The following is a 72,089-nucleotide window of genomic DNA, read 5'->3' as shown; positions in this document are numbered from 1 at the left end:
CATCTGCTTTGTAAATCTTCTGGATATTTCTCATTCTTTGAGCTGATTGGTGTAACCCTCTCAGTTTTCCACTACTGCCTTAAATTTATTCTCCTCATATTTTCTTTTTCTACAGAAATTTGCAAGGGAAGAGACAAATGTGTGTGCTCAGTAGCCACCTTCAATGTGAAACTGTCAACTGGTGTTGATATATTTCTTTCCTCAAAATAATTTCTGAGCCCCTAGGATTTCCCACTGTGGACTGCAATTCAATGGCATTGCCGATTCAGCTGCTGCTACTAAGTTGCTTCAGTCGTGTCCGACTCTGTGCGACCCCATAGATGGCAGCCCGCCAGGCTCCGCTGTCACTGGGACTCTCCAGGCAAGAACACTGGAGTGGGTTGCCATTTCCTTCTCCAAAGCATGAAAGTGAAAAGTGAAAGTGAAGTTGCTCAGTCGTGTCCGACTCTTAGCAACCCCATGGACTGCAGCCCACCAGGCTCCTCCATCCATGGGATTTTCCAGGCAAGAGTGCTGGAGTGGGGTGCCATTCAAATCAAATGATAGCTTCTTCTAATACCATAGTCCAGCAATAATAATCTACTAATTATTATGTCTCAGCCCAATTCTTAAGCTCTCAGGTCAGGTTGGGACTATGTGGCCAAGCCAAGCTAGTTACACTTTCAAATTACTTGATTTTCTTATATTTTATCAGGAAGAATTGGGGGGTGGTGCTATAGGTTTAGAATTTACCCAGCAGTAGTCATTGAAATATCTGATATAAGAGAAGTCACATATTAAGTAACTGTGGATATCATAAGAATCTTCCCTGGTGGTTCATATGATATAGAATCTGCCTGCAATGCAGGAGACCCAAGTTCAATCCTTGGGTTGGGAAGATACCCTGGAGAAGGGAATAACAACCCACTCCAGTATTCTTGCCTGGAGAATTCCACGGACACAAGAGCCTGGTGGGCTACTGTCCATGGGGTTGCAAAGAGTTGGACACAACTGAGTGACTAACACTTTCATTTCACTTTTTTATATCATAAAGACTCTAATAAAATAATGAGATGGGAGAATCATAATGTTTTTATTTTGACAGTGATATTAGAAAAGTTTCACTCCAACTCCTCTTCAAGAATTCTTTTAGCTTTACAGTGTCTGTTGGCTTTCTTCATTGAGCAGAATAACATTATTGATAATTTATGTGTGAGAAAAGTCTCTAAGCTTTTGGAAGTTCATCTTTTAAACTCATGCAAAGAGAAAGAAGCAGAATATAATAATCTAATTATGATACAGAATATAATAATAAGCATTTATTAAATTATGTTGCCATATTCTATACTATATTATGTAGTAAAATATAAATAGTAAATATATAGTGCAATATAGAATAATATAATAATGCAGGACATTAGTAGAAATGTAGCATAGAAATTCCAGTTCAGTATTAAGCAATTTTATTATTTTAGGGCTGCTTGTAACTGTAAAATACTTTTAATGTTTCTAAACTTCAATTTTTAATATAATTTTTCTTCCTTATTCTGCATCATTAAATTGTGGAAAATGAATCCCATTGCATGAGTAGTTCAACCCAGTAATTTCAGAACAACTATGATTCTGTAGTGCTGCCAATTCTTCTACTCTTTTCTATTACTAATATTATAGCTTGAACAATGATAACAAGAAGCACCCAAGAACATGGAGTGCTGCTGCTGCTACTGTTTAGTCACTAAGTCATGTCCAATTCTGACATGATGGACTATAGCCCACCAGGCTCCTCCAAACATGGGATTTCCCAGGCAAGAATACTGCTATTTCCTTCTCCAGCTGATCTTCTCTACCCAGGAACTGAACCCAGGTCTCCTGCTTGGCAGGTAGATTCTTTACCACTAACCCATCTGGGAAGCCAAAATCATGGGATACACATGGTTAAATCCATTTCACAGAGTCAGCTGCTTGCCACTGACTGATGTGTGGAGTTTCCATTTTTCTGGCATGTGAATCATTCATTTTCTCTCCTTTGTTTGCACTTAGTCTTACCTGGGAACTTGTCCTTATGTTTCCTAGAATAGCACTGATCCTTTTGTAATTTCTTTGATAGTAGCATGGAGCTTCCACTGTAACTTCATGTTCCCCCCTACCCCCCACCCTCAGCAATTCTCCATCTTTTGGCTTTTAAATTAAATGTGTTGTTCTTGGTGGATGATGAACTGGAAATATAGAGGTTAGGCTATCATTAGCTTCATACATAGTACCATGAAATTTGTTGTCATTCAGGAGACATGCTTTGTCCCCAGGCATTTCTGAATCTGTACTGAATCATGGACTACAATCATAGGCCATATAAAGTGGGTCTCACCAAGAAGCTGGCTAATCTCCTAAGAGTGAAAAGGAAACTTCGATAAAAGGGAAGTGCAGTTGTGGAGGCTGGAGAGGAGCCGAATGTTGACATTTGAGGCTGCTCCTGGCAATGCAGGATGAAAAGGATAATTGCACTTTATTCTCATTACCTCTGGTTGACTTGTAAATTGATTAGATGGCCCTTAAATTAGTTTTCAGATTGAGATGGCCTTTCAGTGGAATTTAACCTGCTGATCTCTGGTGGCCTTGGCCTGCAGTGGCTTGAAACAGCACTTCAGTTCCTGGCCAGAGATTGAGGTAGGGTCATGGCACTGAGAGCACTGAATCCTAGCCACTGGACCAGTGGACAGTGAGAAGGCCCTGGCCCGTTGTCTTTAGAGAAAAGAATTCCCACAAAGACAGAAGTAGTGAAGTAAGTAAAGTGTTTACTAGGGGGAAAAAGAATACCTGTACACACAGATGGGCTCAGAGAGAGAGTTGCTGAGTTACACCCTGATGGCAGTTTAATTTATGGGGCATTTCTTGCAGTATTCCCGTGGCCAATCATTTTGATTTGCCTGGTTCTGAGGCCACATTTGGTATGTATCAGGAACCTCCCATATGTGCATGCTCATCTCTTAGCCAAGATGGATTTTATAGTGAAGAAGTAATAGGGAATTGTCATCAGGTAATATGAAGTGATACCCCTCCATTTTTGACCTCCAATGAGACTTTCTGTGCAGGTGTAGTTGTATTCCTCACTCCTTAACTTCAAGAGTGAAGAATATGTGGTCTTTTATCTCATCTGCACAGGGCCCAGTCACTTTCATCATCTTGTGTCTATGGGGTTTCTGCTATTATTGAGTTTCTGTACACAGGAGAGAAATTGTTCAGGGCCCATCTATCTCCTGCCTCACTGGGACTTTCCAAGATCTTGCAAATGATAACTCACTCACACGATGAATTAGAGAATTATTTGACTTAATTTTAACCATTTTCAATTGAGTTAAGTTCGTTTCAATTGCTCAGTCATGTCCGACTATTCATGAGCCCATGGACTGCAGCACACCAAGCTTCCCAGTACATCAACAACTCCCAAGCATATTCAAAGTCATGTCCATTGAGTTGGTGATGCCTTACAACCATCTCATCCTCCGTCATCCCCTTCTCCTCCCACCTTCAATCATTCCCAGCATCAGGGGTTTTTCAAATGAGTCAGTACTTTGCATCAGGTGGCCAGAGTACTGCAATTTCAGCTTTAACAACAATCCTTCCAATGAACACACAGGACTGATCTTCTTCAGGATGGACTGGTTGGATCTCCTTGCAGTCCAAGGGACTCTCAAGAGTCTTCTCCTATACCACAGTTCAAAAACATCAATTCTTCGGCGCTCAGCTTTCTTCACAGGCCAACTCTCACATCCATACATGACCACTGGAAAAAACATAGCCTTGACTAGATGGACCTTTGTTGACAAAGTAATGTCTCTGTTTTGAATATGCTATCTAGGTTGGCGATAACTTTCCTTCCAAGGAGTAAGTGTCTTTTAATTTCATGGCTACAATCACCATCTGCAGTGATTTTGGAGCTCCCCAAAATAAAGTCAGTCACTGTTTCCACTGTTTCCCGATCTATTTCCCATGAACTGATGGGACCAGATGCCATGATCTTAGTTTTCTGAATGTTGAGCTTTAAGCCAACTTTTTCACTCTCCTCTTTCACTTTTAGCAAGAGGCTCTTTAGTTCTTCTTCACTTTCTGCCATAAGGGTGGTGTCATCTGCATATGTGAGGTTATTGATATTTCTCCCAGCAATCTTGATTCCAGCTTGTGCTTACTCCAGCCAGTGTTTCTCATGATGTACTCTGCATAGAAGTTAAATAAGCAGAGTGACAATATACAGCCTTGATGTACTCCTTTTCCCATTTGGAACCAGTCTGTTCTGTGTCCAGTTCTAACTGTTGCTTCCTGACCTGCATACAGGTTTCTCCAGAGGCAGTTCGGGTGGTCTGGTATTCCCATCTCTTTCAGAATATTCCATAGTTTATTGTGATCCACACAGTCAAAATCTTTGGCATAGTCAATAAAGCAGAAATAGGTATTTTTCTGGAACTCTCTTGGTTTTTCCATGATCCAGCAGATGTTGGCAATTTGATCTCTGGTTCATCTGACTTTTCTAAAACCAGCTTGAACATCTGGAAGTTCACGGTTCATGTATTACTGAAGCCTGGCTTGGAGAATTTTGAGCATTACTTTACTAGCATGTGAGATGATTGTAATTGTGTGGTAGTTTGAGCTTTCTTTGGGATTGGAATGAAAACTGACTTTTTCCAGTCCTGTGGCCACTGCTGAGTTTCCCAAATTTGCTTGCATATTGAGTGCAGCACTTTCAGAGCATTATCTTCCAGGATTTGAAATAGCCCCACTGGAATTCCATCACGTCCACTAGCTTTGTTCACAGTGAGGCTTTCCTAGGCCCACTTGACTTCTCATTCCAGGATGTCTGGCTCTAGGTAAGTGATCACACCATCGTGATTATCTTGGTCGTGAAGCTCTTTTTTGTACAGTTCTTCTGTGCTTCTTGCCACCTCTTCTTAATATCTTCTGCTTCTGTTAGGTCCATATCATTTCTGTCCTTTATCGAGCCCATCTTTGCATGAAGTGTTCCCTTGGTATCTATAATTTTCTTGAAGAGACCTCTAGTCTTTCCCATTCTGTTCTTTTCCTCTATTTCTTTGCATCGATCGCTGAGGAAGGCTTTCTTATCTCTCCTTGCTATTCTTTGGAACTCTGCATTCAGATGCTTATATCTTGGGCAAATTGGAAGTGGTCAAACAGGAGATGGTGAGAGTAAACATTGACACTTTAGGAATCAGCAAATAAAATGGACTGGAATGGGTGAATTTAACTCAGATGACCATTATATCTACTATTGTGGGCAAGAATCCCTTAGAAGAAATGGGATAGCTATTATAGTCAACAAAAGAATCCAAAATGCAGTACTTGGATACAATCTCAAAAAATGGCAGAATGATCTATGTTTGTTTTCAAGGCAAACCATTCAATGTAACAGTAATCCAAGTCTATGCCCTGACAACCGCTTTATGAGGATAGAATAGATTTGTAATATACATGGGATGTGAGGTCTAAATGAGTGACATGGTGAAAACAACTCACAATTTTCCCACTTCTTATGTCCATAACAAAAATGGCTGCTCTACAGTCTGCCCCCTGGACTCTCTACCATCAAAGGCAAGAGGTAGTTTGGGGTGACTCATGAAATGTTAGCCATGTCCTCACTGATAAAGATAGGACTTCAGCCTCAGAATTCATCATGACCTCAGTCACTCTCATTATTCCAGCATCTGAAAATTAGTAGCACGATGGATATGACTAACTGAAGACTGTACAGACTTTAGCTATCCAGGAAACTTGCAGAAGGTAAAAATAGCCTCTATGACTCTAAATGGTGAGGAGGTAAAATATGAAACATTTTCAGCATAACATGAAACATGTCCATTTAAGAATACATTTCCTAAATACTATTCTGCCTGAGAAGGTTTTGATGTGTTTCCTGGATTAGTTTTGTTGGATATATGAGGATATTGGCAACAATTTATTAAATCTTTGGATATTTTATGTGCTTCTGCAGAGTTAAGTGGTAAAGGTTTCATCATGCTTTATTGTTATTGTTGTTAAGTTATGTCCGACTCTGGGAGTTCATGGACTGCAGCACACCAGGCCCCTCTGTCCTCCACTATCTCCTGGAATTTGCTCAAATTCATGCTCATTGAGTCAGTGATGCCATCTAACTATCTTATGCCTTCAATCTTAGTAACTCAACATATTTTTAAATTAAAATGTGTTATTTTCTAGCCACAAAATAGTGTCCTTTAAGCAAACTGATCAGTGGTATAGGGGAGTAGCTTGTGTCTTTCAGGAACTAAATTTCTTTTCTTTATAATATCTGTGCTGGATGTAACATATTGTCAGTTAATAAGATGATTTTGCTAAGGTATGGTGTGCCTGAAACTTCTCACTTCTCTCAACACCAGCATGTTCTTTTTGAGGGCTTCTTTTTTTTGTCATATGTCATGAGAAACTCCATATGAGACATTTGGAGTTTTTCAACCATTGACTCATTAAATAATAGTCATGGGAGAGATCAGATCCCAGACACAGATGAAAGGTCACTTATTGATTTTTATCTATTTATTTTTTGTAGGTTATTTTTGATGTTTCTGCTCTGTGGACAAAACAGAAACCAACAAAGGCACTTCATTGGAAGTGATTCACACTTCCTGGGCTGTCACCTGCCACCCTGTCACTTTTGACAGTGTTCATACACATGGAGACATGGCTCTCCAGCTCCCAGCTGGTTTTCCAAGGGGAGGTCCTCAGTTTAGTATCTTTTCAGGCAATCTTTAAAAGAAAAGGAAAAATCAAATTATAAGAGATACTCCACTTGGGGCATATTAGCTCCAAGTGAAAGCAATGTGAGTAAATCTGTGCTTCCCTTCCTCCACCCAAGGCTCCAAGGTAAAATATTGTCTATATTTAAATGAAAATGAAGGTGGGTTTTCCTTTCCTTCCTGTTCTGAGACAATTAGATAAAACTCCCTGAGGGCCTGCCAATCAACAGGACAGTCAGTTTGGAGATACTACTTGTACTATGATAGTGGTATTTGCAAGTCTGGCTGGATCTGATTTGGAGACAGCTGGGCTGTGGGTGGTCAATCTTCCCTTCTTTTTGAAATCTTATCATTGTCAGCCTGGCTGAGATAAAGCCCATTCCTAACTTCTTGAAGTTGTGGATATAAACTCACAAGGGATTTTTTTTTTTTTTTGGTGTGTGGTAAAGAGTTCTCTGGCCCTTTATTTGTACTGGTTCCTCAAAAGCCTGGTCCTACAAGAGAGATGGCTATATTACTCTGGGAAAGAAAGAAATGACAAGTAGTTCTTTAACTTTTTAAAATCTACATTAAGATTGAAAACAATGGTCATATAAGATCTAAAGTCTCATGATATAGAAGGCTACACAAATTATTTCACCATTTTGGAGCTTTTCCTAAGATTGCTTGTGTAATTTTTCATTTCATTTCCAAAATTACATAATGTTAAAGGATGGATGTGAAATAGTAGTTCTACAGCCATAGGTTTATTTAAAGGTTGTGTGTGAATGCATGTGTGTATGTATATGTATGAATATATAGAGAGATCTATAGATACAGATTGCTGCTAAGTCGCTTCAGTCATGTCCAACTCTGTGCGACTCCATAGATGGCAGCCCACCAGGCTCCACTGTCCCTAGGATTCTCCAGGCAAGAACACTGGAGTGGGTTGCCATTTCCTTCTCCAATGCATGAAAGTGAAAAGTGAAAGTGAAGTCGCTCAGTTGTGCCCGACTCTTAGCGACCCCATGAATTGCAGCCTACCAGGCTCCTCTCTCCATGGGATTTTCCAGGCAAGAGTACTGGAGTGGGTTACCGTTGCCATAGATATAGATTAGAACCACATTTTTTTTTTTTTAGAAAATCTGACATACTACAATATTTTGAGTAAGATCTTAAACTACAATCTATTCATGGATGTGTTCTGTAAACTTCATTGGATATAAAGCATTTGAGGTGGTTTTAGAACTGGGCCCTTCATTGTTTATTAAAGAATAAAAATAAAGCCTTTGGGAACCATTTCTGATGAATAGCTAGTGTGATTTAAAGAATAGTAATTGGAGGCCATATTTGATTTGATATCATAAAACAATAAATCTCTGATTTTTTTGTAATAGCAAATGTCTAAAATTACTTTTAAATTTGGATGGTAAATAGAACACTGTATCATATATTAGGGAACATTTATATTTTTTGCTAGCATTTGTGAGGCAAATATGACTTGCAAAAAGTAAGTGAAATGGTTTAGAAATTATTTGCCTCTAGGCAACCATACTCTACAACATCCCCTTAGAATAAGGTTAACTTCTTCCACGTGAGAGACTCAATGCCAGCCTTTCCTTATACCGCCATTAGGTTGCCCAGAATTCTCCTCAGAAGATATCCAGGATTTCACCCTTGCCTCCAAATATCAAAGCATTTGGAGTGCTATTAAAAAGACTGAAGCCAGCCCCAAAGTCCTAGTCACTCAATACAAAGTCAGAAGGGAATATATGACAAACATACTCGGCAGTTATATTCACTCACAGTTTCAACATAATGCCCCATTCTGCTTCTTTGTTTTATTTTGATCCAAAAGAATTTAGAAATAACTGGGTGTATGTTTTACTTATACTAGTGGAGAGTGTCAATAAATAAATGAATAAAGGTGTTCTTGAAATCGTCATAATATACCAGACATTCTGTAAGCTCCTTTTCTAATATAAATATTTTATTTAATCCTCATCATTAACATCTACACTTTACAGATCAGGGAACTGTCCCTCAGAGTATCTTTCCCAAGTTCATATAATTTGATTAATGGCAAAAATGGAATTCAAACCTAGGCTTCTTCAGTTCTGAGTCTGTTCAATTATATGGGACTTGCCAAAAATCTTAAGAGAGCCAAAAGTTTTATGATAATTTTGCACAATTTCCTTAAGTGTCTGTATGCCTGCCAACCTCCTTGAGATGTTTTTGCCACTTGATTTTAAATGGAGAGAAGGAAGATAAACTTAAAAATAAATTTTTTAGAGAGATGTTCAACATCTCTTTGAAAAAATGCATTTAGATAGTAGAAAAAATGCATTTAAATTGTATATCTGTGGCTATTATAGTTGTTAGCCTATCAACTAGAAATTCTGGACTTGAAACTAAAGAAACTTTGCTTTTAAATCAAAAGCAGATTGACTGCACCTTTTTACCCTACATGGCATATGTGAACACGAGTCCACAAAAGTTACAATAAGATGAGAAATTTAGGTATCTGACCACAGATAGGCATTGGAGGAACAGAAATGTAAAATATGCTTACAATATGTGCTTTGGATAAGAAAAGTTTTTCGTTTATACACAGAAATTTTAAATTTGATATAATCACATGTGCTGTAAAACTGTCCAAAACAAGTATAAAGCTAACTGAAAATAAAGGAGAAATAAATACATAATACTTGTATGAAATTTGCATTCTTTGAGAAACATCTTAACTAAAATGATTTAGACCTGTTAGATTTTTTAAATGCTGTGCACATCACTCCTTTAGTAAATATTTTTTTAATCAGTATCACTGATGTCTACTAAGTGCTCTTTTGTGTTTGACATGCAGTTTATCCAAAGCCCTGCAATTGTCTTACCTCCTGCTCTTCCTTCTGCTGCATCTGGGGGAGGTTCTCTATTTTACTTCTGTTTATCTAGCCTTGTTTCTTTCAGTGTTGTCTTCCTTACTTTTCCTGTCTTTTATACCCTTAATTCTATTGTAAGCAGAGCCATAAGCTCCTTTCAGATTGATGCTAGCTTTTAATTAATTGTTAGTTCTGCCTATCCCCTTAGATTCCCTCTTCTTAAATGCTGAAATTGTGTTATATACTTGTTCTATGCCTGTTATAGCTATCCTCAAGAGTCTAGAATGAGGGATTATCTTTGCCATTACTTACTAACAACTATGGCAAGTAGATATATGTTATAATTAGAAATAATTTGACTCAACATGAATTAAAACTTTCTAATGGACATAAAGTTTCAATGAAACTTTCAAGTTTCCATGAGAAGGGAAAAGATGTGTTGAGAAGCAGTGAGTGTGTCTGAGAGTGAATGAACACAGGACAGACTGAGGAAAATTGGCTTGCAATTGACAACTTATAGAGGCCTGGGTGTCACTGGTGTTATTACACGGATATTCCAGGAAAGAAAAAATAAAGGAGGAAGAGTAAAATCAGTTCCATCTTACTTTTTGTGAAAGTGCAGCCTTCACTCCCCTCAGACTATCATCTAATGCAAATCATGGTCTCAACAGTACCTTAGAAATTGTCTACTACTTATAAATTGCAAAGACTGTGAATGGAGATGTTTTTACTTCACATTTGTTATTTTAGTGAGTAGATTATTGCCTCAGATAGTGGAAACCAAATAAAACTTGCCACCAGTTTGCTCATTTTACTTGTCTGTTTCTTCCCTCACTGAAAATATGATTCTTTGATATATCAACTTTTTACTTCAAAAATAATTATTAACTTTAGCATTTAGAAAAAAATGTTTTAGAATTTGCTTGGCTGTGGTGGTATATTCCCTTCACTTCCCATAGAATAAATTAAAGATAAGCATGGATGCATTGTGATATCTCTGCATCAAGGCACATGTGGTCTCTTGGCCTGTCTGCATGCCTTAGCTGCTGGCTGCAAGTGTACAGGTTCTGGTGGCTTCCTTTATAGGAATGAAAGTAAGTAGAAGAAGGACATTTTGAGTCTAACCCACCATGAATACAGATACAACCACCTAAAGAAGCAGTTAATGAATATAGAAAGTGTACTGTAGCTTTTAAATGCAAGAAATTAAGTATGTTTCCACAGAAAAAGACAGGCAGTGTAATGATCTCTCCCAGCCAGGTATGTTAGCTACCATATTACTCTGCAAACTTCTAGTTCCTTGTAAAATGCATCCAAGTAAAAGGGTCTAAAAACTTTGACTAGTGCCTAACTCTAAATATTAGTATGTATGTGTGTATGTATAAATTCATTCATTCATTTCCTAAAATGTTGGTTTGGTTGAGAAAAATCTTTATGCTTCTTTAAGTCCTTGCTAGTCATATATTTACCTGCCTGTGTGAGGATGTCAAAAATTTGTTTCTGACTTATTGTCAGTCCTTGATTGCCCTATAAGAGATTTACAGGCTCTGGAAAATAGTGAAGTCTTCACTGTGTTTCTAGAAAATATATTTTCATTGCTCATACTGTAGGAAAAAAGGACTCTTAAGCTAGATGTTCTGACTTGTCATTAAAAGATCCATGGATTATTCCTCCTGTCTGAGGATGTTTCTATCCTTGTGACACCATTCTGTCTGTCTTTTCAGAGTGAGTTAGTTCAGAAAGTGTTCCTTCAGTTCAGTTCATTTGCTCAGTCGTGTCCAACTCTTTGCAACCCCATGAATCGAAGCACGCCAGGCCTCCCTGTCCATCATCAACTCCCGGAGTTCACTCAAACTCACATCCATCGAGTCTGTGATGCCATCCAGCCATCTCATCCTCTGTCGTCCCCTTCTCCTCCTATCCCCAGTCCCTCCCAGCATTAGAGTCTTTTCCAATGAGTCAACTCTTCGCATGAGGTGGCCAAACTATTGGAGTTTCAGCTTCAGCATCAGTCCTTTCAATGAACACCCAGGACTGATCTCCTTCAGAATGGACTGGTTGGAACTCCTTGCAGTCCAAAGGACTCTCAAGAATCTTCTCCAACACCACAGTTCAAAAGCATCAATTCTTCGACGCTCAGCTTTCTTCACAGGCCAACTCTCACATCCATACATGACCACTGGGAAAACCATAGCCTTGAATAGATGGGCCTTTGTTGGCAAAGTAATGTCTCTGCTTTTGAATATGCTATCTAGGTTGGTCATAACTTTCCTTCCAAGGAGTAAGCATCTTTTAATTTCATGGCTGCAGTCACCATGTGCAGTGATTTTGGAGCCCCCCAGAATAAAGTCTGACACTGTTTCCACTGTTTCCCCATCTATTTCTCATGAAGTGATGGGACCAGATGCCACGATCTTAGTTTTCTGAATGTTGAACTTTAAGCCAACTTTTTCACTCTCCTCTTTCACTTTCATCAAGAGGCTCTTTAGTTCTTCTTCAGTTTCTGCCATAAGGGTGGTGTCATCTGCATATCTGAGGTTATTGATATTTCTCCCAGCAATCTTGATTCCAGCTTGTGCTTCTTCCAGCCCAGCATTCCTTACTTAAATCCATCCATAATTGTCAAGAGTATTGCAGTTTCAGTTGCAGTTAAATTGTAGTTGTAAAAATGATGTTTAGGTCAACTTTGGAAAAAAAATTTAAATTAGCATCCTCAGTTCATGTCACCTTGCCTGAGATGTTCACAAAGCCTCTCAGCTTGAAAAGATCTGGGCCATCATGTGCATCCCAAACCTTCAGGGTAACAATGATGCTGACGATCCTGAGGCAGAGCCTGGGGTGTCAGGAGCCAAGTGATATTTCAGGTGCCTGCCACCTCTGCCCTTACTGTGATGCCAAAGGGATCATTTCACCCTCCTTGCCATGGTTTTCTTATCTGTAGCCTGGCAATACCAAGATATATCCCTTGGTACCCAACTGCAATCTTGTCATACAGATTCTCCTCCTTGAGATTGTTCTAATTATTTAAACATGAAAAGATAAGTCCATATACAGACATTCAGGGGTCCTGAAAAATATTTTAAGGATAATTTTATTGTCCTTGTACAGCTTCATCATTTTTTAGAACTGGAATAAAAAATCAGCTTTTAATTTTTCCTTTTTTAAAATGTGTGAATCCTGTTAGTTCCAAATGTATTAAGTCAAAGCATTGAAGCCTAAAAAAAAAAAAAAAAGTCCATTAAGCTATTAAAATGTGGTTATATTTTCTCAAAGATCAAAGTTGCCAGTCTTATGCTACATTGTTGCAAATCTTTGAGCAGTTATTAGCCCCTTTTTATGAACTAACAATGGGCCATGTTTGTGATATGACATTAATTATTAATATTTTATTTTTTGATATTTAAGAGAAAATTGTTACTAACAGGAAATTGTATGTGCATATTCTTAAGCTCTGATATCTACTAGTATCCATTAGTCACTTGTGGCTTGTGAACACTTGAAATGTGACTAGTCCAACTGAGATGGAGATGACTATACATCAAATTCAAAATTTTAGTATTAAACAAAAGTAAAATATGTCATTAATAATTTTAATATGTTGATCACATGTTGAAATAAGGATTTTGGAAACACTGACCTAAAATAATATTTTATTAAAATTAATTTCACTTAAAAACTTTTGATTACTAGAAAATGTAAATTTACATATGGGGTTTACATTATTGTTTCTACTAGACAATACTGTTCTCAAGAGCTTGTCAAGGGGCCAGGCAATAAATAAATCATCTTGGAAATATCATCTGGTTCAAAAAGTAGCAGAGCTCTTGACCATCCACAAGCTCCGTGAGGGTCAAGATGCCTGAGGAGCCCACGGATCCAGGCTCTGCATGCATTTCTTCCATGGGAGTTGTTCTCCTGGTAAGTCGGTCCTCTGTGCACAATGCTGATCAGTATTACATGAAAACCTTTTTTCAGTTTCTACACTTTATGACCAGAGTGAGCATCATTCTGGTTTTCCTTCTATTCAACAGAATGTCATTTAAAGGAATGTATTGGAAAATGAAATTGCTTGTGTCTGGTGATGACTGCCAAACTTTCATTTGAAAAATTCAAGTAGCCATTTAAATCATGATCTTTTATTGTCCTAAGAGAAACATGCCATTCTTATTTGAAGTTTATTTTAGGATGTGAAATTCTGTTGAAATATAGACTGGTAAGCACTAACAGGAAGAGCCTATGAGTGAATTTTGTGAGCTTTTCTTCTGTTAGTGAGTGGGCAGAATTCATTAGATAGAAAGAACCAAATAATCCTCAAACCAGAAAGTTTTGAATGCCCTTTCCCTTCATGTATGACATTCTTCTTCTCAACAAAAAGTTATCCTTGTTACTAAAATAAAGTCTGTCCTACAAGCATTGACTCATATTTTCACTGCCATGACTCCTGTACAAGCACAATTTTTGCTTGTCTGAACCACTGTGACAACATTTTCTCTTGTCCCCCTTTAATATACTGTGGCATAGCAGCCTGAGTGATTTTTCAAAATTTTAAACCATATTGCCCCAGTTAAAACCCTCCAGCACTTCGTTATGGCATTAAAAGAAAAACCAAGCCATCCTATATGCTCCTGGGGCTCTGCATACTCTGTCCCTTGCTTGTCTCCAGTATCATTTCTCCTTTATCACAAGGCAGGAACCACACAAGCCCATTCCACATTCCCAGAAGAGACCAAGCTCATTCCTGCCTTTTGGCCTTTACAGTTGCTGTTTTCTTTCCCTACCCGCTTACCTCAGTTCTTTACATGGTTTACACCTTCCTGTCTTGCAGGTTGCAGCTCCAGTATCACCTCCCAAGAAAGGTACTCCATGACAATCCATGCCAAATAGTCATCCAGTCAATTTCTGGCCATCACTATGTTTCTTATGTGATTTGATCTAGTTGGCTTATTTATTTTTTGGTTTGCTCTCTATTCCCTACCATCCTCAAAAACACTCCAGCCCATTTAAAGAAAAATCCTAGGTATTTTATCTGCCTTGTTCTCTAACATGTTATCAGCACAAGAACAGTTTCTGGGTATACAATATACTTCCAGTGGTTATTTATGAAACGAAGAAAAGTGTCAATTGCAAAACTATTTTGAAATAGCTTGACTTGCTTCCATATCCACAAGTTTCTCTTAGTAGTTGGAAGATGTCCTGCTTCAACATTTTTCATTTCATCACAAGTTGATGAGCTTTTTCTTAGAGAAGACCTCATGTCTAAAAATTTAAATGTGTAGCGATTTTGCTCAATTTCAAATGTTCAACTTGAGAAACAGGTAATATATTGCTGAGAGGAGGACAGAGACTAATGCTCTCCTGATTTTTACATTCCAGTTGACATCCTCAGGATCTGTTTCTCTGCAGTGTGCTTGGGCTTATCTGCCTGGGATTTACAGTCTCTATAAATGTGGGTCAAGACCACTGAGAGTTATGCTCTAATATTTTTACCTGACTTTGAATCAGTGCAAAAGTGTAAACCTTCTGATTTGTGGCTTATCCCATACACTTAACTGATAGCCCTGCCTCTTGTTGCCATTTAGATGGTAAATTGCAAAATACATCTTAGGGTCAGGGCACCCTGGTGAGTAAGCAGTGAATTCAGTTTTATCTTCTCTGCTCTGAATGTGTTTGGTTAATACCTTGTTTGAGTCCTCTTCTTGCTTACTCCCTTCAAGGGAAAGAAAAATTCCAGTTAAGAAAGCAGGTGAGTCTTTGATTAAAGAAATGCCTCATTTGACATGAACACCTTGAATGAAAGTTTATATGTCAACTACTTTATTAGTCTTCCCAATTAATAAAAAAAAATGCATTTCAGTCATTTTAAGGGATTTTTTCAGTGAGAATTTTTGTTTGTTTGTTTGTTTAGAGCAGAGAATTCTGTACTTGGAATAGTCAACCCGTATTACATTCTGTGAATTCAAATCTAGGTATGTAACAAGAGCATTACTCTTTAAGATCACCTGGAAACAAAAAACAGGAGATATAAAAGGAAAGTTGCACAAATCAACCAACTCTATTTGCATAGTCTTTTTTTTAACTCGGTGATATATATAAAATGTAGTACTTTAATTCTAAATTTACTTTTGAATTGTTATTGTAGTCTTTGTAAAAGCTTCTTTGTTCTATTTCTGCAGAATCATTTTCTCCCTGAATTAGTAAACCTTCTTTTCAGACATGCCTGTAATGTTTAGTGAATTCACAAAGCAGGCTTGACTGTATAGAGAGAGTAGCTACTCATAAAATCTAAGCATCCACAAATCTTGCAAATAAAAATGAAGTTGGCATTTTTGAGGTTACTTCAAAGACAGCTGGAGAAGAGGCACATTTTAAAATTCAGATTCCTAGATGGAGGCTGTGAATCAGATTTCTAAGAAGAGAAACAAGATTTTTAACTTCAGAATGTAGCCCAAATAAGTAACATCATTCTTAAAATGGAGGGAGAGAATGTAAAAAAGTACCTTGTTTTAGGCAACCTGTTGATTAGGCATAAAGAAAACTTTTAGTTTATTTATAGACTTCTGGAAATATTCAATGCAGCTGAGGAATTCAGCTACTTCTCAAAAAAATCCATAAAAATAAATATTTGTCCAAAAGAAAAGAGATGTCCTCTCAAACATATCAATCTTCCAAACGTCTTCTACTTCTAAGGTATTTTGTTTTTAATGTGCACTAAAAATGGAGCTGGAGTCCATGCTGTAACTAGATTCACAGACCAAAAACAGAAACAAAAACAAACCAATAAATAAGAGAAAAAATGTGTGTATTTGTGATTATTTCATATATCAGTTTAATAACTGAGAATGAAACTGAAGCATTCTCTTAAAGTTTATCTTTGGCTTCAATCCCATCTTGCACTGTTGGAAAGTCTAGTCTGCCCCGTGGTGAAGAACACTCTAGCAACCTCAGATTGACTTGAGGTAGATTCACTCTTTCCCCACAAACACCCCAAAATATGCATCTGAAAAAAAAAAAAAAAACTATGACAGGGACTGAGCCCCAGAGATATTCGCAGGAACTCTACAAAATCTGTGGCACAATATGTGGTCAAACCCAGCTGGGCACCCGACCGGCCTTGGCTGCCATCCCTCTGGCTGGACTCTTCCCCAAGGTAGGGCTCACCCTCACATGAAATTGCCAACCAGGGCCCACGTGGGTAGAGAACTAATTTAGCCTCCTGGACACTTGATGAATGAAGAATTTCCTCTTGGGCCTAAATTATAGGGCTCGTCAGAGTTGCTCTTTCGTGATCTGTTATTTGGAGGTAATTTTCCAAAAGGGCTGGAACACAGGGCTGTGAGCTAGAATAGGATTCACCAAGCACAGCTGCCACACACTGGCCAGCACATCCCACTGTGCCCAACCTCTCCTCTATTCTCCTCGCCTCCACCCTTCCTTCCCCAGGGAGGAGGCCCAGTCAACAGAGCTTGTCTTAACTTAGATCTTTACTTTCCTTCTTAATTAAACCACAAGAATGGCATCTGCCCACCTTTTCTGCATCCGGGTTTCTAGAAATTTCACATCTTGTCCTAACACGCTTGCAAACAGATGAGCAGGCTTTCCCCTCATCCCCCAATGTGGATGATTACAACCTTCTGTCAAATTCCACCTACCCTCCCTCCCCTGTTGGCTGGAAGATAAGCTTCTGATCTTCTCTTGGCTTTTTGAACTGCTGGAAGCTATGTAAACACAAGCTGTAGGTGAGTCAGATTCTGTTTGACCCAGGGCCTGCTGAGTGCAAAGAGATTACATTTGAAAACTCCCTTGTCTAATTAAGCGATGGTAACCTATTATGGGGTGGTTGCTGATGAGGTCAAGTAGCAAGAGGTTTCAGGCTGACCTGCTGCAGCTGGTCATTTGCTGATAAATAAAGAACAGCTAGTGTTTAGTGGGCCGCATTCTCTACCTGAGAGCTCTCATTTCATGAAACATTTGAATTTTGTTCTTTTTCAGAATTTCACATATACATTTAAGCACTTTAGAGAATTTGCAACAGCACAAGTGACAGGGAGTGTTCAGTGATGGCAGCTCTTCCTCTCTGGTGGCTCAGATGGTGAAGAATCTGCCTGCAATGTGGGAGACCTGGGTTCCATCCCTGGGTTGAGAAGATACCATGAAGAAGGGAATGGTAACCCATGCCAGTACTCAGGCCTGGAGAATTCCATGGACAGAGGAGCCTGCCAGGCTACAGTCCATGGGGTCACAAAGAGTTGGCCATGACTGAGTGGTTAACAGACACACACACACATATGCTTTTCTTCATCTTTGCACATTGGTGCCCCATCCAGTGGTTCACAAACTAGTGTGCTGGGTTTCTAGCTCTATTTGGATCACTGGCTTCTTGCAAATCCCAAAAGGTAGATGAGGACCACTTCAAACACTGACAATGGATGGGCTATGGTGGTGAAGTCAAGAGAGGACGCCCCAAGAAATACATCATAAGACCTGGACCAGACTGTGTAGAGTAATCATGATTATTTATTGAGCACCAACCATGCAGCCACCTGTTTCACGATTTCTCATATGTCTCCAGAACTTACCATGACCTTCAGAATAGGTAATTTTACTCCTATTTCCCTGTGAGAATTCCTAAGGCAAGTAGAAGTTAACAAGTTTCATAAGGGCACAAAATCACCCAGTGAAAGGTGTGGGATATAATCCCAAATAGCTTCATACTTAAGGCTCACCTGTTCCAGGGAACTGTGCAATTTTCTTGTGGAATTAGAAGTGTCTGGAGGTCACTGGATGAGGGGAAAATTTGATGAATGCAGATTCTACTGGTAAGTAGATGATAAAAGTGAAGATAAGAACTTTGGAACTATAAACCCTGGAAAATTTATCAAAGAAACCCTCCCATTAGCTATCAAGCCCTCAGATAGGTTTATCACCAAATTTCTTGTGGGTATCTATTGTTTCTCTACCAGCATCTACTTCCTGAGTTCTGGAAAAGCATATGCAGAATTCCTCTGGGATACCATTGCTCCTCCAAAATTTTGCTAAAGTCTTTTGTTAGGGTCTGAGTCCCTAGGATGCATCATGATTGCATTTGGACCAATCAGAAACAATTAAATAAGATGCATGGTTTTTATTGTGGAAAGTCATAGAATAAACATAGTTGTCATTTCCTCCATCCTTGAGTCAAGAAGGACAGGCTGGGGTTACCTTGCCATCTCTCTACTGAATAGGGACATCTAGATGTATCTGAGAAACAGAAAGAAACTGGGTCTTGGTAATATGGTTGGAATCCTGATCAAGCTGTTTGTGATCTCCCCTCTGCTGCACTTTAGAGATTTAAGAATGTTTTATATATTTTCAAAGTAAAGACTTCAAGAGGTTTAGTGTTATTTTCTTGCCAAATCCATGCATTCACCCATCTGGTTATGGAACAAGAGTATAGTAATGTCTTACTGTCTCCAAACCTGGAGAAGACAATGGCGACCCACTCCAGTACTCTTGCCTGGAGAGTCCCATGGACGAAGGAGCCTGGTAGGCTGCAGTCCATGGGGTCGCTACGAGTCAGACATGACTGAGTGACTTCACTTTCATTTCACTTTCATGCGTTGGAGAAGGAAATGGCAGCCCACTCCAGTGTTCTTGCCTGGAGAATCCCAGGGACAAGGGAGCCTGGTGGGCTGCTGTCTATAGGGTCACACAGAGTCGGACACAACTGAAGCGACTTAGCAACAGCAGTCTTCTTTGCCATGGAATCACACCGCTTCTGAATTAGAAAGAGGGCATTGGAAAGGAGAGGCCACGTATTTTCATCAACGTGTTTTTTTCTTTGTGAGCAAAGTTGGATGGTGTGACGATTTTAAAACCGCATCTCTTGCAAAATCTTTCAACCTGTCCCACAGTTCATTTTTCATCCTTCTTATAATTTGAATATATCAAAAGCTGGTGAATACTTTTGTTAATTATCCTCCTTAAAATAATGCAAAGTCTCTAATAAAAACATTTTCTGATGCCTTACAACTTTACTTCAGACAGTTCCTTACAATAGTGTACATACAGTTCTCTCAATGCTCTATCTTCAGCCTTATATGTAAAACAACTTTGCATGTTCCCTAAAAACTGTAGCAAACCCACAATTCTCATGAAATTATTGAAATAATGAAAAATCTCTTTTATTTTCACAGGGTTTCAGAGTTTATAGGGCCCTTAATCCAATCTGACTGGTGTCCTTACAGAAAACTTTTATGTAATTTATCTCATTTTTTCCTCATTTCAACCCTATAAGGTTGATATCATTATCCATATTTTGTGATTTGTCTAAATACCACCCTACACAAACACGCATACTCCACCAACCTCCAATGGTGGGACTGTATTTTACACTCAAGTGTTCTAATCTAAGTTCAGACTTTTCATGGTTCCCAGTAGTCTATTGTTACTTGGAAATCTCTGAATAGAGAGGAGGAGTTTGAAATTAGAATGCCTCCATATTGCTTCTTTTCTCTAGGTTAAAGAAGTGAGCTTGATTCTCCAAATAGCTGAGAAAGACTTTTAATGCTTCTGTTCATAGTTATCCCTTTGGGGAACCACAGAAATCTTGATTTTCCTGATCATTTGTCCTCCATTGGGCCCAAATGTTTAAAGGACATTATTTTTATATGCCGATGATTGTAGTATTTGTATGTGCAAATCAAGTAATTACTTAACTACCCAAATTGTGCATGCAACTAAGGTAATTATGAACTTAGAAAACTGCTATAAGAATCTGACCCTGGAAAAACTGTGATAGCAGAAAATGAGTGTTGGAGTGGAAATTTCTTGCAAGGCTGATTTTGTTATTGTCATTGTTTAGTGGAAAAATAAGATGATTAAATTGTTTGCTTTGCCTCAGTTTTGATATCTGAAGAATGAAAATAATAATGTTTGCACTATCTATTTCCAAAGGGTAATTTCCATGTGAGGGAAATTGGGACAATGCATGCAAAAGATCTGAAAAAAAAAAAATGACAAGAGGTTTAAAAAGGAGATATTATTTTTAAGCACACTATTAACCCCTACTTTGAAATCAGTGGAAATTCATATTTTTACATGACTCTTTGGTTCATCAATCCAAATAGATGTCATGTTGTAATTAAATGAAATGCAAAAAATTATCTCAAGTTGTGTAAAAATAAAATAAAATTGTTATTCTCTACCTCTAGATTGCAAAACAATTTCTCATGTGGCTTTCCTAACAACTACTTGTGGTGCATGGAGAAAGAAAGATTAATCGTGGTTATTAAATATGCGAGAAACTGAAGCTTGATAAATTTAAAGCGAAAATCTAACAACAGGGTGTCTGACTCCGATTAATAATTACTGCCAGAGAGACCACAGTACCTTGACACTGGTAGTTATAAACATGAATAGGTCAAGCTGTTAAATGAGTTTAGAAATATATCTGCTTCCCAATAATTTCATGAATGTAATCACTTGTATTAGGTTGACTTGCAGATTACTACCACATTATACGCAAGAAAAGGACTTGCTAGGAAAGCTGATGATGTACTTAAGAAGTTGAAGGCTTTTAAAATTCACTTAAGAGAACAGATAAATCAGTAGGTTGTGATTATACTTTGTTTGTTGAAACAAAGTGGTGGAGACTGGATTCAGTTCTGTGAGCAGTTAGCTTGAGTTCCCGGCTCACTGAGAAGAAACTCATCAGAGTTTCCTATAATTCATCCAGCCTTTCCTCCCAAATGTTCATTACAATGAGCTCATTACTATAATTGTTAGAATATCATCTGATAAAAACATGCATGCTTAGATAAAGTTCACAAACATTCACGTTAGGTTGCCAAGCCTCTGAGTTGCTATGTTCTAAAGAGCATGAAAGATGGATGGAGTTTGAAGTGCCCAGATCCCAATGACATTTGAAGGTGATTCTGAGAGTCAATGGTGGGGTTGGAGCATCTGTTATTGTTTGACCCCACATTTTGTTCTCTAACCATCTTCCTCTGTTAGCATTGATGTCTCCAGAGAGACAAGAGATGACTTGTATAGTAAATGAGGGTGTTTCAAAGAATAAGGGCTACCAAGTCATCTATCTGTACCCAAAGACTTGGCAGATAGTAGAATGACCACCTCCTTTTAGAGTGACAGTGTGTCTCAAATTGTGTTTTTTGTAAAATTTTTTGTGTGTAAAACACAAAAAATTGTGTTTATTATAAAAAATAAAAAATTGACTTTATTGTAAAATAAAGTCATCAGTATGATTTACATTTCTTTCCAACTTTAGAAGAGGATAGATACATTATCTATTATTATTCTACTCCACCATTTACCTTATTTAAACATAATCAAACAAGTTTGTATGCATACCTACCATTTCTCAAGCATTTACCAGGTGCCTATTCCCATGCAGAAGAAACAGAGATCAAATTGCCAACATCCGCTGAATCATCAAAAAAGCAACAAAGTTCCATAAAAACATATATTTCTGCTTTATTGACTATGCCAAAGCCTTTAATTGTGTGGATCACAATAAACTGTGGAAAGTCTGAAAGAGATGGGACCACCTGACCTGCCTCTTGAGAAATCTATATGCAGGTCAGGAAGCAACAGTTAGAACTGGACATGGAACAACAGACTGGTTCCAAATAGGAAAAGGAGTATGTCAAGGCTGTGTATTGTCACCCTGCTTATTTAACTTATATGCAGAGTACATCAAGAGAAATGCTGGGCTGGAAGAAGCACAAACTGGAATCAAGATTGCTGGGAGAAATATCAATAAACTCAGATATGCAGATGACACCACTCTTATGGCAGAAAGTGAAGAGGAACTAAAAAGCCTCTTGATGAAAGTGAAAGAGGAGAGTGAAAATGTTGGCTTAAAGCTCAACATTCAGAAAACGAAGATCATGGCATCTGGTCCCATCACTTCATGGGAAACAGATGGGGAAACAGTGGAAACAGTGTCAAACTTTATTTGTTTGGCTCCAAAATCACTGCAGATGGTGATTGCAGCCATGAAATTAAAAGACGCTTACTCCTTGGAAGAAAAGTTATGACCAACCTAGACAGCATATTCAAAAGCAGAGACATTACTTTGCCAACAAAGGTCCATCTATTCAAGGCTATGGTTTTCCCCAGTGGTCATGTGTGGATGTGAGAGTTGGACTGTGAATAAAGCTGAGTGCCGAAGAATTGATGCTTTTGAACTGTGGTGTTGGAGAAGACTCTTGAGAGTCCCTTGGACTGCAAGGAGATCCAACCAGTCCATCCTGAAGGAGATCTGTCCTGGGTGTTCATGGAAAGGACTGATGCTGAAGCTGAAACTCGAATACTTTGGCCACCTCATGCGAAGAGTTGACTTATTGGAAAAGACTCTGATGCTGGAAGGGATTGGGGGCAGGAGGAGAAGGGGACAACAGAGGATGAGATGGCTGATGGCATCACCGACTTGATGGAAATGAGTTTGAGTGAACTCCGGGAGTTGGTGATGGACGGGGAGGCCTGGCGTGCTGCAATTTATGGGGTTGCAGAGTCGAACACGACTGAGTGACTGAACAGAACTGAACTATCCCCTTGCTAAGCATGATCTATTCCTTATCTAACTTAGCCTCTGTTACATACTGTGAGTTAGGTATTACTCTTTTCCTAAGTTCACAGATAAGGAAATGGAGGCTGAAAGAGCTTAAGTAACTTGCCTAAACTTACACAGGCTGACTTATATGTATTTTTTTGAGCACACCTCTGTACCCTGAGAATTCATCATTGATGACTCTAGGATGGAAATGCCAATGACAAGACTCATATATTTAAACAGATTTCCATAAAAAAAATGAAATAATGCCATTTGCAGCAACATGGATGTACCTAGAGATTATTATGCTAAGTCAAGTCAGACAGAGACAGACAACTATCACATGATATCACTTATATGTAGAATCTAATTAGAAATGATGCAAATGAACTTATTTACAAAACAGAAACAGACTCACAGATCTTGAAATCAAACATGATTGCCAAAGAAAAAACCTGGGGGGAATTGATAAATTGGGAGACTGAGATTAACAAATATACACTACTATATATAGAACAGATAACTAATTAATAGGGACCTACTATATGGCACAGGGAACTCTATTCATGTTCTGTAATAACCTATATGGGAAAAGAGTCTAAAAATAATGGAAGTATACATATAGAGATATGTATAACTGATTCACTTTGCTGGGCACCTGAAAATAACACAGCATTGTAAGTCAATATACTCCAATATATATATATTTTTTAATTGAATGAAGTGAAGTGAAAGTCGCTCAGTTGTGTCTGACTCTTTGCTACCCCATGGACTTATACAGTCCATGGAATTCTCTAGGCCAGAATACAAGAGTGTGTAGCTTTTCCCTTCTCCAGAGGATTTTCCCAACCCAGGGATTGAATCCAGGTCCCCTGCATTACAAGCAGATTCTTTACCAGCTGAGCCACAAGGGATAGTTACACATTAAAAAATAGATTTAACTCCTTCTTATCTATATTTGTCCATCAGATAAAGATATAAACTGTATGTTGCCCTCTCTTTGAAAAAATATATTCATGTCATTAGCTTTTCCACAGAAGAATGTAACATTAATGATGACAATTGCTAATGTTTTTACAGTACCCATGAGATATCATTTTGAGGACACAGTTGTGACAGTGAAAAAATACTGTAACAGTTGGGAAATTTCAACTCTTTTAGGAAATAAGATTTTTGTTCACTGAGTAAGACTATATCAAGAGGTTGAATAAACTTACCCAGGATGGAACAGAGAACTTGATATAGAAGGTTTTCCTGAACAGTGTCCCTGCCTATCAAGAATAAATTTTATTTTCACTGAAGAGATAAAAAGTTCTACCTTTTCCATTCCTATTTAGAGATTAACTCAGATTAGTGTAACAGACACAGGTGTCTATCAAGGTTTAGCTATGTGCTGGGGATTCGGGATACTGGGACAGTCTTTCTGGTTAAAGCAAACCCAGAGGGCAGATGGAATTTGAGAGCTTGTGCTGAGATAAGGCTCCCAGGAAAGTTTCAGCTGGGGTGAGGGAAAGGAAATTCAGTCTAGATTTGTACATAAACATCTTAATTTCCCTAATATTGCTTTTCTCCATTTAAACTGTGTATAACAACCAGTTGATGAATATTAAGAAGTGTGAGAGAAGGTCACTGTTCCCTGGTGGCTTGCTGTGGCATCACAAGGGTCTTGAATAGTTCTAAAGTGGTACTGGAGTCCTGCCAAGACCATGGTTCATTACAATTAGCCATCCAGAGTTATGCTGTCCAAACCAGGTGTCACTAGCCACAGGTGGCTAAATTCTTGGAAGGTGGCTAGAATGAATTGAAATGTTCAGTGGGTACAAAATACATGCTGAATTTCAAAGACTTAATATGAAAAAATAACATAATATTTATTAACAACTTTATATTGATTACAATGGTGAAAAGAGAGCATGTTGGATGTATTGGCTTATGTAAAATATATCACTAAAGTTAATTTTATATGTTTCTTGTTACCTTTTCTTAATGTGACCGTGAGAACATTAAAAATCACATATTTGGCTCACATCTCTATGGGATAATGCTGATAGAGAGCTTTTCTACTCTCATTGATATAGTTCCTTTTCAAGATATTTACTTAGAGGAGAGCATTTATGTTTTATAATAAATGATGCTCCAAATAGCATAATAACATTTTGAGCCAATGGATTTTCCCTCTTACTCTTGCCCAACTGCCACCCAGAAATTTGTAAAGCACTTAAAATATACTGTATAAGTTGTCAAGAAATTGCATAAACCACAAAGAATATTTGGAAAAAATAGTGAAAGCAAACTTTATAATTTAGAAAGCTGATGAGGGACAAAATTAGCAGACAATTAAAAAAATATTTCTTTAAACACAACTTCATATATTTTTCAACTCTAAATTTTACTTGAAAGATAACTGAATGTGGGATTTTTCTAATGTTGCAATCTCTATAAATTGTTCATTTCAAAGTACATTTAACTTAAATGATTATGATTAGAGGTTTAGTATTCCAAAAACATTTCTCTCAGGGGACAGATGCTCTGGGCCTATGCATCATTCATTGTTTCCTGAACTGTAAAAAGGAGGAAATGGAATAATACAAATTTTATATATTTTTTGAGTTAAATTTATTTTGCTTTTGACAATAATTTTCCTACAATATTATGTTGGTTTCTGTCATACATCAACATGAATCAGTCATAGGAATTGGAATACATATGTTCCCTCCCTCTTGAACCTCCCTCCCACTTCCCACCCTATTCCATACCTCAACATTGCCACAGAGCACTGGCTTTGAGCTCCCTGTGTCATACAGTAAATTCCCACTGGCTGTCTGTTTTACATATGGTAATATATATGTTTCAATGCCAATCTCTGCATTTGTACCATGATCTCCTTCCCCTACTGTATCCACAAGTCTATTCATTATGTCTGTGTTTCCATTGCTCCCCTGTGTATAGGTTCATCAGTACTATCTTTCTAGATTCCATATATATGTGTACTATACTTGCTTTTATCTTTCTGATTTATTTCACTCCATATAATAGGCTCTAGGTTCATCCATCTCATTAGAATAGACTCAAATGCATTCTTTTTATGGCCAAGTAATATTCCATTGTACATATCTACCACACTTCTTTATCCATTCTACATCAGTGGACATCTAGGCTGCTTCCAGGTCCTATTTATTGCAAATAGTGCTGCAATAAACATTGGGGTACATGTGTCTTTTTGAATTATGGTTTCCTCACAGGATATGCCCAGTACTGGGATTGCTGGGTCATATGGTAGTTTTGAGAGGGAAAGTTACATCCAATTAAACATAGAGTTTCAAAAAATAGCTGGAAGAGACAAGAAGGCCTTCTTCAACAAACAGTGTTTAATAACAGAAGAAAATAGCAAAAGGGGAAAGACTAGAGAACTCTTTAGGAAAATTGAAAGCATCAAGGGAGCATTTGGCCCAAAGATGGGACACAATTAAGGATGAAAATGGTAGAGAACTAGTAGATGCCGAAGAGATCAAAAGAAATGGAGTGAATACATGGAAGAACTGTATACAAAAGGTCTTAATGAACCAAGTTACTATGATGGTGTGGTTAGTCATCAAGAGCCAGACATTCTGGAGAGTGAAGTCAAATGGGCCTTAGGAATCACTGCTGTTAGTAAAGCTAGAGGATGTGATGGAATTCCGGTAGAACTACTCAAAAACCTAAAGGAAAATGTCATCAAAGTTTTGCATTCAGTATGTCAGCAAACCTGGAAGACCCAGCAGTGGTCACAGGACTGGAAAAGGTCAATCCTCATCCCAGTTCCTAAGCAGGGTAGTACCAAGGAATGTGCATCGGACAATTGAACTCATCTTGCTAGTAAGGTCATGCTTAAAATCTTGTATGTTAGGCTTCAGCATTATACAAACCAAGAACTTCCAGATGTCCAAGCTGGGTTTAGAAGAGGAAGAGGAAACAGAGATCAAATTGCCATTTGCTGGATTATAGAAAAAGCAAGAAAATTTCAGAAAAAACATTTATCTCTGTTTCATCAACTACACTAAAGCCTTTGACTGTATAGATCATGACAAATTGTGGAAAGCTCTTAGAGAGATGGGAATATCAGACCATCTTACCTGTCTTCTGAGAAAACTGCATGAGGGTCAAGAAACAACAGATAGAACCCTGTATGGAACAATTGTTTGGTTCAATATTGAGAAAGTAGAACAGTGCTGTCTGCTCTCACCCTGTTTGTTTAACCTATAGCATATCATGGGGCTTCCCTGGTGGCTCAGAGGTTAAAGCATCTGCCTCCAATGCAGGAGACCTGGGTTCGATCTCTGGGTCAGGAAGATCCCCTGGAGAAGGAAATGGTAACCCACTTCAGTATTCTTGCCTGGAGAATCCCATGGACAGAGGAGCCTGGCAGGCTACAGTCCACGGGGTCGCAAAGAGTTGGACACGATTGAGCGACTTCACTTCACTTCACTTCATAGCATATCATAAGAAATGCTGGGCTTGCTGAGTTAGAAGCCAGAATCAAGTTGGGCATGAGAAACATCAACAGCTTCAGATATGCAGATAATACCACTCTAATGGCAGAAAGCAAAGAGGAACTAAAGAGCCTCTTGATGAGGGTGAAGTGAGAGAGTGAATGAGCCAGCTTAAGACTAAATATTAAAAAAACTAAGATCATGGCATCTAAGATCATGGCATCTGGCCCCATTACTTCATGGCATACAGAAGAGGAAAAGGTGGAAGCAATGACAGATTTTCTCTTCCTGGGCTCCAAAATCACTGAGGATGGTGATTGCAACCATGAAATCAGAAGACAATTGCTTCTTGGCAGGAAAGGGATGACAAACCTAGACAGCATGTTAAAAAGCAGAGACATTACTCTGCCCACAAAGATCTGTATAGTCAAAGCTATGGTCTTTTCAGTGGTCACATATGGCTGTGAGAGCTGGACCACAATGAAGGCAAAACACCAAAGAATTGATACTTTCCAACCGTGGTGTTGGAGAAGACTCCTGAGGGTCATATGGACAGCAAGGTGATCAAACCACTCAATCTCAAGAGAGATCAGACCTGAATATTCACTGGATGCTGAAGCTCCAGTATTTTGATCATCTGATGGTAATAACTGACTCATTGGAAAAGTTCCTGATGCTGGGAAAGATTGAGGACAGAAGGAAAAGAGGGCATCAGAGGATGAGATGGCTGGACGACATCACTGATGCAACAAACATGAACTTGAGCAAACTCCAGGAGATGATGAGGGACAGGAGGCTTGGCATGCTGCAGTCCATGGGGTTGCAAAGTGTCAGACATGACTGAACAACTGAATAACAACAACATGGTAGTTTTATTCCTAGTTTTTTTTTAAGGAATCCTATACTGTTCTGCATATTGGCTGTATCAATTTACATTCCCACCACCAGTACAAGAGGATACCCCTTTCTCCACATACTCTCCAGCATTTATTGTTTGTAGGTTTTTTTGATGATGGCCATTCTAACTGTTGTGAGGTGATACCTCTTCTTAGTTTTGATTTGAAACACCTTATTTACTGTACAAGACATGTCTTGTCTATCTGGAGACATTGATGCTGACAGAGGGAGATGGTTAAAGAACAGAATGTGTTTTCATTACTCTAGTAGGTGGATCAAAGAAGATCTTGCTGTATGTCAGAGGTTAGAGTTTACTGCCTATATTTCCTCCAAGAGCTTTCTAGTTTCTAGCCTTACCTTGTAATCTTTAATCCATTTTGAGTTTATTTTTGTGTTTGCTGTTAGAAGTGTTCTTTCATTCTTTTATATGTAGCTCTCCAGTTTTCCCAGCACCACATATTGAAAAGGCTGTCTTTTCTCCACTGTATATTCTTACTTCTTTTGTCAAAGATAAGCTTCCACAAATGCATGGACATATCTCTGGGCTTTCTACCTTGTTCCACTGGTCTATATTTCTGTTTTTCTGCCAGTACCACACTGTCTTGATGACTGTAGGCTTTGTACTATAGTCTGAAGTCAGGAAGTTTGACCTCTCTAGTTCCATTTTTCTTTCTCAAGATTGCTTTGGCCATTCAGGGTCTTTTACATTTTCATACAAATTATGAAACTGTTTGTTCTATGAAAAATACCATTGGTAGTTTGATAGGGATAGCATTGAATCTATAGGTTATGCATTCTATTGTCATTTTCACAATAATGATTCTTCCAATCCAAGAACATGGTATATCTCTCCATCTGTTTGTGTCATCTTTGATCTCTATCATCAGTGTCTTATAGTTTTCTGCCTACTATTTTGTCTCTTTAGGTAGGTTTATTCCAAAGTATTTTATTCTTTTTATTGCAATGATGAATAGGTTTGTTTCCTTAACTTCTCTTTCTGATTTTTCATTGTTAGTATATAGGAATGCAAGAGATTTCTGTGCATTAATTTTATATCCTGCTATTTTACTATATTAATTGGTTAGTTTGAATAATTTTCTGGTGGAATCTTTAGGGTTTTCTATATATATTGTATCATGTAATCTACAAACAGTGAGAGTTTTGCTTCTTTTCTGATCTAGATTTCTTTTATTTTCTTCTCTGATTGCCATGGCTAGAACTTTCCAAACTATGTTGAATAATAGTGACATGAGTGTGCACCCTTGTCTTGTTCCCGAACCTAGAGGAAATGCTTTCAGTTTTTCACTGTTGAGAATATGTTTGCTGTAGGTTTATCATAAATAGTCTTTATTATATTGAGATAGGTTCCTTTTATACATACTTTCTGGAGTTTTATTTTTTATCATAAATGGGTATTGAATTTTGTTGAAAGCTTTCTCTGCATCTAGTGAAATGATCATATGATTTTTGCCTATCAATTTGTTGATATGGTGTATCACATTGCTTGATTTGCATATATTGAAGAATCCTTGCACCCTTGGGATAAATATCACATGATCATAGTGTATAACTTGGGGTTGTGGGATTCTGCTTGTTAGAATTTTGTTGAAGATTTTTACATTTATGTTCATCAGTGACATTGGCATGTAATTTTCTTTTTTGTGTGTCATCTTTGTCTGGTTTTGGTAACGAGGTGATAGTGGCCCCATAGAATGAGTTAGGGAGTTTTCCCTCCTCTGAAATTTTCTGGAAGAGTTTGAGTAGTACAGGTGTTAACTCTTCATTAAACTTTTGGCAGAATTTGTCTATGAGGTCATCTGGCCCTGGGCTTTTGTTTGTTGAAAGATTTTTGATCACAGTTTTGATTTTGGTTCTTGTGGTTGGTCTGTTCATGCTTCTTATTTCTTCCTGGTTCAGTTTTGGAAGGTTATACTTCTCCAAGAACTTGTCCATTTCTTCCAGATTGTCCATTTAATTGGCATATAGTTGCTCATGGTAATCTATTATGATCCTTTGTAAGTCTACTTTGTCTGTTGTAACTTCTTACTTTCTATTTCTCATTTTATTGATTCAAATCTTCTCCCTTTTTTTCTTGACAAGTCTGGATAGTACTTTGTCAATTTTGTTTATCTTCTCAAAGAACCAGCTTTTTGTTTTATTGATCTTTGCTATTGTTTCCTCCATTTATTTTTCATTTATTTCTTTTCTGATCTTTATGAGTTTTTTTCCTTCTACTAACTTTGTTTTTTGTTGTTGTTCTTGTTCTTCTTTTTCTAGTTGCTCTAAGTGTAAGGTTAGGTTGTCTATGTATTTTTCTCATTGCTTGAGGTAGACTTATATTGAAATAAACATCCCTTTTAGGACTGCTTTTGCTGCATCCCATAGGTTTTGGGTTGTTGTGTTTTCATTTTCATTTCTTTCTAGATATGTTTTGATCTGCTTCTTGATGTCTTCAGTGTTCTGTTGGTTATCCAGAGATATGTTGTTTAGCCTCCATTTGTTTGTGTGTGTATGTGTGTGTGTGTGTGTGTTTTCATGTAGTTGGTATCTAGGCTCATACTGCTGTGGTCAGAAAATATGCTTGATACAATTTCAATTTTCTTAAATGTACTAAGGCTTGATTTGTGCCACAAGATGTAGCCTATCCTGGAGACTGTTCCATGTGGACTTGAGAAGAAAGTGCATTTTTCTGCATTTGGATGGAGTGTCCTGAAGATATCAATTAGGTCCATCTAGTCCAACATGAGATTTAAGGTTTGTGTTTTCTTTTCAATTTTCTGTCTGAAAATCTGTCCATTGGTATCACTGGGGTGTTAAAGTCCCCTACTATTATTGTGTTACTGTCAATTTCCCCTTTTATGGCTGTTAGCATTTGTCTTATGTATTGAGGTGCTCCTATGTTGGTAGTACAAATATTTATAATTGTTGTATCTTCTTGGATTGATCCCTTGATAATTTTGTAGTGTCCTTCTTTATTCTTGTACAAGTTTTTATTTTAAAATATATTTTGTCCATAAGTATTGCTACTTATGCTTTATTTTTATTTTCATTTGCATGAAATATCTTTTTCCATCCCTTGACTTTCAGTTTGTGAGTGTTCCTAGCCCTGAAGTAGTCTCTTGTAGACAACATATACACAGATCTTGTTTCTGTACCCATTCATTCAGTCTCTGTCTTTTGGTTGGGTCACTTAATCCATTTACATTTAAGATAGTTATTTATATGTATATTCATATTGCCATTTTATTAATCATTTAGGATTTGTTTTGTGAGTCTTTTACTTCACTTGTGTTTCCTACCAGAGAACTTCCATTAGAAGTTCCATGGTACTGAATTCTCTTTGCTTTCATTTGTCTACAAAGCTTTTGATTTCACCATCACATCTGAATGAGATCCTAGCTGGGTAGAGTAATCTAAGTTGTAGATTTTTCATCACTTTAAATATATCCTGCCAGTACCTTCTAGCCTTCAGAGTTTCTGTTGAAAAATCAGCCATCTGGCTTATATGGATTTCTTTGTATTTTATTTTTTTGCTTTTCCCTTGCTGATTTTAATATTTTTTCTTTGTGTTTAATTTTTGTTAGTTTGATTAATATGTATCTTGATGAATTTCTCTTTGGGTTGATCCTGTATGGGACTCAGCTTCCTGAACTTGTATAGTTACTTCCTTTCCCTTGTTAAGGAGGTTTTCAACTATAATCTCCTCAAACATTTTCTCATACCCTTTCTTTTCCTCTTCTTCTTCTGAGATCCCTATAATTCAAATGTTGGTGCATTTAACATTGTCCCAGATGTCTCTGAGATTGTCCTCAATTCTTTTCATTCTTTTTCCCTTATTCTGTGCCTCAGCAGTTATGTCTATCATTCTATATTCCAGCTTACTTAATCATTCTTTTGATTCTGTTATTCTGCACCAATTCCTTTGAGAGCATTTTTAATTTCAGTGATTTTGCTGTTAACACTTCTTATTTTTATTTCTTCTAGTTCAGTCCAATTCAGTCGTTTGGTCGTGTCTGACTTTTTGTGACCCCATGAATCGCAGCGCACCAAGCCTCCACGTCCATCTTCATCTCCGCAGTTCACTCAGACTCACATCTATCGAGTCAGAGATGCCATACAGCCATCTCATCCTCTGTCGTCCCCTTCTCCTCCAGCCCCTATCCCAACCAACATCAGAGTATTTTCCAATGAGTCAACTCTTCACATGAGGTGGCCAAAGTACTGGAGTTTCAGCTTCAGCATCATTACTTCCAAAGAAATCTCAGGGCTGATCTCCTTCAGAAGGGACTGGTTGGACCTCCTTGCAGTCCAAGGGACTCTCAAGAGTCTTCTCCAACACCACAGTTCAAAAGCATCAATTCTTCGGCACTCAGACTTCTTCACAGTCCAACTCTCACATCCATACATGACCACAGGAAAAACCATAGCCTTGACTAGATGGACCTTATCAAGAAAATAATGTCTCTGCTTTTCAATATGCTGTCTAGGTTGGTCATAACTTTCTTCCAAGGAGTAAGAGTCTTTTAATTTCATGGCACCAATCACCATCTGCAGTGATTTTGGAACCCCCAAAAATAAAGTCTGATACTGTTTCCACTGTTTCCCCATCTATTTCCCACAAAGTGATGGGACTGGAGGCCATGATCTTCATTTTCTGAATGTTGACCTTTAAGCCAACTTTTTCACTCTCCTCTTTCACTTTTATCAAGAGGCTTTTGAGTTCCTCTTCACTTTCTGCCAAAAGGGTGGTGTCATCTGCATATCTGAGGTTATTGATATTTCTCCTGGCAATCTTGTTTCCAGCTTGTGTTTCTTCCAGTCCAGCGTTTCTCATGATGTACTCTGCATATAAGTTAAATAAGCAGGTGACAATATAAAGCCTTGACGTACTCCTAATCCTATTTGGAACCAGTATGTTGTTCCATGTCCAGTTCTAACTGTTGCTTCCTGACCTGCATACAGATTTCTCAAGAGGCAGGTCAGGTGATCTGGTATTCCCATCTCTTTCAGAATTTTCCACAGTTTCTTGTGATCCACACAGTCAAAGGCTTTGGCATGGTCAATAAAGCAGAAATAGATATTTTTCTGGAACTCTCTTGCTTTTTCCATGATTCAGCGGATGTTGGCAATTTGATCTCTGGTTCCTCTGCCTTTTCTAAAACCAGCTTGAACATCTGGAAGTTCACAGTTCATGTATTGCTGAAGCCTGGTTTGGAGAATTTTGAGCATTGCTTTACTAGCATGTGAGATGAGTGCAATTGTGTAGTAGTCTGAGCATTCTTTGACATTGCCTTTCTTTGGGATTGGAATGAAAACTGACCTTTTCCAGTCCTGTGGCCACTGCTGAGTTTCCCAAATTTGCTTGCATATTGAGTGCAGCACTTTCACAGCATCATCTTTCAGGATTTGAAACAGCTCAACTGGACTTCCATCACCTCCACCAGCTTTGTTCATAGTGATGCTTTTTAAGGCCCACTTGACTTCACATTCCAGGATGTCTGGCTCTAGATTAGTGATCACATCATCGTGATTATCTGGGTCGTGAAGATCTTTTTTGTACAGTTCTTCTGTGTATTCTTGCCACCTCTTCTTAATATCTTCTGCTTCTGTTAGGTCCATACCGTTTCTGTCCTTTTTCGAGCCCATCTTTGCATGAAATGTTCCCTTGGTATCTCTAATTTTCTTGAAGAGATCTCTAGTCTTTCCCATTCTGTTCTTTTCCTCTATTTCTTTGCATTGATGGCTGAAGAAGGCTTTCTTATCTCTTCTTGCTATTCTTTGGAACTCTGCATTTAGATGTCTATATCTTTCCTTTTCTCCTTTCCTTTTGCCTCTCTTCTCTTCACAGCTATTTGTAAGGCCTCCCCAGACAGCCATTTTGCTTTTTTGCATTTCTTTTCCGTGGGGATGGTCTTGATCCCTGTCTCCTGTACAATGTCACGAGCCTCTGTCCACAGTTCATCAGGCACTCTATCTATCAGATCTAGGCCCTTAAATCTATTTCTCACTTCCACTGTATAATCATAAGGGATTGGATTTAGGTCATACCTGAATGGTCTAGCAGTTTCCCCTACTTTCTTCAATTTAAGTCTGAATTTGGCCATAAGGAGTTCATGATCTGAACCACAGTCAGCTCCTGGTCTTGTTTTTGTTGACTGTATAGGGCTTCTCCATGTTTGGCTGCAAAGAATATAATCAATCTGATTTCGGTGTTGACCATCTGGTGATGTCCATGTGTAGAGTCTTCTCTTGTGTTGTTGGAAGAGAGTGTTTGCTATGTCCAGCGCATTTTCTTGGCAAAATTCTGTTAGTCTTTGCCCTGCTTCATTCTGCATTCCAAGGCCAAATTTTCCTGTTACTCCAGGTGTTTCTTGACTTCCTACTTTTGCATTCCAGTCCCCTATAATGAAAAGGACACCTTTTTTGGGTGTTAGTTCTAAAAGATCTTGTAGGTCTTCATAAAACCGTTCAGCTTCAGCTTCTTCAGCGTTACTGGTTGGGGCATAGGCTTGGATAACTGTAATATTGATTGGTTTGCCTTGGAGATGAACAGAGATCATTCTGTCGTTTTTGAGATTGCATCCAAGTACTGCATTTTGGACTCTTTTGTTGACCATGATGGCTACTCCATTTCTTCTGAAGGATTCCTGCCTGCAGTAGCAGATATAATGGTCATCTGAGTTAAATTCACCCATTCCAGTCCATTTTAGTTTGCTGATTCCTAGATTGTTGATGTTCACTCTTGCCATCTCTCGTTTGATCACTTCCAACTTGCCTTGATTCATGGACCTGACATTCCAGGTTCCTACACAATATTGCTCTTTACAGCATCGGATCTTGCTTCTATCACCAGTCACATCCACAGCTGGGTATTGTTTTTGATTTGGCTCCATCCCTTCATTCTTTCTGGAGTTATTTCTCCACTGTTAGAACTGTACATGGAACAACAGACTGGTTCCAAATAGGATAAGGAGTACGTCAAGGCTGTATATTGTCACCTGCTTATTTAACTTATATGCTGAGTACATCATGAGAAATGCTGGACTGGAAGAAACACAAGCTGGAATCAAGATTGCCGGGAGAAATATCAATAACCTCAGATATGTAGATGACACCATCCTTATGGCAGAAAGTGAAGAGGAACTCAAAGTGAAAGAGGAGAGTGAAAAACTTGGCTTAAACCTCAACATTCAGAAAACTAAGATCATGGCATCCAGTCCCATCACTTCATAGGAAATAGATGGGGAAACAGTGGAAACAGTGTCAGACTTTATTTGTTTGGCTCCAAAATCACTGCAGATGGTGATTGTAGCCATGAAATTAAAAGACACTTACTCCTTGGAAGAAAAGTATGACCAACCTGGATAGTATATTCAAAAGCAGAGATATTACTTTGCTGACTAAGGTCCGTCTAGTCAAGGCTATGGTTTTTCCTGTGGTCATGTATGGATATGAGAGTTAGACTGTGAAGAAGGCAGAGTGCCGAAGAATTGATGCTTTTGAACTGTGGTGTTGGAGAAGACTCTTGAGAGTCCCTTGGACTGCAAGGAGATCCAACCAGTCCATTCTGAAAGAGATCAGCCCTGGGATTACTTTGGAGGGAATGATGCTAAAGCTGAAACTCCAGTACTTTGGCCACCTCATGCGAAGAGTTGACTCATTGGAAAAGATTCTGATGCTGGGAGGGATTGGGGGCAGGAGGAGAAGGGGACGACCCAGGATGAGATGGCTGGATGGCATCACTGACTCGATGGACATGAGTCTGAGTGAACTCCGGGAGATGGTGATGAACAGGGAGGCCTGGTGTGCTGCAATTCATGGGGTCACAAATGGTTGGTAACGACTGAGCGACTGAACTGAACTAAACTGATCTCCAGTAGCATATTGGGCACCTGATGACCTGGGGAGTTCCTCTTTCAGTATCCTATCATTTTGCCTTTTCATACTGTTCATGGGGTTCTCAAGGCAAGAACACTGAAGTGGTTTGCCATTCCCTTCTCCAGTGGACCACATTCTGTTAGACCTCTCTACCATGACCCACCCATCTTGGGTTGCCCTGCGGGCATGGCTTGGTTTCATTGAGTTAGACAAGGCTGTGGTCCTAGTGTGATTAGATTGACTAGTTTTCTGTGAGTACAGTTTCAGTGTGTCTGCCCTCTGATGCCCTCTTGCAACACCTACCATCTTACTTGGGTTTCTCTACCTTGGGCGTGGGGTATCTCCTCACTGCTGCTCTAGCAAAGCACAGCCACTGCTCCTTACCTTGGACGAGGGGTACCTCCTCACCACCACCCTTCCTGACCTTCAACATGGGATAGCTCCATGTCTTTGTTAAATGTGTTAAATACTTTTCACATTTTGTCCATTCTAGTTTTGATAGTTTGAAACTTCTTTATTCCCATCATTCTAAATTCTTTTTCAGATAGATAGCCTATTTCCTCTTAATTTAGTTGGTCTTGCAGTTTTTTACCTTGCTCCTTTATCTGTAACATATTCTTTTGTCATTTCTTTTCTTTTTTCTTCTTCTTCTTCTTCTTCTTTTTTTTTTTTTTGATAAGTGGGACTGTGTTTCTGTCTTTTTAGTTGTTTGGCCTGAGGTTTCCAGCAATAGAGTTTCTGGGCATTTGGGTAGAGTCGGAGCTTGGTGTTGAGATGTGGACCTCTGGGTTACCTCACTCTGATTAATATTCGCTGGGGTCTGATGTTCTCTGTTACTCCAGCAGTTTGGACTCAGTGCTCTTGACTAAGATCTTATCTCTCTGGCCCATGAACTGGATCCACACAATGTGGGGTGTGGAAGAAGAAAAAAAGACAGAGAAAGGAGAACAATAACAAGTAATAAAAAAATAACAACCCCTAGTCACCCCTGGGTCTCCTGCCATCAGCCAATCTGCCAGAAGTCTCCCACTAGTATCTGGTGAGTATCCTCAGTGTGAGAAGACATGGAGTCTGTGTCTTCTCTCACTGCCATCTTGAATCCATCCATATATATTGGTTTTTATTTTAATTCTATGTTTCTACATGTACTATAAAACAAGTTACACAAAATTCTTATAGTTATAATGTGTAATAAAAATTCTACTTCTCATGCTGTTATCCTTCACAGATGGTATCTGATTATTTTCTTTTTTGTTCTAAAAGTTGTGTTTATTTAATTTTCATCTGTATCCAAGGAAAATTTGTAGTTTATAGATTATAATATTTGAAAATAATTCTATTTCTGTACTTATTATCCAACATTGAATGTTTTCCATCATAAAATAAAGGGAAATACGCTGTTCTGTTCAGTTCAGTCGCTCAGTCATGTCCAACTCTTTGTGACCCCCTGGACTGCAGCACACATGGCTACCCTGTCCATCACCAACTCCCGGAGCTTACTTAATCTCATAGCCATTGAGTCAGTGATGCCATTTAATCATCTCATCCTCTGTCGTCCCCTTCTCCTCCTGCCATCAACCTTTCCCAGCATCAGGATCTTTTCAAATGAGTCAGTTCTTCACATCAGGTGGCCAAAGTATTGGAGTTTCAGCTTCAGCATCAGTCCTTCCAATGAATATTTAGAACTGATTTTCTTTAGAACTGACTGATTGGAACTCTTTGCAGTCCAAGGGACTCTCAAAAGTCTTCTCTAACACCACAATTCAAAAGCATCAATTCTTTGATGCTCAGCTTTCTTTATAGTCTAACTTTCACATCCATACATGAGTACTGGAAAAACCATGGCTTGACTAGATGGACCTTTGTTGGCAAAGTAATGGCTCTGCTTTTTAATATGCTGTTTAGGTTGCTCATAGCTTTTCTTCTTTTCTTCTTGTTCTAGCACCCCCTTTAAAAAATCTACATTTATTTATGTATTTGGCTGTCCCAGGTCTGAGCTGCAGCACTCAGGATCTTCACTGCTGTATGTGGGATCTCGTTCCCTTACCAGGGATGGAACCCAGGCCCCCTGCATTGGGAGAGTAGAGTCTTAGCCACTGGACCATCAGGAAAGTCCCCTATCATGCATTTTTAATGCATCTTTTAATTTCATGGCTGCAGTCACCATCCACAGTGATTTTGGAGCCCAAAAAATAGTCTCTCACTGTTTCCATTGTTTCCCCACCTATTTACCATGAAGTGATGGAACCAGATGCCAGCGTTTTCACTCTCCTCTTACACTTTCATCAAGAAACTCTTTAGTTCTTCACTTTCTGCCATCAGGGTGGTATCATCTGCATATCTGAGGTTATTGATATTTCAAAATTTTTCAAAATTTGTAAAAATAGGGTTTGAAATTGATTGACAAAGAGAAACAAGAGACTGTTGGAGTGACTAATAAAATGCATAGCTAATTCAAATTTTGTTAAGTAGGAAGGCTTTTGCTATTTTTGTTACCAATCTATACCTATATGAAAAAATGAAACAAAATTAAAATTTTACAGCTAAAATTCCTATAGAAATATATATTATATAGCAATATCTGTAATAGAAAAATGTCAGATCCTGGAGTTGTATGTTAGATGTATTTCATATAATTCATTATTAATAATGTTAATAATAATAATAATTTATAAGGTTATATTAATTAACACCTTTCCATTGGCCCAGTGTGACTGCTTCACACTCCATGATCTCATAGGCCTATAATAACTATTGTATTAGAAATGCTAGTAATTTGAGTCTATAAAGACAATGCAAGGCTGGTAGAGCTGTAATTTCATTCTTTAAACTTGCCACTTTTTAAATGTAGACATTAAACATATGACTCAGATGTCTGCAATATCATGGTTTTGTCATTCCTTATATATCATATGTACAGAGAGAAAAAGTATACTAAAATAGTAGTTCCATGGTAAAAGTATGACTCTATATATTCATAAATATGAATCAAAGTATTCTTTGAACAAATGTTTGTAAACAGTATGACACAGTTTTGATAGATTATAATCATAAGAGTTTAATTAAAGCAAAATTAAGGTGATGCTCCAATATTTCCAAAGGATTATATCTCCAGGTGTCACTGAATGCCAGAAAGAGTATAGTTTACTGCCTTGTTGATCCAGTTGTCTGGTTCTAACTGGTTAAATGAATAAAAGGATGCATACTAGAGATCTCTGAAGGAGGTCAGCCCTGGGATTTCTTTGGAAGGAACGATGCTAAAGCTGAAACTCCAGTACTTTGGCCACCTCATGTGAAGAGTTGACTCATTGGAAAATACTCTGATGCTGGGAGGGATTGGGGGCAGGAGGAGAAGGGGACGCAGAGGATGAGATGGCTGGATGGCATCACTGACTCGATGGATGTGAGTCTGAGTGAACTCTGGGAGTTGGTGATGGACAGGGAGGCCTGCCATGCTGCGATCCATGGGGTCGCAAAGAGTTGGACACAACTGAGTGACTGAACTGAACTGAACTGAATACTAGAGTAAACTGAGGCATTGGTGCTGGGGAGGTTTTTGCAAATTTCAGCCCTATTTGAACTGTGACTGTTGCAGATTTTCAACCACTGACTATGAAATGCTTCCTTTTGCTACCCAAGGATGCATGCATGCCTTGCACAGCCCAAGTAGCTACACTGAACATCTGTATCACAGCTTTGAGTTATCCCTAAAATTAACAGCTTTGGCCTGGTATATCAGCCTGAATCGAAATAGCTGTGACAATTTTGGAAAATGACCAGATAATAAAAGCAAAATAAATACTGAGATGTTAAACTGAGTTTACTGCTGGCCAGAGCAGGGAAAATTTAGCCAACATACAGGAGTGAGATTCTGTGGGATAAGCTATCAGAGTGTCAGAGGAAAAGTAAAAGAGAATTGTAAATTAGCTTGCAAATGGGTACAAGCTCAGGGAAATATTCCTTGAGAATACCATGTCCCCAGCCAAGGCAAAGGTGTGGCTTACAAGGCTTAAGATTTCACAAGGAACAGAAACTGATTGGTTCAAACACATCTTTGACTTGTTAGTTTTGGATTGGGGGTTTTGTAGGGTGATTTGGTGTGGGTCAGTTGCTGAACTCTAGATCTATTTGTGGTTTGAAGGAGCTGTTTTGACCCACAAAACCCGTTAAGGTTAAGTTCAGATAGTTCAGTTGAGTCACAGACCACAGAGTGGTTAACCATGTGGTCACTTTTCTGCTGATTCTCATCAGTTTTCTAGAGGGGCTGCTTTGGTTTTTTCTGGCAGTACAATACTCTCATTCTTTTCAGGCACAGGTTAAATCACAGACTCATTATGTATGTATTCAAAGCAGAGCAAAGACTTCTTTTATTACAGGTAAAGTAAGAGCTTCTCAAGGGCTTGCTAAGAAATAGCCATCTGAAAGTGTTAGCAATGGAAAGGAAAGTAACAAGGTAAAATCAATGAGAAAGAAATGGAATGTGAAATAGTATTAAAAATAGTATTCTCATAATCACTATTACTAGAGCGCTATATGGATGGCTTGGTTCATTGTTTCAGGTTTCATGTGATTCTTGAATTCTCTGTCTATACGAAATATTGGGACAATAGCACTTCCATGCTTTTAAGTGTGATGTGGAAATAGTCCAAACACACCATTTTCATCTTACATTATTGAAACATAGCCATTTCCTCAACCATCTTATAAAACCTCAGGGACATACATCATTGTTTTTATGGGACATTGTTAATTAGTCTTTAGGTGGGAGTCTTCGTTTTTTGTTCTTTTTTTTTTTTTTTGACAGTGCATTCCTCTATGCAAACATTCAGGTAATGATAATTGTGCTAATTAAAGTTTTGCATAAAACAGTTCTCTTTACTAAAGAGTGGAAACCATGTGTAAGGTCTAGTCTCTGCTCTTAAGGAATTTAAAATTTACTGAGTGGAGAAGTAACACATCATAATATGGTACTTATTATCATTGTGGTGTAAAGTATTAAGGAGATGACTCATAATTTAATCATCTTAGCTGGCACAATTAGAAAAGTCCTCACAGTGTGCTAAAAAGCTATTTTTGAACTGTGTCATGATGTAGAGGTTAGGCAGGTGGAAACAAGAGTGAAATTATTTCCTGGCTAAAGTGACCAGATGTACAGTTCCACAGGGATATGGAATGGCATAATATGACCTGACAATAGTGAGCAGCATAAACAGAGTCAGTGAGAGAAAAATCTGGAAAGAAGAGAAAAGAAAGGTAAAAGTAGGGGTTTAAATATTAGACTAAACATTCTGTTTGTTTTGTTGTTGTTCTTTGTTTATTTTTTACAATTGGGATCCACAAATAAATGTAGAGAAGGAAAGTGATTTGCTCCTACATGAAGGTTTAGGTAGACACCATTATTAGCAGCATTTGAATTAGAGAGCTGTGAACCATATTGGAAAGTGATCCCAACAGTCTTGGGAAAAAAGATGCTTGCTCCTTGGAAGAAAAGCTATGCCAAACCTAGACAGCATATTAAAATGCAGAGACATCACTTTGCCAACAAAAGTCCATATGGTCTAAGCTGTGGTTTTTCCAGTAATCATATATGGATATGAGAGTTGAATCATAGAGAACGCTGAGCACTGAAGAATTGATGCTTTCTAACTGTGATGCTAGAGAAGACTCTTGATAGTCCCTTGAATTGCAAGATCAAACCAGTCCATCTTAAAGGAAATCAATCCTGAATATTAATTGGAAGGACTGACGCTGAAGCTGAAACTCCAATACTTTGGCCACCTGATGCGAAGAGCCGACTCTTTGGGGAAGACTCTAATGCTGGGAAAGATTGAGGGCAGGAAGAGAAGTAGGCAATGGAAGATAAGATGGTTGGATGGCATCATCGACTCAATGGACATGAGCTGAGCAAACTCTGGGAGATAGGGAAGGACAGGGAAGCCTGGTTGTGCTGCAGTACATGGGGTAACAAAGAACTGGACACAACTTAGAGACTGAACAACAATAATAAAGTCTAGATCATGGTAAATGGTGAGAACCATGCAAGGAGAGAAATTGATTTTCGGAGGCATTCTAGAGGAGAACAGACAGAAATTGATCATCATATGAATTATCTGTAGGGAGAAGAGAGAAAAGAAATCAAGGCAGAGTTACTGTTTCTGTCAGTTCTCTGAGAAGGACTGAAAAACAACTCAGCCCTATGCCGAAGGACGTACATTCTTCGGTTGAAGTCTGAGTTAGAACAATGGAGAGGGCTTCTTGAAGAAAAGATCGAATCCTTTTCCAAGAAAATGAACAGATTCTGGCTGAGCAAAAAACTGCAAATCTCATCTATAGATTGTAAAACCATTAACTAAGGTAATGAATACAGAAGGAAGGAATGTTCAGGTGGATGAATGAAGACAGAGGAGTGAGATGATAATAATGCTTTGTATCTATTGCTAATTATTGTAATAACTGTATCTATATTGTATGTATATATTATATCTAAATATTGTATCTATTGTAATTATTGTTGTATTACAATAATTATTCATAATGATCAAACATAATTTACTTATAGTCCCCATTCAGAGTTTGATTCTTCTAAAAGTAGGCAATATAGTATAGTTTATCAATATACAACAATATTCATGCAATATAGTTTAGCAATATACATGCAATATATAGCATATGAGATATGGCATTGTTCTGTATTTGTCCACAGTAAAAGCTATTACTCCCAAAGATTTTGATATGCACAGGGCAGGCACTTAATGGATCAATCATAAATTAGACAATTATTTTCAGATGCATTATAATAATATGTTTAATACTTTTATTAATGTATGTAAGATGGGTCAATTAGTCAAACACTTGTATTATTTCATCTTTATTAACAAGACACTTTTGTTTTTGTTCAAATATCTGAGGATTGTACCAGATGACAATTTTTTAGTTTTTTTTTTTTTTCTTTCTTTGTCATTTTTTTTCTGGAAATTTCAGTTAAGTGTACCATATGGAAATTACATACTGGCACATATTATGGTCAAGACATTTTGTAGAAACTCTCTATTATCTAGAATAATTGGGACCATATATTCTAAATTAATAATTATTTTAGCTAACGGATAATTTGTCCACATACTATGCATGAGTATAAACAAAGGCAATGTGAGTATAATATATTAATAATGCTAAATATTTGTTTTTAAAAATAAAATATTTATTATTAAACACCATTTAATAACCAATGACAATATTATATATATATATATTTTGAAATACTTGTATCATAATTTTAAAATGTAGAAGTTATAAGTCAGTGAAGATTTATTTGTGCAGACCCTGTGATATAAGCTGATGAATGACAAATTAATCTTATTTGTCAATTTCAATCAAATTTTCAACATTTGAATCTCATCATTATTTGTTGCACAATGGTCTAGGCATAATTTTTACTCTTTCATATACATATACACACTTTGTTTGGCTTATCCAGGGGCTCAGCAGTAAAGAATCTGCTTGCAATACAGGAACCACAGGAGATGTGTGTTTGATCTCTGGGTCAGGAAAATCCCCTGGAGGAGAGCATGGCAACCCACTTCACTATTCTTGCTGGGAAAATCCCATGGATAGAGGAGCCTAGCGAGCTGAAGTCCATAAGGTCACAAAGAGTCGGACACGTCTGAGACTAGCATGTATACATATACACTATAAGGATTCTGGATAGGATTCTAGTCAACATTCCTTGCAAGATTTTGTCAGGAATTGAAACTAGCCATATGAACAGAGAATTTAATTAAAATTAGGAGGCATGTTTAGCAGTCAGAAAGGAAAAAAAAGAGGAAAATATAAAGAAGGGGAAAGTGCCTATTGATCCAATTATTTTAGTCAATTTAGTGGAAAGGTCAGGCCAACTCCTACTTGCTTCAGATTGACGGAGTCAAACATCTATGTAGGTATTTGTAGTGAGCCTGTGAGGTTTAATGAAATGTGTAGGTGATTAAAAAAACTATAGCTTGTGGATTCTCAAGAGTTTCGGAAGCTTATTCTCTCAGTTTACCATGAAACTAGCTAAGAATGCCTTCAGTGACAGTAAAAAGTGATAGGAAAGGAAAGCCCTTCTGGAAAAATAGAGTCCCTTAAATAATGGTTGCTGGTTGTATAATCACTAAAAGTTAAAAGTGAAAGTGTTAGTTGCTAAGTCATGTCTGTTTCTTTACAGCCCCATGGATGATAGCCCTCCAGTCTCCTCTGTTCACGGAATTTTTCAGGCAAGAATACTGGAGTGGGTAGTCATTCCCTTCTCTGGGGATCTTCCCAGCCCTGGGATAAAACCTGGGTTTCCTTCAGTGCAGATGGATTCTTGACCATCTGAGCCACAAATAAAGCAATTAGTTAATAGAGTCTCTTAAAAATTGGTACTTAATTTTGATAACATATTTTAAAGAATACTTTGATATGTATCAAAATTAAGAAGCTTCATGGCAGAATTTAACATTTTTTCAATTAGTTGTTCCACGTCTTAGTTGTAGCATGTGTGGTCTGGTTTCTCGACCAGGGATCAACCCCAGGGCCTCCTGCATTGGGACCATGGAGTCTTAACCACTAGGCCACCAGAGAAGTCCCTATTAATACTTTAATTGAAATACTTTTGTTGAAAATTAAAAATATAATAAATTTAAATTAAAAAATAATCAAAGTAGTTGAGATAAAAAAAAAATATGTCCAATGTTAGTGAGGACACTTAAAAATGGAAGCCTACATTATCATTAAGCAGTACAATTTGGCAATACTATTAAAAGTTTAAAAGATTTTCTACTCACAAATTTGCCCCAATAAAGTGTTACTTAAAGATTTAAGTATAATAGGGGAATGTTTTGATAAATTAATTACAATCATTTGACAAAATAATAGGCAGAATTAAAAGCTCACCTTCTGGAATGTTATGTAAAGATATTTTAAAATATAGACTTTTTGCTGAATTTTCTCAGTTAAAATGCAAGTAACTAAACAGCATATTAGTATAGAATAAATATAGCCTGAACAGTTAAACGCTGAAAATTGGGGAAAAGGTGGCTGGCTGACACTGGTTTTGATAAAAAGAGGACTTTTTCTTTTCTTCTTTGTATTTTACTGCAACTGCTACATTATGTAAAGTGTATGTTATCATTATAATTAGAAAATGAATATTATAAAAATTATTCTGCAACAGTCAGTTATTCCTGTTTACACTTCTAACCTCCAGCTTTCTACCTCTGGAGTTTTTCCCTCCAGTGTACCTTGCTTATAGATTTTCTTCACAAACACAAGAAAGAAAAAGGTGAAAGCAAGTAATGTTGACATCATCATAACATAAGCTAATTATTTTCTATCCTGGTCTTTCTTGATTTTCAACATTCTGAAATTTTCTACCAACTCCTGCTGCTCATTGGTCAAACACTGTGATCACATTTCATTCCAAGACCCAAACCGAATCCTCACAAACTGCTGAGGGCTCACAACCAGAAGTTCATTTAGATAAGAGGACTTTTCTCATAGGATTAAATGGTGGGAAATCACTTTGAATAAAGATTTTGGAGTGCTCAGCTCACCCTGCTCTATCCCATCTCCCTCACAATATACTAATATTTTAGGTCTTCTGAGACTGTGAACTCTTCTAGTTTTCTAACCAGCTCCACCTGCTGGTACTGATCTGTTCTTTGTGATCTGAACACTTGCCTCACATAACATTGGAGTTTACCTCAAAATATGACCTCCTTTTCATATTTTCTTATTTCTACATCACTTAGTTCCTGACATGAGAAGAAAGGCAGTGAGATCTGTTTTAGATGTTTTGGTCTTAAACTGTTTCATTTGAGTTCTATTTAATTGCTCTTAGGTAAAAGGATGAACAGTCCTAGAATATATACCACAGAAGTGTAAGCTGAATTGAGGGTTTGAAGAGATGAACTGCCAGTTCTAAGGATAAACTAAACAGGCCTTTACTTTTGGAAGGACAGAACATTTTATTTGGGAATTCAGCAGATATGACTCATATTTTGAAAGTCATGGATTTTTTCTGACACTTGACAAGCAGTTATGAGGCCCACACCTGCTTTGAAAAGTGTAACTAGAGGTCAGCTGGTTGTTTTTCAGAAGCATCTTGTTCTCTCTTGAGGTCAACTGGATGGTTCTAGCCATATTTCTGGTAATTTTGCATCTAGCCATTCCCGGGGTTTTTATAACCTGACCATCCTCTACACTCATCCCTTAAAAGTGTAAATCAGTGTTAAAATACTCATTGGCAATTTCTTTGAGGACCAAGGGGAAAAAAAGGTACAGGAAGTGAGTAATTTGATTTCGGTTCAGTTCAGTTCAGCTGCTTAATCATGTCCAACTCTATGTGACCCCATGGACTGCAGCACACCAGGCCTCCCTGTCCATCACTAACTCCCAGAGCTTACTCAAAATCATGTCCATTGAGTTAGTGATGCCATCCAACCATCTTACCCTCTGTAATCCCCTTCTCCTCCCAACTTTAATCTTTCCCAGCATCAGAGTCTTTTCCAATGAGTCTGTTCTTCGCATCAAGTGGCCAAACTATTGGAGTTTCAGCTTCAGGATTAGTCTTTCCAATGAACATTCAGGACTGATTTCTTTAGGATGGACTGGACGGAACTCTCTTCTGTCCAAGAGACTCTCAAGAGTCTTCTCCAACACCACAGTTAAAAAACATCAATTCTTCAGTACTCAGCTTTCTTTATAGTTCAACTCTCACATCCATACATCACTACTGGAAAAATCATAGCCTTGAATAGATGGACCTTTGTTAACAAAGTAATGTCTCTGCTTTTTAATATGCTATCTAGGCTAGCCATAAGTTTTCTTCCATGGAGCAAGCATCTTTTAATTTCATGGATGCAGTCACCATCTGCAGTGATTTTGGAGTCCCAAAAATAAAGTCTGACACTGTTTCCACTGTCTCCCCATCTATTTCCCATGAAGTGATGGGACCAGATGCCATGATCTTTGTTTTCTGAATGTTGAGTTTTAAGCCAACTTTTTCACTCTCCTCTTTCACTTTCATCAAGAAGCTCCTTAGTTCTTCAATTTCTGCCATGACGGTGGTGACATCTGCATATCTGAGGTTATTGATATTTCTCCCGGCAATCTTGATTCCAGCTTGTGCTTCATCCAGCTCAGAGTTTCTCATGATGTACTCTGCATAGAAGTTAAATAAGCAGGGTGACAATATACAGCCTTGACGTACTCCTTTCCCTATTTGGAACAAGTCGGTTGTGCTATATCCAGTTCTAACTCTTGCCTCCTGAACTGCATACAGATTTCTCAGGAGGCAGGTCAGGTGGTCTGGTATTCCCATCTCTTTCAGAATTTTCCACAGTTTATTGTGATCCACACAGTCAAAGGCTTTGGCATAGTCAATAAAGCAGAAGTAGAGGTTTTTCTGGAACTTTCTTGCTTTTTTGATGGTCCAGTGGATATCGGTATTTTGACTCTGGTTTCTCTGTCTTTTCTAAATCCAGCTTGAACATCTGGAAGTTCACAGTTCACGTACTGCTGAAGCCTGGCTTAGAGAATTTTGAGCATTACTTTACTAGTGTGTAAGATGAGTGCATTTGTGCAGTAGTTTAAGCATTCTTTGGCATTGTTTTTCTTTGAGATTGAAATGAAAACAAACATTTCCCAGTCCTGTGGCCACTGCTAAGTTTTCCAAATTTGCTGGCAGATCGAGTGCAGCACTTTCACAGCATCATTTTTTAGGATTTGAAATAGCTCAATTGAGATTCTATCACCTCCATTAGCTTTGTTCATAGTGATGAAAAAAGGCCCACTTGACTTCGCATTGCAGGATGTCTGCTATACTGACTGTTGTTTCTCTTAGGAGCCCATTGATCATGACCACTCATTCATTTTACCATCTTTTTGCCCCATGCACAGTTCTGCCAGTAATTGGCTTTGGACTTGATACCATTGGCTGGATCAGCTGTGCCTGGTGAGATAGGAGGGGGCAGGTGCCAAGAATCTGGGATAGAGGTTGTGTTTCCTAGTGTTTACTCTTTGATCTTACTCTTCATGTTCTCAGCTCTTTACTTGAAGGGGAAAAAGTCTGTTGTAGTCAATCCAAGGCTTCCTTCCTGGTTCTTTTCCCAGAGACTTGGCCTCAAAAATTTGCTCTGGACATATATTTTTTTTTTGTCTTCTTGTACATTTGTTCAGTGCCCTTTAGCAAAGTTGTTTACATACACATGCACATACAAACACGACTCTTGATTCACTAGAGATTTCAAAACCATAAATCATATTGAGTCACATATACTAGCAATTCACTATGGGCCCTTTCCTCACATTTGCTGTAACTAGGATGTTATCCTGAATGTTTAATTAAAATCAGTACTGTTTTAAGTACATAAAGCATAGGAGAATTAAAAAAAAAACGCTGAAGATATAACACGGTCACTGACATAACCTTTTGATCACTTTTTGTCTGTTTACTAGAATTTTATATTTAAGCTGTAGCACCTAGATATAATGAATTTTGAATCTATTATGCACTAGAATATTTTATATCTAGGTAAACCTTATAACAATTCCTGAAAGACAGGAATTGTTTTTGCTCTGCTCTCCAGATTTTTATATTGAAGATCATTTTTTGCTTATGTGAAGGTCATCAAGTAACAAGAGAAATAGAAGCCCAAATTATATGAATCCTTCCAAATGCATTTGCAGATTTCTCTCAATCTTCTCCTACTTATTACTGAATGGAAGGGGTAGTTGCTGCTTGTGGACAAGTTCATTCTGGATATCTTATTAGTGTTCACTAGGGATGATACCAACAAAGTTAATTATTTCCAGATATCTTCAGACCTATGGATATAAGTATCTTTGTAACATTTTTCTTTATTTTTCTAATTTTGTACAATTAGAGCTTTCAAACTGTCCTGGATTCAACTTTTTTTCTTTTATAGCCACTTGATTTTTCTGTTGAAAAAAAAATATTCCTTTTAATCTCTCTTACTTTCTAAACTTCATTGTATTTGATTCTACCCTTCATTTTAAATAGTTTTACCTATATTCATGTTCTAGGTTTCTCCAATTAAGTTGCTTTAAGATTATCAGCTTCAAAGTGGATATAATTATAGATATATATATAGTGATTGGAGAAGGAAATGGCAACCCACTCCAGTGCTCTTGCCAGGAGAATCCTAGGGGCGGGGGAGCCTGGTGGGCTGCCATCTATGGGATCACACAGAGTCGGACACGACTGAAGTGACTTAGCAGCAGCAGCAGCATATAGTGAAGTCGCTCAGTCATGCCCGACTCTTTGTGACCCCCATGGACTGTAGCCTACCAGGTTCCTCTGTCCATGGGATTTTCCAGGCAATAGTACTGGAATGGATTGCTATTTCTTTCTCCAGGGGATCTTCCCAACCCAGGGATCGAAACCGGGTCTCCCACATTGTAGACAGATGCTATATTATAACTTAATAGGGTTTAGTCTATATTGACTGGAGTGTATACTTCTCTTGTTTTTACTGAAGAATAATTTATTTACAATGTTGTGTTAATTTATGCTGTATAGCAAATTGATTTAGTTATACACATATACATTCTTTTTTAATATTATTTTTCAGTATGGTTTATCACAGGATATTGAGCATAGTTCCCTGCACTATACAGTAGGACCTTGTTGTGTATCTATTCTATATTAGCAGTTTGTTTTTCTCTTCCTGACTTACTTTACCTAGTATGATAATCTCCTGGTCCATCCATGCTGCTTCAAATGGTATTTTTTCATTCTTTTTAATGGCTGAGTAGCATTCCAATGTGTATGTATCCCATATCTCCTTTATTCATTCATCTGTCAGTGGGCACTTAGGTTGTTCCCTTCTCTTAGCTGTTAGGAATAGTGCTGCTATAAACATAGAGGTGCACATATCTTTTTGAATTATTGTCTTATCCAGATTACATGCTGAGGAGTGGGATTGCTAGATCATATCAGTTCAGTTCAGTTCAGTCCAGTTACTCAGCTGTGTCCCACTCTTTGCAACCCCATGGACTACAGCACACTAGGCCTCACTGCCCATCACCAACTCCCAGAGTTTACTCAAACTCATGCCCATTGAGTTGGTGATGCCATCCAACCATATCATCCTCTGTCATCCCCTTCTCTTCCTGCCTTCAATTTTTCCCAGCATTAAGGACTTTTCAAATGAGTCCATTCTTCACATCAGGTGGCCAAAGTATTGGAGTTTTGGCTTCAACATCAGTCCTTCCAATGAGCAACCAGGACTGATCTCCTTTAGGATAGACTGGTTGGATCTTCTTGCAGTCCAAGGGACTCTCAAGAGTCTTCTCCAACACTACAGTTCAAAAGCATCAATTCTTCAGTGCTCAGCCTTTTTTATAATCCAACTCTCACATCCATACATGACCACTGGAAAAACCACAGCTTTGACTAGATGGACATTTGCTGGCAAAATAATGTCTCTGCTTTTAAATATGCTATCTAGCTTGGTCATAACTTTCCTTCCAAGGAGTAAGCGTCTTTTAATTTGATGGCTGCAGTCACTATCTGCAGTGATTTTGGAGCCCCCCAAAATAAAGCCTGACACTGTTTCTGCTGTTTCCTGATCTATTTCCCATGAAGTGATGGGACCAGATGAGATGATCTTCGTTTTCTGAATGTTGAGCTTTAAGCCAACTTTTTCACTCTCCTCTTTCACTTTCATCAAGAGGCTCTTTAGTTCTTCTTCGCTTTGTGCCATAAGGGTGGTGTCATTTGCATATCTGAGGTTGTTGATATTTCTCCTGGCAATCTCTAGTTTTTAGTTTTTTGAGGAACTTCCTTACTGTTTTCTGTAGTGGCTGCACCAATTTACATTCCAACCAGTAATGTTGGAAGGTTTTCTTTTCTTCACAACCCCTCCAGAATTTGTTATTTGTAGACCTTTTTAACGATGACTATACTTACCTCTATTTTTGATCTGGGCAATAATTTAGTGCCATTTAATGATGATGCTTTCATTTTATTAAAAAAAAAACACAACTCTACTTTAAATTTTAAAATATACCTGAGTAGTTGAGAGACTGTATAAATACTCAAGATTAAAAGCAGAAACATTAGCTTTATTTCTCAGTTACCAGCTATGACATCTATAGAGTGGTGTGCTAGTTAAAGTTCAACAGCCAATTAGGACAAAAATAGGCTCTGATGTATAGAGTTTGCCAATTTCCATGCAGTCTTTTCAAGTCCACCGTGACTAGTTTTAAGCTACAGACTGGAAGTGACTGAACTCAGGGTAAGAAGCCAGGTGCTCAGTTATTTCTCTCTAGCCTGTGAGCTAGGGTCTAGTCCCTGACCAGAGCTTCCCCAAGTCTTAGTTCCAATATAGAAATGGACTGTGTTAGAATGGAATGAAATAGTCTATTGGAAAACTATGAAATATGGACTGTAGCTCATCAGGCTCCTCTGTCCATGGGATTTCCCAGGCAAGACTACTAGAGTAGGTTGCCATTTCCTTTTCCAGGGGATCTTCCCTACCCAGGGATCAAACCTGCACAGAAGGTGAATTCTTTACCAACTGAGCAACCAAGGTAGACCTGAAATAAAGTAGAACAAATAAATATTTTACTTGAATTGTCCTTTAGTGTAGTTATCAGCTTTCAGGTATACATTGTATATATAAAATGAATATACATTTTTCTTTAAATTTTTGTGATAAAATTTAATATTTTATCTCAATTTTACCCTTTATCTTTTAATATTCAGTTTGTTTTTCCTGAAGTCAACTATGCCTAAAACATATAAAAGTTAGAATTTGAATGATTATGAAAAAAATTCCATTCCTGGATCAGTTTTATTTCACAGCAGCACTTGGTTATTAGCATTAATTAGTTGATATTGCAGCTGAGTTTGCAACCTTCTTACTAAACTATAGAGAGGGAAGAAGGTTTGAGAGTTAACATCAGGTCTGGTTTTTGCCCACTGTTCTCAAAGATCTAGGAAAAGTGTAACATTTCTGAACTATATTACTGAAATGATTTATTTCATTGAGCCAAAACATATTTCCATAGTGTCTAATGAATATTATTACTTGAGCTTTAATTATTTTTAAGAAAGAATGTCTCATCTATTTAACTTTCTCAGGTTGAGTTATCTGCCCTTGTTCCTTCCTGCCCAGGAGCGTCAATGACATGAGTATCCTCCAGCTACACTTTGTCTTTCTCTGTGACTTGACTGCTGACTGATTCAAATGTCTGTCACTTCCCTCTCATAAAAAGTGCTGGAAGGATAAAGAGGAGGGTGACAGGAGAGTGGATTAAAATGATCAACAATCAGTCAATCAAACAAGTACTTGCCCAGCACCTCTGAAGTAATAGATATTATGGTGTAAGACCATAAAATCCTCAGAGGAAGAGAAAAAGAGGCAAAGTAATGAAATTACTTATTAAGTAAGTAATTAAGTGCTTAATTAAGAAAAGTATTTAATAAGAGGTCCACAAGTGCAAGATATAAGAAGAAACAATAATAAAGGAAAGCACAACATATGTGAAATAGGTCAAAGAGAAAGGCTTTATACATTTATTTTGGATTAAAATGCATACAATATCCACAATACCCAAAAGTGAATATGGTGTACATTTTTTTATATTTCAGTAGGTATTATTTCATTTTGGAAAGTTAATGAAGACTCTCTCTGATTTTCCTTATTCAGGTCTGGAAATTGCCCATCCAATCCAATCTCTATTTAGTGAAATTCTGTGAAATAAATGTAAATGGCAGCAGGTGTATTTCCCCACCCTAGTTCTCTCCCATTCTGACATGCTAAAAGATGACTTCATGGATTTTTATTTGATGTTAGAGCTGTGGGATTTGAAGTTTGAAACTTTCTATTTTTTCTTTTACTGAAAATGAAAATTAGAGGAGGCAGATGACACAGCTTAGGAATCAAGCATCTCAATGTAGGTAGACATCTTTTTACATTTCAGCAAATGACTCAGTTCTGCAATGGCACAAGGAGTGTTGTCTCACTGTTAAATTTCTAGGAGACCACCCAACCTTTTAAACTTTACAAAAGGACCTTTTAAAATATTTATATAGTTTTCAAAATGCATATTCTCTGTATCATGCTAAAAATTTCAGTTTTTACTTTATGCAAAGTGTTGGTTGGCATAAGTTGGGGAATTGATTAGTGTTATAGTGTATGGCTGGCAAAATTTGGGGGTATATAGTTAGTTTCTGAAAGGTATTATCTTACCTATCTATTGGTCTTCCAATCATTTATTTCTAATAGATTTCATGTTATTCAAGCAACATCAAATCTATCTAATTAAATTCATTTTTATAATTTTTATATAGCTGATGCTTTATAAAAATATGGAACTAATTATAAGGATAATTTGAGTGTTTTCTTATCTCTTTCACATGCTATACAGGCTCTATTTCCGTAACTTTCTGATTCAGACTAATTCAAGGAAAAGAAAGATATTAAATGACTAGCTTTGGGGATTTAATCAGTATCTTTCAAATCTATATGGAAGTGTCTATAGAAAGTGTGACATTTGAGTCCTACAGCTCTGGGTCCAAACAGCAAGCCCTTCACTTTCTAGAGTGTTTGATAAAATTACCAAAGTTTTCTGGGCTTTAGTTAATGCATCAAGAAAATGAGGTTAATTATATCTTTTGCAGGATTATGCTGAGAACATTGAAGACTAATAAATAGAAGTGTTTGTGAGTCTTTCCCTTAGTAGTTCCTGTACTTCTCATACAGACATTCATTCTTGACATTTCTTTCCTTTTCCATCAAGAAGGGTGAACAGGAAAGGAGGTCTCCTGAAGTGGGGTTTATAAGAAGCCACATGAGTGTTAGCTCTGTCTTGAGGTCTTAGAGCTGAGATTCTGAGACTTGGCAGAGCAAAGGTCAAATAAAACAGCTGGTTTGTATCCCTATTGTGGTGATATGGCTGTCTGCATCAGCCTCCTTTTATAATGATTACAGCTCTTCAGGTACACAACAAGAGTTTGTATTTAAGATAAGGGCAGAAAATCTCAAGAGGACTCATGTATCCCATTAACATTTATAGACTGAAAAATCCAAGCCATGGCAAATGGCTCCAAGCACAAAATTGAGAGGTTACTTCTATCCAAAATGGAGACAGTGTAGCAATAAAAAAGCATCTACAGGGAATCAGCTTGTGGTTCTCCTCTCATTATGTTTCAGATCCATGTTCTATCAGTAGACAGAAAAGAAGTTGATGACTGTCAAATATGTATAGAGCTTAAGAATGTCAAAAGCAATAGTGACTCTTACGGGGGTATGGAGTGTCCATATTATTATGTGCATACTTTGTCACTTATTGTAAGGTACTTTAACTTATTTTTACACTTTTGAATTGAAGTATAGTTTATGTAAATAGGTTATAGGTATACAGTATAGTGATTCACAAATTTAAAGGCTATGCTACATTTATAGTTGTCATAAAACACTATACACTGTTATATTATGTATACTTGTAGCTTATTTTATACATAATAGTTTGTACCTCTTAATTCCCCAATCCTATTTAGCTCCTCCCCTTTCCTTCTCCTTTCTGGTAACCACTAGTTGGTTCTCTGTATCTGTGAGTCTGTTTCTTTATTGTTATAGTCACTAGTTTGTTGTATTTTTTAGGTTCCACATATAAGTGAAATCACACTGATTTGCCTTTCTCTGTCTGACTTATTTCATTTAGCATAATGCACTCCAAGTCCATCTGCAATGCTGCAAATGAAAAAATTAAAATTCTTTTTAGAAGGCAATGGCACCCCACTCCAGTACTCTTGCCTGGAAAATCTCATGGACAGAGAAGCCTGGTGGGCTGCAGTCCATGGGTTCGTGAAGAGTCTGACACAACTTCACTTTCACTTTCACTTTTCACTTTCATGCATTGGAGAAGGAAATGGCAACCCACTCCAGTGTTCTTGCCTGGAGAATCCCAGGAATGCGGGAGCCTGGTGGGCAGCTGTCTATGGGGTCGCACAGAGTCGGACACAACTGAAGCGACTTAGCAGCAGCAGCAGTATTCCACTGTGTGAATATTCACACACTTGAGTTGTTTCCATATCTTGGTAATTGTAAATAATGCTTCTATGAACATTTGGGTACATAAATATTTTTAAATTAGTGTACTTAATTTTTCAGACATGTACCCAAGGGTAGAATTGCTGGGTCACGTGATAGCTCTGTTTTTACACCCCTGCAATGTACTTAACAGGGACATTGAGGTTCATAACATTTGAGCAGCTAGCTTAACAGATTTGGACTGACAGATCAAAGGAGCTGAGATCCTTCCTCTTAACTTGGCTCTGAGAGTTGGACTATTAAGAAAGCTGAGCAGTGAAGAATTTATGCTTTTGAACTGTGGTGTTGGAGAAGACTCTTGAGAGTCCCTTGGACTACAAGAGATCCAACCAGTCCATCCTAAAGGAGATCAGTCCTGAGTGTTCATTGGAAGGACTGATGTTGAAGCTGAAACTCCAATAATTTGGCCACCTGATGAGAAGAGCTGACTCATTTTAAAAGACCCTGATGCTAGGAAAGATTGAAGGCAGGAGAAGAAGGGGATGACAAAGGATGAGTTGGTTGGATGACATCACCGACTCAATGGACATGAGTCTGGGTGGACTCCAGGAGTTGGTGATGGACAGGGAGGCCTGGTGTGCTGCAGTCCATAGGGTTGCAAAGAGTTGGACACGACTGAGTGACTGAACAACAGGTGAGTGCTACAGGATATTAACAATTAAATCAATATGTGCATGAGCAGAACACAAACATATTGCATTGAGTATTGTCTGAGTTGTCTAGAAGCAGAGTATGAGACAGGGATTAAGTACCTATTATTTATTGAGGGAGTGCTTTCAGGTGAATGATGTAAGGCAGTGAGAAAAGCTGAAGACCAGAAAAGATTCTAAACAAGAATGTGAGTCCATGTTCTCAACCCTAAAGTTTTATTTTTGTTTTAGGTTTGAAGGATTTGTTAACAGAAGAAACCACTCATTTTACACAGATAAAACAGTTTCAATTTTTTATAAAGATTATTTAACTTAATTTCAATATATATAGCTATTAAAATAAAATATGCAAAAACAATAGAGAGAAGTAACAGCATATTCATCACTAAATTGGCCAACCTAAATACAGACTTAAGCAACATGGAAAGTCCCAAGTAACAGCAATCTGGAGGCTCAAATGGGAAAGCATTCTGAGTGGTACATCCACCCCCACAGGTGAGACTTCAAATTGCAGTTTTCAGGGTTCTTGCCTATAACCCCAGGCTGCAAACTGATATCATCATCAGTTAAACCAGAGCTGATTTGGTTTAAAGTTTACAATGGTGTTTGTTTCACATTGTGAATCATAAGAATTCTTAGACCCTGGGGCTTGGCTAGAGCTCTAGGGGTCTCAAGAATTACAAGACTCACTCCTTTCTTTATCTAAAGTGTCACTTGACTTGCTGTGCTTGCAAGCAGGCACAGAATCCTGGCATTGTCCAGGCAGATCAGGTCAGAGGCCTGCTCTCCTGCTCTGAAACATGAAACCTGAACAAGACTCTCCATTTTAACATCACTAACAGCCTGATCCCATGGGGAACCCTGGAGCTTTAATGACACCCCAGTTCAGTCAGTTCAGTCACTCAGTCATGTCCAACTTTTCATGGTCCCATGGACTGCAGCAGGCCAGGCTCCCCTGTCCATCACCAACTCCAAGGGTTTGCTCAAACTCATGTCCATCCAGTCAGTGATGCCATCCAACCATCTCATCCTCTATTATCTCCTCCTCCCACTTTCAATCTTTCCCAATATCAAGGGTCTTTTCCAATGAGTTAGTTATTCACATCAGGTGGCCAAAGTATTGGAGCTTCAGCATCAGTCCTTCCAATTAATATTCAGGACTGATTTCCTTTGGAATTGACTGCTTTGATCTCCTTTAAGTCAGTCCAAAGGACTCTTAAGAGTCTTTTCCAACACCACAGTTCAAAATCATCAATTCTTTGGTGCTCAGCTTTCTTAATAGTCCAACTCTCACATCCATACATGACTACTGAAAAAATCACAGCTTTCACTAGATGGACCTTTGTTGGCAAAGTAACGTCTTTGTTTTTTAATATGCTGTCTAGATTTGTCATAGCTTTTCTTCCAAGAAGCAAGTATCTTTTAATTTCATGGCTTTAGTCACCATCTGCAGTGATTTTGGAGCTCCCAAAATAAAGTCTGTCACTGTTTCCATTGTTTCCCCATCTGTTTGCCATGAAGTGATTGGACTAGATGACATGATCTTCATTTCTTTAATGTTGAGTTTTAAGCCAACTTTTTCACTCTCCTCTTTCACTTTCATCAAGAGGCTCTTTAGTTCTTCTTCACTTTCTGCCATCAGGGTGGTGTCATCTGCCTATCTGAGGTTATTGTTCTCCCGGAAATCTTGATTCCAGTTTGTGCTTCAATCAGTCTGGCATTTTGCATGATGTACTCTGCATATAAGTTAAATAAACAGGGTGAGAATATACAGCCTTGATGGACTCCTTTCTCAATTTGGAACCAGTCTGTTCCATGTCTAGTTCTCACTATTGCTTCTTGATCTGCTACAGATTTCTCAGGAGGCTGGTAAGGAGGTCTGATATTCCCATTTCTTGAAGAATGTTCCACAGTTTGTTGTGATCCGCATAGTCAGTTCTTTGGCATAGTCAATAAAGCAGAAGTAGATGCTTTTCTCAGAGAAGGCAATGGCACCCCAGTCCAGTACTCTTGCCTGGAAAATCCCATGGACGGAGGAGCCTGGTAGGCTATAGTCCATGGGGTCGCTAAAGGTCGGACATGACTGAACGACTTCACTTTCATTTTTCACTTTCATGCATTGGAGAAGGAAATGGCAACCCACTCCAGTGTTCTTGCCTGAAGAATCCCAGGGACGGCAAAGCTTGGTGGGCTGCCCTCTATGGGGTTGCACAGAGTCGGACATGACTGATCCAACTTAGCAGCAGCAGCAGCAGATGCTTTTCTGTAACTCTCTTGCTTTTTCTATGACCCAAATGATGCTGACACCCCAAAGATGATCTCAGTTTGAGGAAAGGTGACTAGATTTTTCACCTCCTTAATCAGTTATTGTGGAGAAGGAAATGGAAACCTGCTCCAGTATTCTTGCCTGGGAAATCCCATGGACAGAGGAGTCTTGTGGGCTACCGTCCATGAGGTTGCAAAAGTCAGACATGACTTTGTGACTAAATCACCACTACCAAAACCAATCACTTATTGACTGTGCTTTAGCCCAAGGATAGTTAGGTGCCTGATCAAAGTGGCTCTTTTTTTGGTCAAGGGCAATTCTGTGCAGAAGGAAGTAGCTTTGGGTTAGCAGCTAGGGCCTTGGGTGTACCATGAGTGACCACTACTCATCATATGTGTGGTACCTCTGAACCAAAACAGGAAATTAAATGCTATTTAATGCCCTATCTACAACATAGAGTTACTAACCTAACTCTGGTTTCAAGTTAAGTCTCCAAGTCACATATGTAAATCTTAAATTTCACCCGAAGGCCACAATGATACAAAGCAGGAAGCTGAGTGGCCACTCATAGATCACCTACTTGTCTTCTCCAAACTTTAACTGACTTAGATCTCACAGACATCCCTTACATGTGAAACTGTTAAAAAAGAATTCATTTGATGGCAAAATGTCAACTGTTAAGATATAGGTTTGTTTATTTTATAGACTTTATTTAAAGTCAAATGCATTAATGAAGAAATATTAGTTTTATTAGCATGTACTATTCCATGTCCTACTAACAGTATTATGTGATGTACACAAAGTACAATATTTGCCATTATAAGATATGGAAAATTCTGAATTCCAAACCATGTGGCCCTGAGGGTTTCAAAGAAATGACTGTGGCCCCACTATTCTCCCACATGGGTGAGGCATAGAAGCCCAGAAGCTTAGGATGTCTTGTCTAAGATGGTTTGGTTAATAGAGGATTCTCCATTCACCTATGTGATTGCACCTATGTGAATACATGGTCCTCTATCCTGCACCTCCTTATATCAGGATCCAGAGATGCTAAAACAAGGCCTAATTCAGAAGAGTATGCCTGTTTTCCTTCTCTGAATACAAGCCATAAAAAGCTCTGGATCTTGAAAATAGATAGGACGTTTTAGAATCAATCAGATAGTATAACCAACTTAATATAGGAACTTGTTTTACAATAGCCAATCAGATTATCTGGTAGACATTTTACATATGTTCACATTCTTTGTTTTGCAAGTGTTTTGATTTATAATCCAATTATGAATCATTTCATCATTCAGAGAACTCCAATGTTTAGAAAGTCTTTCTACATTGACTCAGAATCTTTGTGACCAGTCATATTTCTTTGCAACCCCATGGACTACAGCATGCCAGGCCTCCCTGTCCCTCGCCATCTCCTGAAGTTTGCTAAAGTTCATGTCCATTGTAACAGTGATGCCATTCAGCCATCTTATCTTCTGACACCCTCTTCTCTTTCCGCCCTCAATTACGAACTTTTCCAGTGATTCAGCTGCTCACATCAGGTGACCGAAATACTGGAGCTTCAGCTTCACCATCAGTCCTTCCAGTGAGTATTCAGGATTGATTTCCTTTAAGATTGACTTGGTTTGATCTCCTTGCTGTCCAAGGGACCTTCATGAGTCTTCTACAGCACCACAGTTCAAAGGCTTCGATACTTTGGTGTTCTGCCTTCTTCATGGTCCAGCTCTCACAACTATACTTGACCATTGAGAAGACCATAGCTTTTACTATACAGACCTTTGTTGGCAGAGTGATGTCTCTGCTTTTCAATGCACTATTTAGATTTGTCATAGCTTTCCTGCCAAGAAGCAATTGCCTTCTGATTTCATGGCTGGAGTCATCATCCACAGTGATTTTAGAGCCTAAGAAAAGGAAATTGTCACTACTTCCTCTTTTTCCTCTTCTGTTTGCCGTGAAGTAATGGAGCCAGATGCCATGATCTTAGCTTTTTGGATTTTTCTTTAATATTTAACTTAAAGCTGGGTTTTTCACTCTCTTCTTTCACCCTCATCAAGAGGTTCTTTAGTTTCTCTTCACTTTCTGCCATTAGAGTGGTATCATCCACAAACCTGAGGTTGTTGATGTTTCTCCCACCTACCTTGATTCCAGCCTATAACTCGTCCAGCCCAGCATTTCTTTTGATGTGCTCAGCGTATAAGTTAAATAAACAGGACAACATCTGACAGCTCTGTCTTACTCATTTCTCAATCCTGAACCAATCAGTTGCTCCATACAGGGTTCTAACTGCTGCTTTTTGACCCACATACAGCTTTCTCAGGACACAGGTAAAATGGTCTGGTATGCCCATCTCTTTAAGAACTTTCCACAGTTTGTTATGATCCACACAGTCAAAGGCTTTAGTGTAGTTGATGAAACAGAGATAGATGTTTTTCTGGAATTACCTTGCTTTCTGTATGATCCAGTCAATGTTGGCAGTTCAATCTCTGGTTCCTCTGCCTTTTCTAAACCCAATTTAGACATCTGGAAGTTCTTGGTTCACATAATGCTGAAGCTTAGCATGCAAGATTTTAAGCATGACCTTACTAGCATAGGAGATGAGTAAAATTGTCCAGTGGTTTGAACATTCTTAATTACTGCCCTTCTTGGGAATTGGCGTGAGGATTGACCTTTTCCAGTCCTGTGGCCACTGTTGGGACTTCCAGATTTGCTGACATATTGAGTGCAGCATTTTAACAGCATCATTTTTAGGGTTTTAAATAGCTCTATTGGAATTCCATTATATCTACTAGCTTTATTTACAGCAGCGCTTTGTAAGGCCCACCTGACTTCACACTCCAGAACATCAGAATTCATCAGAAACTATCTCCTTATATACTTCTCCCATGGGCCTTAGTCCTGGTCCCCAGAATATTATAGACCATAAGTATTTTGCCTTCCAGTTTGTCCTGCAATACATGAGTAAATTGCGTATTCTACTTCCATAAGATTTTTCTTTTTTAGCTTGGATCTTTTATTTTCCCTTAATATATATATATATTATTGAAGAATAGCTGACTCACAACATTTCAGGTGCACAGTAAGGTGATTTAGTTATACATATACACATATTTGAAACTGCTTTGCATTATACATTATTACATTTTGATTATAGGCTATTACATTATTATATTATATGTTATTATAAAACATAGTTCCCTGTGCTATGCAGTTGTTTCAAGACAGAGTTCACAGTGCTCTATAGTAAACCTTTGCTGCTTGTTGTGTATCTATTTTTTTAATTAGAAATCTAGAATTCTATTCATACTAAGCCAAGCAAGTGGAATCAAAATGTCAAATTTTTTAGTTAACAAAGATTCATAAGATTTCTAAAATATATATATTATACATATTATTTATATATATATACAGAAGCTTTTCTACTATGCTTGATAAAGACTTGAGAAAAAACATCAAACGGGGGCGGTCCTAAGATGGCAGAGGAATAGGATAGGGAGACCACTTTCTCCCCCACAAATTCATTTAAAGATCATTTGAATGCTGAGCAAATTCCACAGAACAACTTCTGAATGTTGGCGGAGGATACCAGGCACCCAGAAAGGCAACCCATTTTGTCTGAAAAGAGATAGGACAAAATATAAAAGATAAAAAGAGAGGCAAAAGATTTAGTGACAGAGACCCATCCCAGGGAGGGAGTCATGAAGGAAGAGAGGTTCCCAAACACCAGGAAACCCTCTCACTGGTGGATCTGTGGGGAATTTTGGAATCTCAGAGGGCAACATAACCAGGAGGGAAAAAAATAAATAAATAAACCACAGATTATGCACCTAACCATAACTCCCAGCAGAGAAGTAGCCCAGATGCTCGAGCCCACCAGCAGAGAGTGGGTGCTGAACAGGGAGGACAGGCTGCAAGCTTAGAGTAAGGACCAGGCCTGATGCCCTGAGGACAACCTGAGGGAGCAAATGAGAAACAGCAACTCAAACTGTGGGATAGCCAGAGAGAAAAAAAAAGAGAGAGAGAGAGAGAGAGAGAGAACTTTCCCATGAAAAGCTCTAAGCTAAGGCACTGCCTGGTCCACTCACAGAACAAAGGACTGAGCTAATACCAGAGGAGAGCTAGGCGGCTGCAGACTGGCCCCTCCCCACACTGGTGGCAGAGAGGAAGGCAGGCGGCAGCCAGAGCCAGAAGGCGAGGGACAATCTTGGCACCAGAGATGGCATTCTTCACCAAACTGTGAGCAGGCTCCCAGTTGCTAACCATGTCTTCCTGGGATCCTGGACAGTTGACATCTACGAGGAGGGTCGCAGTCAGAGATCAGCTCCCCAGAGGAGACACATGGCACACCTGAGATGAACGCTGGGACCAGGGAGATGATAAGATGCACCCCCTCCTGGAAGACTGTGCTCACCAAGCATCTGGTCGCTTGAGCTGCTTGGACCTGGGAGGGGACAAAACGCAGGCCCAACCAAGTCTGCACCTTTGTGGAGTACCTGAGAACTTGAACCTGAGTGGCTTAAACCTGAGAAGTGCATGTAACCCAAGGCCCAATTTAGACAGTTCCCCTGCAGAGCAACCTGGAGCTTGAGTGTAGACCGGGAGAACACATACGCAGTGAGCAAGGGCAAACCCACTGTGGTCCATACACTGTGAGCACTCCCTACACATGCCAGAGATATTTGTTTGCAGTGTTCCTCCCTCCCCATAGCAGAACTGAACAAGTGCCCCTAAATAAGTGACCACCTTCGCCCCCCGGTTTCAGGCAGAAATTAGACACTAGAGATTTGCAAACAGAGGAAGCCAAAATAAACCAAGATGGAACCATTTTGGAAGTGACAGGTGCAACAGATTAAAGCCCTGTAGTTAGCATCAACTACATTAGAAGGGGCCTATAGATCTTGAGAAGAAGTATAAGCTGGAACAAGGAACTATCTGAAACTGAACTGACCCCACACTACCCTCAACAGCTCTAGAGAAATTCCTAGATGTATTTTACTATTCAGTTCAGTTCAGTTCAGTTCAGTTCATTGGCTCAGTCATGGCTGACTCTTTGCAACCCCATGAACCACAGCATGCCAGGCCTCCCTGTCCATCACCAACTCCGAGAGTTCACCCAAACCCATGTTCATTGTGTCGGTGATGCCATCCAACCGTCTCATCCTCCATCGTCCCCTTCTCCTCCTGCCCTCAATCTTTCCCAGCATCAGGGTCTTTTCAAATGAGTCAGATCTACAAGATTTTTTAGAACTAATACCCCCAAAAGATGTCCTTTTCATTATAGGGGACTGGAATGCAAAAGTAGGAAGTGAAGAAACACCTGGAGTAACAGGAAAATTTGGCCTTGGAGTACAGAATGAAGCAGTTCAAAGCCTAACAGAGTTTTGGCAAGAGAACACACTGGTTATAGCAAATACCCTCTTTCAACAACACAAGAGAAGACTCTATACATGGACATCACCAGATGGTCAACACTGAAATCAGATTGATTATATCCTTTGCCGCCAAAGATGGAGAAGCTCTATACAGTCAGCAAAAACAAGACAGGAAGCTGACTGTAGCTCAGATCATGAACCCTTTATTGCCAAATTCAGACTTAAATTGACGAAAGTGGGGAAAACCACTAAACCATTCAGATATGACCTAAATCAGATCCCTTATGACTATAGAGTGGAAGTGAGAAATAGATTTAAGGGACTAGATCTGATAGACAGAATACCTGATGAACTATGGACAGAGGTTCATGACATTGTACAGGACACAGGGTGCAAGATCATCTTCAAGAAAAAGAAATGCAAAAAAGCAAAATGGCTGTCTGAGGAGGCCTTACAAATAGCTGTGAAGAGAGGTGAAAGGTAAAGGAGAAAAGGAAAGATATACCCATTTGAATGCAGAGTTCCAACGAACAGCAAGGAGAGATAAGAAAGCATTCCTCAGTGATCAATGCAAAGGAATAGAACAAAATAATAGAATGGGAAAGCCTAGAGATCTCGTCAATAAAATGAGAGATACCAAGGGAACATTTCATGCAAAGATGGACTCAGTAAAGGAAAGAAATGGTATGGACCTAACAGAAGCAGAAGATATTAAGAAGTGGCAAGAATACACAGAAGAATTGTATAAAAAGATCTTTACAACCCAGATAATCATGAAGGTGTGATCACTCACACCCACCTAGAGCCAGACATCCTGGAATATGAAGTGGGCCTTAGGAAGCATTGCTTTGAACAAAGCTAGTGGAGGTGATGGAATTCCAGTTGAGTTGTTTCAAATCCTAAAAGATGATGCTGTGAAAGTGCTGCACTCAATATGTCAACAAATTTGGAAATCTCAGCAGTGGCCACAGGACTGGAAAAGGTCAGTTTTCATTCCAATCCCAAAGAAAGACAATGCCAAAGAATGCTCAAACTACTGCACAATTACACTCATCTCACGTGCTAGTAAGGAGAAGACAATGGCACCCCACTCCAGTACTCTTGCCTGGAAAATCCCATGGATGGAGGAGCCTGGTGGGCTCCAGTCCGTGGGGTTGCTAAGAGTTAGGCACGACTGAGAGACTTCACTTTCACTTTCCACTTTCATGCATTGGAGAAGGAAATGGCAACCCACTCCAGTGTTCTTGCCTGGAGAATCCCAGGGACAGAGGAGCCTGGTAGGCTGCCATCTATGGGGTCGCACAGAGTCGGACACGACTGAAGTGACTTAGCAGCAGCAGCAGCACATGCTAGTAAAGTGATGCTCAAGATTCTCCAAGCCAGGCTTCAGCAATACATGAACCATGAACTTCCAGATTTTCAAGCTGGTTTTAGAAACGACAGAGGAACCAGAGATCAAATTGCCAACATCCCCTGGATAATTGAAAAAGGAAGAGAGTTCCAGAAAAACATCTATTTCTACTTTATTGACTATGCCAAAGCCTTTGACTGTGTGAATCACAATAAACTGTGGAAAATTCTGAAAGAGATGGGAATACAGACCACCTGACCTGCCTCTTGAGAAGCCTGTATGCAGGTCAGGAAGCAACAGTTAGAACTGGACATGGAACAACAGACTGGTTCCAAATAGGAAACAGAGTACATCAAGGCTGTATATTTTACTATTACATTTTTAAATTAAATTTTTATTTTTAAGTTCTTTATTACTCCTTTAATTTTCATTTTTATAACCTACTATTACGTAGCAAGAAAATGACCCCATTTTTAATGCAAATTTCATACATATATTTTTATAATTTTGTGATTTTGTTTAATATTGTATTTTTGAGAGTCTAACCTCTATTTTAGATTTTTATTCTTTGCTTTTTGGTATTTGTTATCAATTTTGTACCTTTAAGAATCCAATCTTCAGTACCCATTTTTACTTAGAAGTGTGATTACTGGCTTCATTGCTTTTTCCCCCTTTTGACTTTCCTTTTTCTCCCCCAGGTCACGTCTGTCTCCTCCCTCCCCCTCTCTTCTCTTCTTAACTCTGTGAATCTCTCTGGGTGTTCCGGGCTATGGAGAACACTTATGGAACTGATTACTGGCCAGATTTGTCTCTCTCCTTTTGACTCCTGATCTTCTCCTCCTGGTCACTTCTATCTTCCTCTTCCCTCTTCTCATCTCTGTGTAATTCCATGAACCTTTCTGACTGTTCCAGACTGTGGAGAGCACATAGAGAATTGATTACTGGCTAGATTGCTCTCTCTCCTTTTGATTCCCCTCTTCTCCTCTTGGTACCTCTATCGCTCCCTGCCATCTTCTCTTCTCCATGTAACTCTGTGAACCTCTCTTGGTGTCCCTCACTGTGGAGAATCTTTTCATCATTAACCTAGATGCTTTATCATCAATGCTGTATGGATGGAGAAGTCTTCAGGCTACTGTAAGAATAAGACGGAAAGCCAGAGGCAGGAGGCTTAAATCCAAATCTTGAGAACACTAGAAAACTCCTGACTCCACGGAATATTAGTAAACAAGAGCTCATCCAAAAGCCTCCATACCTACACTGAAATAAAGCTCAACCCAAGAGCCAACAAGTTTCAAAGCAAGGCATACCAAGCTAATTCTCCAAAAACCCAGGAATATAACCCTGAGCATTAAAATACAGGCAGCCAAAAGTCACACCAAACCCACAGACACCTCAAAACTCACTACTGGACATTTCATTACACTCCAGAGAGAAGAGATCCAGCTCCACCCACCAGAACACTGACACAAGCTTCCCTAACCAGGAAACCTTGACAAGCCACTTGTCTAATGCCACCCACAGGGAGGAACCCTCACAATAAAGAGCAACAACAAACTTCCAGCATACAGAAAGGCCACCCTAAACACAGAAATCTAAACAAGATGAAAAGAGAAATATCCAGTAGGTAAAGGAACATGATAAATGCAAACCAAACCAAATAAAAGAGGAGGAGATAGGGAGTCTACCTGAAAAATAATTCAGAATAATGATAGTAAAAATGATCCAAAATCTTGAAAACAAAATGGAGTTACAGATAAACAGCCTGGAGACAAGGATTGAGAAGATGCAAGAAATGTTTAACAAGGACCTAGAAGAAAAAAAAAAAAGAGTCAATCAACAATTAATAATGCAATGCAATGCAATGCTGCTAAGTCGCTTCAGTTGTGTCCGACTCTGTGCGACCCCATAGATGGCAGCCCACCAGGCTCTACCATTCCTGGGATTCTCCAGGCAAGAACACTGGAGTGAGTTGCCATTTCCTTCTCTAACGCATGAGAGTGAAAAGTAAAAGTGAAGTCGTTCAGTCGTGCCCAACTCTTAGCAACCCCATGGACTGCAGCCTACCAGGCTCCTCTGTCCATGGGATTTTCCAGGCAAGAGTACTGGAGTGGGTTGCCATTGCCTTCTCTGAATAATGTAATAACTGAGATAAAAAAACACTCTGGAGGGAACCAACATTAGAATAACTGAGGCAGAAGATAGGATAAGTGAGGTGGAAGATAGAATGGTGGAAATAAATGAAGCAGAGAGGAAAGAAGAAAAAAAAGAAATAGAAGAAATGGGGACAGTCTCAGAGACCTCTGGGACAATGTTAAACACCCCAACATTCGAATCATAAGAGTCCCAGAAGAAGAAGACTAAAAGAAAGACCATGAGAAAATACTTGAGGAGATAATAGTTGAAAAATTCCCTAAAATGGGGAAGGAAATAGCCACCCAAGTCCAAGAAATTCCAAAAATCCCAAACAGGATAAATCCAAGATGAAACACCTCAAGGCACATATTAATCAAATTAACTAAGATCAAACACAAAGAAAAAATATTAAAAGCAGCAAGGGAAAAAAAAACAACACACAAGGGGATTCCCACAAGGATAACAGTTGATCTTTCAATAGAATCTCTCCAGGCCAGAAGGGAATAACAGGACATAATTAAAGTGATGAAAGAGAAAAAGCTACAACCCAGATTACTGTACCCAGCAAGGAGCTCATTCAAAATGAAGGAGAAATCAAAAACTTTACAGAAAAGCAAAAGCTGAGAGAATTCAGCACCACCACACCAGCTGTTCCACAAATGTTAAAAGGATCTTCTCTAGACAGGAAACACAGAAAAAGTGTATAAAATCAAACTCAAAACAACAAAGTAAATGGCAATGGGATCATACTTATCAATAATTATCTTAAATGTAAATGGGTTGAATGCCCCACCCAAAAGACAAAGAGTGGTTGATACAAAACAAGATACAAAAACAAGACCCCTTTATATGCTGTCTACAAGAGACACACCTCAAAACAAGGGACACATACAGACTGAAAGTGAAGGGCTGGAAAAAGAGATTTCATGCAAATAGAGACCAAAAGAAAGCAGGAGCAGCAATTCTTTTATCATATAAAATAGACTTTGAAATAAAGGCCTTGAAAAGAGACAAAGAAAGATACTACATAATGATCAAAGGATCAATCCAAGAAGAAGATATAACAATTATAAATATACATGCATTCACAATAGGAGCACCTCAATATGTAAGGCAAATGCTAACAAGTATGAAAGGGGAAATTAACAGTAACACAATAATAGTGGGAGACTTTAATATCCCACTCACACCTATGGATAGATCAACTAAACAGAAAATTAGCAAGGAAACACAAACTTTAAATGATACAATGGACCAATTAGACCAATTAGACCTAATTGACCAATTAGACCTCTATAGGACATTTCACCCCAAAACAATGAATTTCACCTTTTTCTCAAGTGCACATGGAACCTTCTTCAGGATAGATCACATCCTGGGCCATAAATCTAGCCTTGGTAAATTAAAAAAAAAAAAATTGAAATCATTCCAAGCATCTTTTCTGATCACAATGCGATAAGATTAGATGTCAACTACAGGAAAAATAAATATTAAAAATAAAACCATATGGAGGTTAAACAATATACTTCTGAATAACCAAGGAATCACAGAAGAAATCAAAAAAGAAATCAAAATATGAATAGAAACGAATGAAAATGAAAACATAACAACCCAAAACCTATGGGATTCAGTGAAAGCAGTGCTAAGGGCAAAGTTCACAGCAATACAAGCTTACCTCAAGAAACAAGAGAAAAGTCAAATAAATAACCTAACTCTACACCTAAAGGAACTAGAAAAGAAGAAATGAAGAACCCCAGGGTTAGTAGCAGGAAAGAAATCATAAAAATTAGGGCAGAAATAAATGCAAAAAAACAAAGGAGATCATAGCAAAAGTTAACAAAGCTAAAAGCTGGTTCTTTGAGAAGATAAATAAAATAGACAAACCATTAGCCAGACTCATCAAGAAAAAAAGGGAGAAGGATAAAATCAACAAAATTAGAAATCAAAATGGAGAAATCACAACAGACAACACAGAAATACAATGGATCATGAGACTACTATCAACAACTATATGCCAATAAAATGGACAACTTGGAAGAAATGGACAAATTCTTAGAAAAGTATAGCTTTCCAAAACTGAACCAGGAAGAAATAGAAAATCTTAACAGATCCATCACAAGCATGGAAATCAAAGCTATAATCAGAAATCTTGCACAAACAAAAGTGCAGGACCAGATGGCTTCACAGCTGAATTCCACCAAAAATTTAGAGAAGAGCTAACACCTATCCTACTTAAACTCTTCCAGAAAATTTCAGAAGAAGGTAAACTTCCAAATTCATTCTATGAGGCCACCATCACCCTACTATCAAAACCTGAAAAAGATGCCACAAAAAGTAAAAACTACAGGCCAATATCACTGATGAACATAGATGCAAAAAACCTTAACCAAATTCTAGGAAACAGAATCCAACAACATATTAAAAAGATCATACATCATGAGCAAGTGGGCTTTCTCCCAGGGATGCAAGGATTCTTTAATATTCACAAATCAATCAATGTGATACACTACATTAACAAATTGAAAGATAAAAACCATATGATTATCTCAACAGATGCAGAAAAAAGCCTTTGACAAAATTCAACATCCATTTATGATTAAAAAAAAAAAAAAAAACAACCCTCCAGAAAACAGTCATAGATGGAACATACCTCAAATAATAAAAGCCATATATGATAAACCCACAGAAAACATTATCCTCAATGGTGAAAAATTGAAAGTATTTCCCCTAAAGTCAGGAACAAGACAAGGGTGCTCATTCTCACCACTGCTATTCAACATAGATTTGGAAGTTTAAGCCAAAGCAATCAGAGAAAAAAAAAAAGAAATAAAAGGAATCTAGATTGGCTTAAAGCTCAACATTCAGAAAACGAAGATCATGGCATCCAGTCCCATCACTTCATGGGAAATAGATGGGGAAACAGTGGAAACAGTGTCAGACTTTATTTTTGGGGGCTCCAAAATCACTGCAGATGGTGATTGCAGCCATGAAATTAAAAGATGCTTACTCCTTGGAAGAAAAGTTATGACCAACTTAGACAGTATATTCAAAAGCAAAGACATTACTTTGCTGACTAAGGTCCATCTAGTCAAGGCTATGGTTTTTCCAGTAGTCATGTATGGATGTGAGAGTTGAACTGTGAAGAAGGCCAAGCGCCAAAGAATTGATGCTTTTGAACTGTGGTGTTGGAGAAGACTCTTGAGAGTCCCTTGGACTGCAAGGAGATCCAACCAGTCCATTCTGAAGGAGATCAACCCTGGGATTTCTTTGGAAGGAATGATGCTAAAGCTGAAACTCTAGTACTTTGGCCACCTCATGAGAAGAGTTGACTCATTGGAAAAGACTCTGATGGTGGGAGGGATTGGGGGCAGGAGGAGAAGGGGACGACCGAGGATGAGATGGCTGGATGACATTACGGACTCGATGGACGTGAGTTTGAGTGAACTCTGGGAGATGGTGATGGACAGGGAGGCCTGGCGTGCTGCGATTCATGGGGTCACAAAGAGTCAGACACGACTGAGTGACTGAACTGAACTGAGATTGGAAAAGAAGAAGTAAAACTTTCACTGTTTGTAGATGACATGATTCTCTATGTAGAAAACCCTAAAGACTCCATCAGAAAATTACCAGAGCTAATCAATGAATATAGTACAGTTGCAGGATACAAAATTAACACACAGAAATCCCTTGCATTCCTATATTCTAACAAAGTAAAAACAGAAAGAGAAGTTAAGGAAACAATTCCATTCACCGTTGCAATGAAAAGAATAAAATATTTAGGAATATATCTACCTAAAGAAACAAAAGACCTATATATAGAAAACTATAAAACACTGATGAAAGAAATCAAAGATGATGCAAATAGATGGAGAAATATACCATGTTCATGGATGAGAAGAATCAATACAGTGAAAATGAGTATACTACCCAAAGCAATCCATAGATTCAATGCAATCCCTATCAAGTTACCAACGGTATTTTTCAGAGAACTAGAACAAATAATTTCACAGTTCAGTCGCTCAGTCTTGTCTGACTCTTTCCAACCCCATGAATCGCATCACGCCAGGCTTTCCTGTTCATCACCAACTCCCGGAGTTCACTCAGACTCATGTCCATCGAGTCAGTGATGCCATCCAGCCATCTCATCCTCTGTCGTCCCGTTTTCCTCCTGCCCCCAATCCCTCCCAGCATCAGAGTCTTTTCCAATGAGTCAACTCTTTGAATGAGGTGGCCAAAGTACTGGAGTTTCAGCTTTAGCATCAGTCCTTCCGAAGAACACCCAGGGCTGACCTCCTTTAGAATGGACTGGTTGGATCTCCTTGCAGTCCAAGGGACTCTCAAGAGTCTTCTCCAACACCACAGTTCAAAAGCATCAATTATTCTCAGCTTTCTTCACAGTCCAACTCTCACATCCATACATGACCACTGGAAAAACCATAGCCTTGACTAGATGAAAACTAGCCTTTTTTGGCAAAATAATGTCTCTGCTTTTCAATATGCTGTCTAGGTTGGTCATAACTTTTCTTCCAAGGAGTAAGCATCTTTTAATTTCATGGCTGCAGTCACCATCTGCAGTGATCTTGGAGCCCCCCAAAATAAAGTCTGACACGGTTTCCATTGTTTCCCCATCTATTTCCCATGAAGTGATGGGACCAGATGCTATGATCTTAGTTTTCTGAATGTTGAGCTTTAAGCCAACTTTTTCACTCTCCTCTTTCACTTTCATCAAGAGGCTTTTTAGTTCCTCTTCACTTTCTTCCATAATTGTGGTGTCATCTGCATATCTGAAGTTATTGACATTTCTCCTGGCAATCTTGATTCCAGCT

The 72,089-nt window shown here is 38.4% G+C and overlaps 1 long non-coding RNA gene across 1 annotated transcript; it reads right to left on the bottom strand.

The window, feature by feature from the left end:
- Window positions 1-32,087: 32,087 nt before the first annotated feature.
- LOC120868916 lies at window positions 32,088-44,719 on the bottom strand. The gene is made up of 3 exons (XR_005722343.1): window positions 44,708-44,719; window positions 36,537-36,540; window positions 32,088-32,150 (listed from the first exon to the last, which is right to left on the bottom strand). It is a non-coding gene; the product is annotated as an uncharacterized LOC120868916 (long non-coding RNA).
- Between the last annotated feature and the right edge of the window lie 27,370 nt (window positions 44,720-72,089).

Source organism: Oryx dammah, unplaced genomic scaffold (genome assembly GCF_014754425.2).
Source record: "Oryx dammah isolate SB20612 unplaced genomic scaffold, SCBI_Odam_1.1 HiC_scaffold_10, whole genome shotgun sequence".
NCBI lineage: Eukaryota > Metazoa > Chordata > Mammalia > Artiodactyla > Bovidae > Oryx > Oryx dammah.
Note: the sequence above shows the minus strand (reverse complement) of the source record. Positions and strands in the feature narration are given on the sequence as shown.